Source organism: Artemia franciscana, unplaced genomic scaffold (assembly GCF_032884065.1).
Source record: "Artemia franciscana unplaced genomic scaffold, ASM3288406v1 Scaffold_1697, whole genome shotgun sequence".
Taxonomy (NCBI): domain Eukaryota; kingdom Metazoa; phylum Arthropoda; class Branchiopoda; order Anostraca; family Artemiidae; genus Artemia; species Artemia franciscana.
Genome location: NW_027062923.1, coordinates 1 through 66,184, shown reverse-complemented (window position 1 = coordinate 66,184; position 66,184 = coordinate 1). Strand labels below are relative to the sequence as shown.

The 66,184-nt window shown below is 36.1% G+C and overlaps 1 protein-coding gene across 1 annotated transcript; it reads left to right on the top strand.

Moving 5' to 3' along the window:
• The first annotated feature begins 19,572 nt into the window (after window positions 1-19,572).
• LOC136042667 (DDRGK domain-containing protein 1-like) lies at window positions 19,573-64,378 on the top strand. The gene is made up of 4 exons (XM_065727631.1): window positions 19,573-19,799; window positions 26,091-26,198; window positions 29,033-29,184; window positions 64,233-64,378. Exons 1-4 carry the CDS (start codon window positions 19,715-19,717, stop codon window positions 64,359-64,361), a joined length of 474 nt encoding a protein of 157 aa, XP_065583703.1. The 5' UTR covers window positions 19,573-19,714; the 3' UTR covers window positions 64,362-64,378.
• The last annotated feature ends 1,806 nt before the right edge of the window (window positions 64,379-66,184 follow it).

Here is a 66,184-nt window from a genome sequence, read left to right as displayed (position 1 = left end):
TTTTGTCTTGTACTCATAGCCTTTCTTCATAGCATTTGACTCTTTGCTCAATTTCTATAATGAATATAAATACGAGAGCGAGCTACTAAACTGCCAAGTCAAAAGCTGAGGAGGAACTGATCTGACGAGATTTTTTTTTTTTTTTTTTTTTGAGGAAATGCTAGGTTAAAAAGATTTAATGAAGATGTTGAATTTTAAAATATGTTTCTGTCAAATTTCATTTCATTGTTTTTGCATTGTGTTCCTTGGTCTTCTGTCTTGGAATATTTTCTAGTCCTATATTTTGAGTATTATCCGAGTCTATGTTCTTCTTGTTTGTGCAGAGAGGTGCCTGATACTCCTCCCTCTTTTTTGCCTTCTTCTTCAAGTTTGATTGGACTGCGTACAATGACGTATTTTTGTCGTTTTTATTATGGCACTTGGTATTAACCAAGTGACATATAGCAATCGCCAATTCTGTCGGTCTGTCTGTCTGTCTGTCGGTCCCGGTTTTGCTACTTTAGGCACTTCCAGGTAAGCTAGGACGATTAAACTTGGCAAGCGTATCAGGGACCGGATCAGATTAAATTAGAAATAGTCGTTTTCCCGATTTGACCATCTGGGGGGGAGTGGGGGGCCGGTTAATTCGCAAAAAATAGAAAAAATGAAGTATTTTTAACTTATGAGCGGGTGATTGGATCTTAATGAAATTTGATGTTTGGAATGATATTGTGTCTCAAAGCTCTTATTTTAAATACCGACCGGATCTGATGACATTGGGGGGAGTTGGAGGGGGGAAACCTAAAGTCCCGGTTTTGGTACTTTAGGCACTTCCAGGTAAGCTAGGACGATGAAATTTGGCAAGCGCATCAGGGACCGGATCAGATTAAATTAGAAATAGTCGTTTTCCCGATTTGATCATCCGGGGGGGAGTGGGGGTCGGTTAATTCGGAAAAAATAGAAAAAATGAAGTATTTTTAACTTATGAGCGGGTGATTGGATATTAATGAAATTTGATGTTTGGAATGATATTGTGTCTCAGAGCTCTTTTTTTAAATCCCACCGGATCTAATGACATTGGGGGGAGTTGGAGGGGGGAAACCTAAAATCTTGGAAAACACTTAGAGTGGAGGGATCGGGATGAAACTTGATGGGAAAAATAAGCGCAAGTCCCAGATACATGTTTGACATAATCGGAACTGATTCGCTCTCTTTGGGGTAGTTGGGGGGGGAGTAATTCTTAAATATTAGAAAAAATGAGGTATTTTCAAATTACGAACCTGTTATCGGATCTCAATGAAATTTGATGTTTAGAAGGATATCGTGTCTTAGAGCTCTTATTTTAAATCCCGACCGGATGTGGTGACGGGGGCGGGGAGTTGGGAGGGGGAAACCTAAATCTTGGAAAACACTTAGAGCGGAGGGATCGGGATGAAACATGGTGGGAAAAATAAACACAATTCCTAGATAGATGATTGACATAAACGGAACGAATCCGCTCTCTTTGGGGTAGTTGGGGGGTATTTCTGAAAAATTAAAAAAAAATGAGGTATTTTTAACTTATGAACGGGTGATCGGATCTCAATGAAATTTGATATTTAGTAGGATATCGTGGCTCAGAGCTCTTATTTTAAGCCCAACCGGATCTAGTGACATTGGGGGGGGAGTTGGGAGGGGGAAACCTAAAACTTGGAAAACACTTAGAGTGGAGGGATCGTGATGAAACTTGGTGGGGAAAAACACGAGTCCTAGATACATGATTGACATAACCAGAACGGATCCGCTCTCTTTGGGGTAGTTGGGGGGGGGGGGGGTTAATTCTGAAAAATTAGAAAAAATGAGGTATTTTTAACTTACGAACGGGTGATTGGATCTCCATGAAATTTGATATTTAGAAGGATATCGTGTCTCAAAGCTCTTATTTTAAATCCTGACCGGATCTGGTGACATTGGGGGAAGTTTGGGGTGGGGAAACCTAAAATGATGGAAAATGCTTAGATTGGAGGGATTGGGATGAAACTTGGTTGGAAAAATAAGCAGAAGTCTTGCATACGTGATTTAAATAATTGGAACGGATCCGCTCAATTGGGGAGGGGGGGGGAATTCTGAAAAATAAGAAAAAATGACATATTTTTAACTTACGAAGGAATGATCGGATCTTCATGAAACTTCATATTTAGAAGGACCTCATAACTAGGAACCTGTCTAAGATACGTGACTGACATAACTGGACCGGATCTGCTCTCTTTGGTGGAATTGGGGGGGGGGGGGTAATTTTGAAAATTGAGGTATTTGTAACTTACGAAAGGGTGACCAGATCTTAATGAAATTTGATATTTAGAAGGATCTTGTGCTTTAAAGTTCAATTTCAAATTCCGACCAGATCCTATGACATTCGGGGGAGTTGGAGGGGGAAACCGGAATTCTTGGAAAACATGAAAATTGGGGTATTTTTATCTTACGAATAGATGATCGGATCGTAATGAAATTTGATTTTTAGAAGGAATTCATGTCTCAGAGCTCTTATTTCAAATCCCGACCAGATCTTTTGACATTGGGGGGAGTTGGAGGGGGAAATCTTGGAAAAACACTTGGAGTGGAGGAATCGGGATGAAGCTTGGTGGATAGAATAAACAAATGTCCTTGATACGTGATTGACATAATCGTACTGGATTCGCTCTCTTTGGGGGAGTTGGGGGGAGGGGTTCAGTGATTTGGCGAGTTCGGTGCTTCTGGACGTGCTAGGGCGATGAAAATTGGTAGGCGTGTCAGGGAGCTGCACAATTTGACTTGATAAAGTCGTTTTCCCAGATTCGACCATCTGGGGGGCAAAAGGGAGAGGAAAAATTAGAAAAAATTAGGTATTTATAACTTACGAGTGGGTGATCGGATCTTAATGAATTTTGATATTTAGAAGGACTTTGTGACTCAGAGCTCTTATTTTAAATCTTGACCGGCATTAAGCCTCTTATTTTCCTTTTTAAATCAATCTATTGATTCATAGAATTTTGTTAGAGCTCATACCATATGATCCCTTGGCTCTTAGCTCTTCTCGCCTCGTCACAAGTGCCATATGAGTTCTTAGCTCTTGTTTTGTGGGAAAATAGTTTTATGCCCTTTCCTTACTGAACTTGAAATGCCGCAATTCCTAAATATTTTTTTATTATGTTAAATATTATCTTGAAATAAGGTAAAACATAGATTAAAATAATGTATGTTTTGTATCTTGGCTTCTTTTTTTCTTTTCTTTTTTTTGCGTTTTGTCCTATTGTGGACTCTTATCCGTCTACGAGCATGAGTTGATGCACCGAGTTTGTTTGTTTGTTGTTGTTTTTTCTTTGTGAAACTTTTGCAATAATTGTTTGTATTTTAGTTTAGAAATAAGTATTATTTTAGTGATTCGTTGGCAATTTCAATTTAACAAATATTGAAAAAAGAAGGCAACGCCCAGCATTCCAAATGACTCCTAGAAAATTGTAATGTGACTTCCAAAATTTTTTACAAACTATCGATCTTACAAACTTGATCTGTAAGGTCTCAAGACTGAGATTGTTATTCAATCATATTTTCTTTTTAAAGCCTAAAAATTGAATTTCCATCAATCTTATTTAGAAATGAAATCAGGTTTTCTAAGGATTATATCTATGGACACCGTCAGGGAGGACCAGGAGTAGAGAGGAGAATGTCCTCCTTGCCTGATAAAAAGGATTACTCCACTTTCTGATCTCGGTGTTAGTGATTTTGCCTTGTTTTTTCGTCGGATCAGTTTAGAAGCAACTGGCTTCCATTTTAATGAAGATACCACTACCTATTAATGGAAATAAAGTGCTTTGTTTACCATCATACCTAGTCATTTTGAAGTTACCCCCTCCTCGCTAAATTTCCTGGTCATATCCTTGATTTTAAGAAGAGAAGAAGAAGAAGTTTATTATTATTATTCAATAGAATACAATACAAAATACAATTCAAAATGGAATTACAATACACTTATTCCCCCTCGAAAGGCTCCATGGCCAGGGATACAAGGGGGGTTAATACCTTCAAGGTTAAACTTGAAGGTATTCTTTTTTGTACTATTTTTGATTTTATAAAGTGACATGTGGCTTTTTTCCTAAAGAATAAGGTAGATTGTCTCGTTGATGTTTTAAGTCAGGAATACTTGAACATCAACAGCTTGAAAAATGCCAAATAAGCTTTACCGGGGGCTTTCTCTATGGGACAGTTCATAAGCATATCTCTACCAGTGTGTCTCCTATTCCGTTTTGCATTGATTTCCTTTTCTATTTCAGAGGACGGAAGCGCTTTGTCTCAGAAGGTGACAAAGGAGTTATTCGAGTTGAGTAACGGAAAGCAGTGATGATCCTGATTGGAGAGGTGAAACGTCCAGGTTCATTGTCGTTAGCGATTTGGAAGGCTTTTACCTCTTTATGATTATGTTTTTGTTCGTGACCCTTTTTAAAATTTGCTAAGATAAGAAAAGTCATTATCCTTTTTATTCCTTGCTCTAAATATTTCGCTCTTTGTCTTTTGTTTTGTCATTTACTGTTCTTAATTCAACCACTTCCTTTCTCTTCTTACCCATTTTTATTCTCCCTATAGCTTAATCCAAAATCTTGTTTTTAGTTCTATTGTGTTCACTTTCTTCGTTTTATACCAATTATTCGAAGTAGTATCTAGTTTATGTTTCTTTTCTTTGTTTTTGCCTTGGTCTTATTGTTTCCAAGTTGAATTTCCCAGTAACTCAATACAACTGTCCCTAATTTGAATAACCTTAGCGAAGTTATATTTACCGTTTGACGAATCTAATCGTTAAATTTGCTTTTGAATTTATATAAGCATTTGAATGATGTGGCGCATGCTCCATTAGTCATTTATCATTAGTTATCATCAATTTTTCTTTATATCCATTATTTTAAGGGCTTTACAGACCTAATGTTTTCTTCCAACGTTTTTAGAGCACAGTGAATGATAATTTGGATTTTTCAAGTAAAATGTAGTGTATATCTGGCAAACTATTTGAAATTTCTAAAATATGGATACTCAGCGAGGACAATGTACTTGACTAAGCTGTTAAGTAACATATTAAGTGACTATTTTTAACTCGATAATTCTTATATTGAAAATGTTCCAACATGCTGAGAAAATGTCTCAAACATAAAAGCCAGCTTATAAAACCCTGAGAATGATTATTGAACCAGAAAATATTAACCCTGTTTTGGAAGCTGACATAAAATACTCTTGTATTGAAGGGATACAGTCAGTTTTCGTTGAAAAAACACTTCGTCTCTCCAGCTCTTTAGAACACTGTGTAATGACATATTTGTAGACTTTTGATAGATGGCTAAGTTAAGCTGACACACTAGTAATTTCGTCTCTCATCCTTTAAAAAGAGTCATGAAGAAACTTTGCAGTTATCATACTAATAATACGAAATATTTGATACCCAGATTTTTTAAACAAATTGCTATGTATTAGTAATAAAATAATTGTAAACACGAATGAAAAGCTAATACAATCAGCTAAATATTTTACCTCTGGAAAAAAGGGAAGGTCTACAGCACAGTAGGCGAAGGGATTGTTTTCTGCTGGCTGCGATGCTGTTTCTTTAGTATATGGTATATCTGCTATTTTAATGAAATCTGAAGGGGTGTAACTTTAGCCCCTTCTGCTTAATGTGTGTAGAGAAGAGGCATAAATTATTTGCTATTTGGGCTCTAAAATAAAGATAAATGTAATTTAATTAGTAATAATCATGATGGACCTTCAATTACACTTAAAGGTTTGGAGCAAAAACGTATTCGGCTTATTGCACAAGAAAATATCTCGTTTTAGTCTTCGTCCTTCTTCCAATCAGAAATGGTTTGCAATGTTTTAGGAAGGCCCATAGTTTTATTTAATTTTTTTTCAAATTTTATGTATTTGATTTTTGCGCTACTTCGCAACATTGCAAAGGTGAATAAAAAAGCTGTTAATGGATTTCAAAATTATGACGGCAATTACAAAAACGATACTTTGAAAAAAATGTAAAAAATAATTGAGACTATGTCAATCAGAAACGTTATTATCTCTCTATTCTAGAGAGATAATTCGGTCGAGCTTTGTTTTTTATATCTTTCTGTTCACACGCCAGGGTTTGTCTGCATTTAAATTTTGTTAGATTTTTTTACCTTTTTAAATTGGCAGCTTAGATTTGGTCAGACTAGCCAATTTCGGTAGTGCGAAATAAAATGAGATTGAGCGAATACGTGTAAACAAATCTTGATGTTTTTCATTATCGAAGTCTGATTTTCTTTTCTTAGCAAATTAATTAATTTGGTATTATCCTTGTCATTGTAAGTTTGACTGATTTCTATAATAAAGTACTGGTTCATTCAATCGTTTTTCTTTGGAGTAGAGTATGTGTTTAAAAACGCTTCCCTGGTTATAGCTGTAATAGTTTTGCAGTATGCCTTGGTGTAACGAGCTAAGAGAGAGTGAAGCTGCCGAGCTATTGTAACAAAACACTATAGTGTGGTAGGAAAAAAAATTTGGCCTCGAAATAAGTTTCGATTGATTGGTCACATCCGCTGTAGAGCTTGGCAGAGAAGTGATCGAAAAGTCAAAGTGCTGGGATTGGCTTGATATTAAGTGATCAGGTACCTTAAGGCACTGAGGCTTTTCCTAAGACATGTTAGGTCGTTGACCTTTACACTCAAATCGCTTGCAGGCTTTAAATTTTGATGGTTCAGGGTATCCCCGACTTTTAAAATTGAAGCGTCTGTAGCGTTTCCATTACTGTAGCTACTTGCCTACCAAATGTTAAGTGATCCAGGCACTTTTTCACAGATGGTGGGTGAGGCTTGGAAGTGGCGTAAGTATCAGAAAATCTTCATTCTCTTTGCTGAAGGCACTTCCCCGTTAGTGTCCTCAAGATCAGTGCACTTTCGTGCAAAGGACAAAAAGAGTATACACCTCTGAATGACAATTTTAATGTTACTATACACCCAATGAATTCCAAGCTCTTCGGTGAAAAAGAGGCTGCCTACCGTTGTGCTGAAAACTTGGCAGGGAGGGCTGATGTTGGAGGAGCAACTGGCCCCGGTTAATGTGCCTCCAATTTTACATGTTTGAAACCCTTGTCTAATTCTGTTTTAAAAGAAGTATTATGCCTTTCTTTTTGCTAAAAAAGGTCGGTAATGAAAGGGAGGAGAGTTAAGTGATCTACTCTGTGCTTTCAAGCATTTCTATTCCCTTCCCTATGGAAGACATACTCCACTTTGTGCCCTCATAACCTTATATTGAAAATCTTTACAAGATTGAGGTGTGGATAAGATCTTTTTTTTGTTTTTGACTAGGCCACTTCTTATCGAAGGATATGTCGGTGAGACTTTGAAAAGAATTCATTGGATTGGAAATTGAAAGGGCTAGTGCCCCTTTTAACAGTCGAAAGTGATTGGAGGGTAACTAACCCCCTCCCCCGCCCACCACTTCCCCAAACACCTCCAGTAAAGATTTGAGATAGCCATTTTGTTCAACGTAGATGAAAGGTCCGGAAATTATTTATTTAAGAATGACAACCCCCCTACAACCCTCAGGGCAAGGGTTGTAAGCTATGCCCTGGGGCCGTGTAAGGTTTATATAGAAAGAGTGATCGTACAAACTTTGGAGGGGTCTTATTGGACTGCCAATCAAAAGTTCTAGTGCCCTTTTAGAGATTCAAAATGATGGGAGGGTGGATACCCCATGCACATCTCGTATTTTCCGAAATGGATCGGATAAAAAAAAAAATTAGATGTTCATCTGTTGTCGTAGAAACTTCGAAAAAGGCTTATTCGTTTGGAAATCGAAAGGGAAAATGCCCTTTTGAATAGTCAAAAGTGATTGGAGGGCAAATAACCCCCTCCCATGCCCACCGTTTTTCCAATTGAGATGACCATTTGTTGTTGAAAGGGCTAGTCGAAAGTGATTGGAGGGCAACTGAGCCCCCTCCCACACCCACAATTTTCCCAAACACATCCAACTACCACAAATCTCAGATTCAGAGTTAGGGGTGGGTGGATACCCAAACACATCCAATCAAAATTTTGAGAAAAACATTTTGTTCAACGTAAAAGAGAGGTCTGAAAATTATGTCTTTGGGGATGACCACCTCCCCCCTCCCCTAATGCCCTCAAGGTAAGGATTGTAAGTTATACCCTGGAGCGTATAAGGTATATACAGAAAGGGTAATTGTAAAAAATTCGGAGGGGGCTCATTGACTGGGTTATCAGAAGTTCCTTTCTAGTGCCCCTTTTAAGATTCAAAGGGTGGATACCTCCCTTCCCACTTCTCTTATTTTTCTGAAATGCATCTGATAGAAATTTGAGATGACCATTTGTTATCCGAGAAACTTCGAAAAAAGCTTATTCGATTGGAAATTGAAAGGACTAGTGCCCTTTTTAATAATCGAAAGTGATTGGAAGGCAACTAGCCCCTCTTCTAACGCCCACCATTTCCCCAAACACATCCAATCAAAATATTTAGGGATCCATTTCGATCAACGTAATTGAAAGGTCCGGAAATTATGTCTCTGAGGATGACGACCCCACCTCCCCTAGGCCCTCAGGACAAGGGTTGTAAGTTGTACCTTGGGGAATATAAAGTGTATATAGGAGAGCAATCGTAAAAGTATCGGCGTTGGATTGATAATCAGAAGTTCTAGTGCCCATTTTTAGATTTAGAGTGATTGGAGGGTGGAAACCTCCCCCCCACACACACCTCATATTTTCTCAAAATGTGTGTGACTGAAATTGTGAGATGGTCTTTTGTTTTCGTGGAAAGAGCTAATTCGATCGGAAATTGAAAGGGTTGGTGCCCCTTTTAATAGTCGAAAATGATTGGAGGGCAACTAACCCCACGCCCACCATTTCCCCAAACACAACTAATCAACATTTTGAGATAGCCATTTTGATTAACGTAATTGAAAGGTCCAGAAATTATGGGTTTGGGTATGACAACCCCCCCCCCCATAGCCCTCAAGACATGGGTTGCAAGTTATGCCCTGGGGATATATAAGGTTTATATAGAAAGGGTGATCGTGTAAACTTTGGAGGGGGCTCTTTGGATTGGTAATCAGAAGCTCTAGTGTCCTTTATAAGATTGAGAGTGATCGAAGGATGGATATCCCCCCCCCCACACGCATCTTATTTTTCCAAAATGCTTCTGATAGAAATTTTGAGATGGCCATTTGTTGTCGTAGAAACTTCGAAAAAGGCTACTTTGATTGGAAATTTGGGGGCAACTAACCCCTCTCCTACGCCTATTATTTCCCCAAACACAGCCAATCAAAATATTGAGATAGCCACTTTGTTCGACGTAGTTGAAAGTTCTGGAAATTATTTCTTTAAGGATAACAGCCCCTCCCCCCCCACAGTCGTCAGAGCAAGGCTTGTAAGTTACGCCCTGGGGGCATATAGGGTGCCCTGTTTAGGATTCAGACTGATTGGAAGGTGGATCCGCCCCCAACATCTCGTATTTTCCGGAAATATTTCTAATAGAATTTTCGAGATGACCATTTGTTCTCTTAGAAACTCCGAAAAGAGCTCATCTGATTCGAAATTGAAAGGACTAGTGCCCTTTTTAATAGTAGAAATGTCATTGGAGGGTAACTAACATATTTTTCCAAAATGCTTCTGATAGAAACTTGAGATTGCCATTTTTTATCGTAGAGACTTCGAAAAGAGCTCATTCGATAGGAAATTGAAAGGGCTAATGCCCTTTTTAATAGTCGAAATAGATTGGAGGGCAACTAATCCCCCTCTTAAAGCCACTATTTCCCTAAAACATCCAATCAAAAATTTTAGATGGCCATTTTGTTCAATTTAATCGAAAGGTGGGTATGAGGATGACAACCCCCCATAGCCCTTAGGGCAAGGGTTGTAATTTATGCCCTGGGGGCATATAAGGTTTATATAGAAAGGGTGATCGTATAAACTTCGGAGGAGGCTCATTCAATTGGTAATTAGAAGCTCTAGTGCCCTTTTTAAGATCGAGAGTAATCAAAGGGTGGACACCCCCCCCCACACACACACACCTCTTATTTTCCCGAAATGCTGGTTATAGAAATTTTGAGATGCCCATTTGTTGTCGTAGGTACTTCGAAAAAAGCTCATTCGATTGGATTATTGGGGGCAACTAACCCCCCTTCCACGCCCATCATTTTCCCAAACACATCCAATCAAAATTTTGAGATAGCCATTTTGTTCAACGTAGTTGAAAGGCCTGGAAATTGTGTCTTTAATTATAACTCCACCACCCCCTACAATCCCCCCCATATCTTGTACTTTCCCAAAATGAATCAAATTGAATTTTCGAGATGACCGATTGTTGTTTTGTAAACTTCGAAAAGAGTCTATTTGATTGGAAAAAGAAATGACTAGTGCCCTTTTTAATATTCGAAAGTTATTGAAGGGTAACTAACCTTCCTTCCACGCCCACCATTTCCCCGGACACATCTATTCAAAATTTTGAGATATCCACTTTGTTCATCGTAATTAAAAAGTCCAGAAATTATACGTTTGAGGATAAAAACCCCTCCTCTCCATAGCCCTCAGAACAAGGGTTTTAGTCATGCCCTGGGGATATATCAGGCTTATATAGAAAAGGTGATCGTATTAACTTCGGAGGGGCTCATTGGATGGGAAATAGGGATTTTTAGTGCTCTTTTTAAGATTTAGAGTGATCGGAGGGTGGATACCCCCCTCCACACCTCCCGCTTTTCCAAAATGTATCTGATACAAGTTTTGAGATGGCCATTTGTTGTCGTAGAAACTTCAAGAAGAGCTTATTCAATTGAAACTGAAAGGGCTAGTGCCCTTTTTAATAGTCGAAAGTGACTAAAGGGCAACAAACCCCTCCTCCCCCGCCCACCATTTCCCCAAACACATACAATTCAAATTTTTAGATAGCTATTTTGTTCAACGTATTTGGTAGGTCCGGAAATTATGTCTTTGAGGCTGACAACCTCCCCCAGGCTCTCAGGGCAACGGTTGTAAATTATGCCTTAAGTAGAAAGGGCGATCGTAAAAAGTCTGGTGGAGGTTTGTTGGATTGGTGATAAGAAATTCTAGTGCCCTTTTAAGATTCAGCGTGATAGGGTAAAACCCCTCCCCCCCACACCTCTTATTTTCTCGAAATGTATGAGATAGAAATTTTGAGATGACCTTTTCTTGTCGCAGAAACTTCGAAAAGAGCTCATTCGATTGGAAATTGAAAGGACTAGTGCCCTTTTCAATAGTTGAAAGTAATTCGAGTGCAACTAACCTCCCTCCCACGCCCACCATTTCCCCAAACACATCCAATCAAAATTTGAGATAGCCATTTTGTTCAACGTAATTGAGTGGTCCGGGAATTTTGTCTCTGAGGATGATAACCCCCCTCCCTAGGCTCTCAGGACATAGGTCGTAAGTTATGCCTTGGGGCTTATAAGGTATATATATAGAAAGGGCGATAGTACGAAACTTTAGAGGTTGCTCGTTAGATTGGTAATCAGAAGCTTTAGTGCCCTTTTTAAGATTCAGAGTGATCGGATGGTGGATAAACCCCCCCTACACCCTGTATTTTTCTGAAATGTATCTGATAGAAATTGTGATATTGCCATTTGTTATTGTAGAAACTTTGAAAAGAGCTCATTCGATTGGAAATTGAAAGGACTTGTGCCCTTTTTAATAGTCGAAAGTGTTTGGAGGGCAACTAACCCCCCTCTCATGCCCACCATTTCCCAAACATATCCAATCAAAATTTTGATGTAGCCATTCTGTTCAACGTAACTGAAAGGTCCAGAAATTATGTCTATGAGGATGACAACCCCCCTCCATAGCCTTCAGGGAAAGGGTTTTATTTGCCCTGGGGGCAAATAAGGTTTATATAAAAAGGATGATCCCTTTCTTTAATGTCCTTTTTAAGATTGAGAGTGTTCAAAGGGTGTATACCCCCCATACACCTCTTATTTTCCCGAAATGCTTCTGATAGAAATTTTGAGAAGGCCACTTGTTGTCGTAGAAACTTCGAAAAAGGCTCATTCGATTGGAAATTGGGAGGGTAACTAACCCCCTCCCACGCGTATCATTTCCCCGAACAAATCCAATCAAAATTTTGAGATTGCTATTTTGTTCAACTTAGTTGAAAGGTCCGGAATTATATTTTTGATAATAATAACCCCCCCCCCCACACACACCCCTCAGGGCAAGGGTTGTAAGTTATGACCTGGCGGCATATAAGGTATAGAGAGAAAGAGTGATTGTATAAACTTTGGAAGGGCTCATTGGATGAATAATCAGAGGTTCTAGTGCCCTTTTTAAGATTTAGAGTAATCGGAGGGTGGATACCCCCCCACACACCTTGTACTTTCCCGAAAAGCATCTGATAGCATTTTTGAGATGACCATTTGTTGTCTTAGAAATTTAGAAAAGAGCTCATTTGATTGGAAATTGAAAGGGTTACTGTCCTTTTTAATAGTCGAAAGTGATTGGCGAGTAGCTAACCCCACTCCCACGCCCACCATTCCCCCAGACACATCCATTCAAAATTTTTAGAAAGCCATTTTGTTCAACGCAGTTGAAAGGTCCAGAAACTTTATCTTTGAGGAAAACAAACCCACAGCCCTCAGGACAAGGGTTGTAAATTATGCCCTGTGGGCATAGGCTATCAGGTTTATGTAGGAAGGATGATCATATAAACTTCAGAATGACTCAGTGGATGGGTAATGTCGGCTAGTGCACTTTTTAATAGTTGAAAGTGCTTTGAGGGTAACTAACCTCCCTCCCACGTGCACCATTTCCCAAGCCACATCCATTCAAAATTTTGAGATAGCCATTTTATTCAGCGTAATTGAAAGGTCTGAATATTGTGTCTTTGAGGATAACAACCCTCCCCCCATAGCCCTCAAGACCAGGGTTGTAAGTTATGCCCTGGGGGCCTATCAGGTTTATACACAAAGGGTGATGTATAAACTTCGGAGCTCATTGGATTGGTAATCAGAAGTTCTATTGCTCTTTTTAAGATTTAGGATGATCGAAGGGTGGACACCCCCCCCCCCCCACACTTTGTATTGTCTCGAAATGCATCTGGTAGAAATTTTGAGATGGCCATTTGTTGTCGTAAAAACTTCAAAAAAGACTCATCTGATTGTAAATTGAAAGGGCGAATGCCCTTTTTATTAGTCAAAAGTGATTGTAGGGCAACAATCACCCTGCGCTCATTAATCTCAAAGCGCATGTAATCAAAATTTTGAATTAGTAATTTTGTTCAGCGTAGTTGAAAAGTCTGGAAATTATGTCTTTGAAGATGACAAACCCCCAACAGCCCTCAACGTAAGGGTTGTAAGTTGTGCACCGAGGGCATATAAGGTTAATTTGGAAAGGGTAGTGGCAAAACTCTGGACAGGGCTACTTCAATTGAAAATCAGATATTTTAGTGCCCTTTTTATGACTCAGAGTGATCGAAGGACAGTCGCCCCCCCAGGTTCTATTTTCCAAAAATGCGTCCAATAGGATTTTTTAGATTGCCATTTGTTCAAAAATAGTCCAAAGATCGTATAATAAGGTCTTTGGAGTTGGAAGAATCCCCCAGAGACTGGTGGTAAGGGTTGTAAGTTATGCCCCAGGGGCATATAAGGTTTATGAAATGGGTGGTCGTTTGAACTTTTCAAGAACCTCATTTGATCGAAAATGTATAGTTCTACGCTTCTTTTTAAGGGTCAAAAATTATGGATATGAACTAGCCGCCCCTGCACCTGACATTCTCTTTCCCGAAACGCATTCAACTGAAATTGTTAGACAGCCATTTTGTGGCCAATAGTCCAAAAATCACATAACAATGTCTTTAGAGTGGACACAAACCCACAGAGCCCATGAGCAAGGGTCGTAAGTTATACCCTGGGGCATATAAGGGTTTAATGGAAAGCTCGGTCGCATAAGCTTTGGATTAGACGGGGCTCATTTGATTGGAAATCGAAAGTATTAGTGCTCTTTTTAAGAGTCAAAATGGATGAAGGGCAATTAGCTCCCCCCTCCTCCAAGTCTTTTATTTCGCAAAACATATCCGATCGAAATTTTCAGAGACGTATTTTGTTCAGCCTTGTTGAAAGGTCCAGTAATTATGTCTTTGGGGATGTCAACCTCCCCACAGTCTTCAGAACAAGGGCTCTGAGCTAGGCAATTTATCCATTGTTTACACACAGTATGGGTTATTGAGAAAGGTATGCATGTTTTAACTTTTCTTGCAAAGAAGACGAAGGGCATTCAGGTGAGCCTTTCAGAGAATGTTGATGGGAGTGTTGAACTATATCAATACAATATGAAAACAAGGATTGTCAAAAGTGTGTAAAACAGCAATAACTGAGTATATTAATTTGGAAAATTCAAGAAATGATAAGGGATATGATCAAAAAGAAAATATTTGCATGCTACCAATATACTATATCTGTCACCACTACTACTACCATACTACTCTATTTACAGTATTGAGGGGAAATTCAAACGAAATCAAAAGACGCAATGTGCATGTAAATTGTCGAAACAGCGTATCTCAAGAAATGATTTGAGTATTAAGTTGGAACTGCCAGAGAATACTTAAGGGGGAAGATCGTCTCACCAAAAGGAAACGTGTGCCCACTACTGCTAATACTACTGTTACTGTTACATTTACTACTACTAATAATTCTATTGCAAGTAGAAACATAATACATGTTTGAAACTTATTGAGCTATGATGCTAGTAGTATTACCGCTATACAATACTTTTGCTAGCAATATGAGTACTACTAATGTGACTACTATTACAACTATGCCTAAGGGTATGAAGGTGAATTTTTTAAAGGAATTTTGAGGGGGGAAGGTGAACTGAATCACAACACGCTGGTTGTAAGCAGGTTGTCAAAATGGTGTAACAGCAATATCTTAGGAACAGTTTGCTGTGTGAAGTTGAAAATAATAGGGCTTGTTGTGAGGGATGTTGAAATAACCGAAAGAAAATATTTGCATCCGAATGCTACTGGTTTAACCCATACTACTACTACTGTTATTATTATTACTACTTCTGTTACTACTGGTGTCACTAAAGCTTAAGCTACTACAATTAGACTGCTATTAAAAACAGGGGTATTAAGGTGAAAAATTTGGGATAAATAGAGACTGTATGGAAATAATTTGAAACACGCGTTGCACAAACAGGTTGACAAGCGGATGCATCAGAATTGCTTCAGGAATAGTTGATGGTGATGAGCCACAACTTTCAGCGTGTCTTGAAGGGGATGTTGAAGAAACCAAAGGTGTTATGCACATGCCGCTACTAATGCTGCTGTAACTATTGCGACTTCGCAAGCTAAGGGCATTCAGGTGACGCTTTTAATGAATATTTAGGTGGATGTTGAAACAAATCAAAACAAACTATGAGCATTGGACTTTCAAAAAGGTGGCAAAACAGTATCTGAAGAACAACTTATATTATCAAGTTACACCTTTAAGGGTAAGTTGTGATTGAGTTGATCTACCCAGAAGGCACTATGTGTATACTTGTAATACTACCACTACAGTTACTGTAACTATTGACGCTAAGGGTATTAGGTGAAACTTTTAGGGAACGTCTAGGAAAAGTCATCTAAACGAAAAATTTGTGTGCATGCAGGGTTTCAAAAGAGTATATATCAATAATTACCAGAAATGCCATTTAAAAATGTAAAGGAGGTAATTCGATTCAAAATTAAAAGGTCTAGTACACTTTTTAAGAGTTAAAAGAGATTGGAGGGCAAGAACCCTTTTTCTCAAGCCCATTCATTTTTGAAACAACCCATTCAAAGTTTTGAGACCGCCATTTTGTTCGGCATAGTAGAACGACCCAGCAACTATTTCCTTAGGGGTATTGGGCCTGTCAACCCCCTACAATTAAGCAATTGGCCCATTATGCTTTGAAACTAAATTTTGTTTTAAACTAAATCAAAAGGCATTATGTTTATGGTTACCAATAAGACACCTCAGCAATATATCGAGAACAACTGGGGGTATTAAGTTGAAACTTTTGGGGCTACTACTATTAAAACTGCTGCTCTTATGATGTAAATAAATAAAAAGAGTGCAAGTGTATCCAGTTTGTCACAGAGCATAGATCAAATCTTTTGGGAATGATATTAAGTTTTATTTGGATTGAAAATTGTAAAAAAAAAATATCTCCAATATACAAATATCAACTCAAACCAGGGATTTTCATAGAAAAAAAAACTGAAAAGATATAAAAAAAATTATTGAGTATCTAATAGAAATAGGGCTACCCATCCGAAAGGTGGACTTGCTCTGTTTACTAATCAAGACCTGCATGTTCGTGAACTCGCTGATTTCAGTGATTTATACCAAAAGATGGACTTTGAATTATTGATTTGTTGAACTTACTTCGGGTTATGAGAAGCTCGCACATGTCATTAATTCTTACTTTAAGGACGGAATCTTTACCATTTTTTTCAAGTCGGTGAGGGTTATATCCCTCCATAAAGGTAGCAGCCCCAAGCAGCTTTCGAACTACTGCCCTATCTCTATTTTCTCTGGTTTTTCTAAAAATTGAAAAGCGTTGCATCTACAAAAGAGCGGTGAATTTTCTGAATTGACTTCATTATCATGAATCAGTTTGGGTTCAGGCCTGGGCAATCTACTGAGCATGCCATACTGGTTTTAATACAATTTCTAGATGATGCAATGGACCTAGACGAAATATCAGCTACAATATTCGTGGATGTGAAAAAAGCACGATTTGTCATCTGATTCTTCTGGGTAAGCTTGACAACTGCAGAATAAGAGGCAATACTCTCTTTGCTCCAGTTTGACATTACTGGTAGGAATAAATTTTTGGGTGAAGGTACAGTAAGATCGGTAAAACCCCATGTTCAGGAAAGGTAGGAGTACCGCAAGGCTCAATTCTTGGACAACTTCTGTTTCTAATATATGTCAATGACTTTATGGACGCAATCGCAGGTGAAGGACCAACTCTACTATTCACAGACGATACAGCTAATTCCGTCACTGGTACAGATGAATTATCGGTCAGAGAAAACATCTGTCATAGTCTAATGAAGGTATTGCAGTGGTTTGCTGACAACCACATTGCTTTAAATTCATCAAAGACCGATTATATTTTTTTTTTCAACTTCTCATGCCCTGCTGTGGCTTTCTCAAATATATGTCCATTTTAACGGAGAACTAGTTACCATTACTAGAAAGGAATCTTGCAATTACCTAGGTCTTATTGTTGATGAAAATTTGTCTTGGAAGTTTCAGCTTAATAGTCTAATGATTCAAATAGGAAGGAATGTAGGGTTACAGCGGTATTTAAAATCTTACCTCTCTTTCCTTGCCCTTAGGTGAGTTTATTATTCTTTATTTCATTCTGACTTTAATTAATGTTCCATTACCTATTTAAATAGTTTTAAATCTAGAATTAAGCCCCTTCAGCTTCTTCAAGATAAAACCTTTCGTACATTAAAAGCACTCCTTCCTTCCCCAACGGCACTCCTTGATAAATCCTCTACTAAGAGTATCTGTAAATTTTTGAGCATACTACCAGTTGATCACGTCCTTCTAGTCCATTGTATCCTTTTTAAAACTTAAACAAATTTAATAATTATTACCATTAGCTCTTGATTCTACCGATATCTCGCTGTTTTCTTTTCAGAATAGGTATAGTCTAAGATGACGTCCAGCTAAATTGCCTTGCCCTGGAATTCATACTGAACGATCCAGATATTATCCAAAAATCAATAATAAAGTTTTGGAACATTTATGATAGTAGTATAGATTCACATTCTTCTACTTCGATTTCTAAAAATAATGTACAACTGTACCTAATGGATAGTTATTTATTAATATGAAATCATAATTGTCGGTGTTGGTGTTTATCTATATTAGGATTATTATTTTGTTGGGAAGGTCGGCTCTGAGTTGAATGTGGTGTCTTTTTTTCTTTTTTTGTGATTTGTTATTTTTATCGTTTATTGTTATTTATTTTGCATTATTTTAATGATATTATTTTTTTCTTCGAAGGGTGCCGGTTTTCAAGTATAACTCACTTTATGGGCACCCTCTTTAAATATTTATCTTTTCTATTGTATAATGTATCACAATGATATGGTGAGTGAAATTAGCTTGAAAATTAAAAGAACTTGAACCTAGTTGTAATAGTAAGAGACGAACCTCAAGGAATCAGGCAGCTAAAGGAAAATATGGCACCTTACCTCAGAAAAGCAACTTTTCAAAGGATGCTTGTATTATGTTGACTTTTAGTTGCTATATTCCGAAGTTTGTTCTTTACTAGGTTGCAGCTATCTCTACAACCATGATACGAATGAAAATTACATAATCCCGTTTATAAGAAACTCTGGCGATCCTTTATGTAACATAGGCAGAGATACAAATTTTCAAAAAATTTTCATATATTATTTTGTCAAAAGATAAGTGTATTGCATCGTCGTGCATATGACGATTTATTTTAATATTTCAGTTAATAAAGGTTATATTTCATTCTTCACTGTAAAATCTCCTTCAGAATCCTCTGTTAAACAGTTTTCTACGATGTTTCAGCGTCCCGCTAGATGCAGAAAAAAAAAAACAGAAAAAAAAGACACTTTCAATTCATAATATCGTGATTGTAGCCACTTCCCTTGTTTTTCGAGCTAATATATTTCTACTTTTTGTTCGAACCAAGGGACTGTAAGTTTCCTTTATAGTTTTCCTTTAAGTTTTCTTTATATGGGTTTCAGGCAAAGTGGTTCTAATCGTTTACTCTGTGTTTCGATCTGATCTGCTATTTTCAGGAGTTTTGGGCTATTAATTTTGTTACTATGGGACGTGTTCGTTTTTAAAAGGTTGGAGCTACCGCTGCAACCCCCGACGAGGAAAGCCTTCAAACCATTTACATCCGTTCTTAAGTACGTATTTAACCACTAAGTAGTTTAGTTCGAGTGCTAAATACCGATACCTAAGTACAATTTGGTTGAGTACTTGGCACGTATACTTAAATATGTTTTCCAGTACTTGGCACAAAAATAGTTTGCATGAAGTGGCCTCTGCTAGCTTTGGAAAATCTTGACAGGTTAAGTAGGCTAGCTGACTTCAGGGTCATAATTTTGTCAAAATTCTGGCAGGAGGGGGAAAGTAAGAGAAAGTAAGAGCCCATTTTCCTTATCAAGTGAACATGACCAAGTAAAAAATGAAAAATGAACCGTATAGTACTATAAAGACAAAGGTATGCTAAAGGAAACTGATCAGCTTCTGTGGATGCTTCAATCATATAGGCCTATATTAGCTTAATGACAAAATTTTTGAACACACTTGATTTCAGCTTGGGAGAAGCCCGAGTCTGGGAGGTAGTTGCCTCCCTCCGGCCCTATAGCAAATTACGCCATGGTTGACTCTAAGGTGAAAGGCCCACCGAGGATTGAGTTTTGGTTTGTTTATCCCCCCTTCAGTTTTAGTACCTAAAAATGCAAGTACGCAGCAGTTTCGAGTCAAACCAAGTCGCCAAACGCTAGATGAGGTTCTGTTATAATTCTACATTAGCGCGAACTCCTTTGAGTCAAAGTATTAATAACGCATAGCGATTTATAGCAAAAATTTCAAAAATTGTGAACGTTGCAAATGTTCATATTTCTAAAGACATAATAAAGTCATCAAATCTAGTTAGACGTTCAAGGGCCCTAAAAAGATAGAGAAAACCGTATAACCTGGATATAATTTAAAATGGATGACACCATTTTCTTGGTTTCAGCTGCTTTAATTCTGGTAGTCACTCTATTTGTCTTGAAATGGTTTTCAGCAAAGACAGGTAGGAATTTTATCTGAGCTAGGATAAATTTACTCTGATTTCAATAAGAATTTAGGGTAAAATTCTAGGTTAGTGACTTCTTGGTATCTTGGAAAGGGGTTAGGTTAGGAAAATGAAACTTTCAGGGATGGGTCTACAGGCTAAAGTATGTCCAGGGAAGGTATTTTGAAGTACCTACCTCTACTCCCTCTCCCTCTAGAGGGTCCTGACCTTTAAAAGTATGTGTGCTATAAAAGTGAACCTTGCAAAATAGACCTTCTGCTTGAATGAAGTACAACAAAATTGTTTTCAGCTTCACAACTTTGCTCAATCCCAATTTATAAGGTTTTAAAGATATGCAAATACATTTCCTAAATTTTGAAAAAAACATTGATATGGCTCAGAATTCTACTCAAATAAAAGGAATTGCATTTTCAAAACTAAAGGCAGATAAAAAGCAACTGGTAACTGAAAATTAAGGTAAAATGTTGTTTTGTCAAAATTTCAATAGGTATAGACCTGTCATGTAGGCAAATTTCAGGGCTCTCTAGAGGGAGAAGGAGTGGAGATAGGTACTTTAACATACCTTCCTGGGATATACTTTAGCCTCTAGACTCGTCCCTGAAAGTTTAATTTTCCTAACCTAACCCCTTTCTGAGATAGCAAGAAATCAACTAGAATTTTACCATTGGGTAAAATCAGGTAAACATATTTGGCAAAGTAAAAGATCATTCTGGAATCTGAAATTAAGAGCATATCAAGTCAAGAGTCAAAAATTCCCTTTTTAGGTGCAATGACCCTCACCACATTAGAGGCAACCAGCTAAAAGTAGTAACTTAATAGAGGGACTTTCAAGTTATGTATGATTATGAGCTGCAATTTCATAGCCTCATGGAAGTCCAGGTAGCCAAAGCTAAGCAAGCCCCTGGGCTGTTAATTGTACATTTATTACAAGGAACCCATTTCACAGCCACACAAAACACCAGGTAGCCAAAGCTAGCCAAGTCCTTGGGCTTATTAAGAGTGTGTATTCATTACAAGAAACACATATGTAAAGAAATTGCTTAAAGCCCTTGCTCTCCCCCACTTCAAGTTTAGAATGGCTCTAGCCCCCTTGCATTACAATGTGAATGCTAATGACTTAGAGAGTGTCCAGAGAAATGCAACAATACTTACCTTCAGCCTGCAAAATACTCTTTGTTAACCCACAAGTCCTCCCACTGCCCACCCTGACATATTGAGAAAAAGGGGATGATTTGATTACAACTCAAAAGCTGCTAAACTTTAAGACAATAAAAAAAATCTTCTCTTTCTCAGGCAATACTAGAAGTCACAGCAAAGAACTCCTATTGTTCTGGTCCAACAAAAAGAGCAGCATAGCTTTATAGCTGTGCCATAGTGGACAGAGAAGACAACATAGTCAGCCACTCTAGATTTATTCAAAGATTGGACTGATTTTGACTGGCAGCTGAATTGGAGCTTAACTTTAAATAAAATTGATGCTTCAACACTAGCAGCTTAGGGCTATACCTGGACCCATTAGAGTGTGCAACTATCATAGTAGGGAAGATTATTTTTGGAAAGAGTAGTGAATAAGGAATTTAGTGGTGCCACTTATTTGTTATTGTGGTATTTCCTTCCTTCTCAGCAGGAGTTTTCATGTAGGAATCCTCTGAAGACAAAAAAAGTTCTTCAAAACAAATTTTTTTACTGATGTTGAAAATAGATTAGACCTGTCATGCAATTTTCCAAGGCTTAGAAATAGAGGAGTTGAGATAATTGTTTGATGACTCTTTCCCAGAGACAATCTCTATGACATTCAGTGAACCGTTGGAGTTCAATTTATTGATGAATTTGAGCTACTTTTTATTGATGAATTAATGGAGAAATGTAGCATTCTGCTGTATCAGTTTGGTTTTTGGAATAAAATAGGGTTTGTTGATGCCCTTAGTGTTGTAGATAATGTCATAATAGAGGCTGAACTGATCCAAGAAGGTCTTGTTCTAGCAGCACATGATGTTAGGTGTGTATTTGACTTATTAGTACAGAGAGCAATGCTCCTTCATACTGCAAAAAGAGGTAATCACCCCTCTATTATTTGCACCTTGAGAAATTTGTATTCAAGGCTGAAAGTACACATTAAAATTACAAATATATTTAACTAGCTGGTTTCCAGCTCATCTAACCTAACACATGCTCCACAAAGTAGACTTTCTTGCTCCAGTAACCCACCAAATGATCTGAATAGTTTTGTTTCTGTTTATAAAGATATGTGTCAAGGCACTATTATTTTGACTACTTTTTTTTTAACAATGGTGTCCTAGATACTCAATCAAAATGCATATCCTCATGCATTGAGGCAGCCACAAACATGACACTTGTCTGTTATTCAGATGGTGTCTTTAATCTTAGCAGGTCATATCTGCATATCAAAGAAAACTTCAGAGTACTCAAGAGTAAATATTCCAAATTGGGGGTGGAATTTAGCTCTGAGAAATATGAAATTCTTCTATTTAATTGGTGCAGTTTGGGTCCCACACTGTAAGTCCAACTGGGACATCCTTTAGGAAAGCCAGTTAAAAAAACTTGTTTATATTGGTCTACCAATTGGCCAATCACTAAAGCACACATGTCTGCTGCTGATTTCCCACCTTGAAAAAAAAAAAATCCAGATGCTTCAGTTGTCCAGGATAAAAAATATTTCAACCAAACAATCTTTGCTAAACTATATAATTTAACAGCACTACCACAATTTCTATACACAGTACCATTTTGGAAGATTTTCTCACAAACAGATAAATGTAAACTCTACTCAGTTTATTTCAAATTTGCAAAATGTTTCCTTCATTTGTCTCCATGGACCTGAAATTCAGTACTAGTCCATGACTATAAAATAGCCAACCCAGCAATAGCTCTATCAAAATGTATTTTGAAACACAATCCCAACATCAGTTTTCATCCATGGTATCCCCTTCTTATACAGTGATACTTAAAGTTGTATGTATGTAAAAGCTGCTCATTGTCTTACAGATGTTATTTATTAATTTTTCTGATAGTTGTGATGTCTCTTTTTTTCTTTCCCTTACTCCTTTTTTGTTGTTTCCTCTATGTATTCCGTCTCCGTGGACTTTTTATTGTAAGAGTTAGAAATAAATAAATATAAATTTAGGCTCAAAATTCATTCCTATGAATTTTAGTGTTCAAACTCAACTACTTCCCAAAATAGCAAAAAGCTCCTCATCTAGATTTTTTGTAGAATTTTATCCAATATTTTGCAGCCTTTTTCTCTGTTAACCTGGAGTCATTTAATTTTGACATTGTATGGTCATTCCAAGAGTTTAACCTACTATGGGCTCTTTATTTGCTTACCCTAAGAAAGAAGGATACCTTATTCACTATTATGCTAAGCTCTTGAAATTGAGATCATGATTTAAAGATTCACAAATTTGATAAACTTGTTGAATGTTACCTTATTTTTTTTTGCTGAAATAAAGACATACTATTTGTAATTCAGTCCTTGTCCAAAATATTAGGCCTATAACTGCTACTGTTGCAATTACATTGTAGTCCCCCTCCCTCATGCCTGAATGTAGCCCTAGACTACATAAGATAACAGAAGTTTGCAGTTTTGTTTCTTTAAAATTTACATGATGACCCAGCTATTGATAAGAAACAAAATAATGCAACCCAACATAGTTTTCCTTAGGTATTGTGTTGGAGGGGCATAATTTGCAGTTATGCAATAGTAATTATTGTATTTTGTCTTTGGAGAGTGTTAAATGGTATCTTTTTCTTTTACCTAATGATTTAGTTGAACATACAAAATATATATGTATATACCAAAATTTGATTCGATTTGGATTAACAACAAAATATGGCCACTATTCTTTGTTCCATATATATGAACCTACTGACCTCATATCCCCTTTAAGGATGCTGATTTCTTATAACGTTTGAAATTAATTTTTGCAAAGGGAGTGTAGCTTTCAGAAGTAGACTTACAGCCTAAGTAAGAGTCAGATAAGATTTTATCAAGTTTTACTCCTTCCCTACTTTTAGGGTAAATCATTGTATTTTGAATTTGGTTACATTCCACACACAAGTAGATAAGATAACATATATTAATTAATGAGAACTCCAGAAGCGAAATTACATAAATTTTTCAGAGAGTTGATTAATTTTGTAACTAAAAGGTGAATACAACATTTGATTCCCTGTTCAATGCTGTTTCCAAATATAAGGTTGCTACTGTTGCGATTGTTCCTCAGCTGTACTCCTAGTGCCTGGACATAGCACTAGGCAATATATAAAAGCTTGAGGATTGTTTTTAGATTGGTAATGTTTGGCATTTACACCCAAGTATTGATGAGAAATAAGTAGAGAAATAATGAAAATAAACAAAATAAAAAAAAAAACGAAATACTCGAAATTATATGTTTGGAGCCAATTGAGACATATGCTCTTAAAGGATGTTTTTCAAATAGTGATAACCCAAAGGAAAATTCAGTTATACACAAAAATAAAGATTAAGACTAAATATTATGATAAAGGAGACACAGGACATTACCTAGCTATGTTAAAAGGGCACCATGTATGGAATTCTTCTTAAGAAGTAACTATTTTAATGTATTTCTTGGTTTATTCTCATCAGCAAAGCTTTGCTAGACAGATTTTTATAGGTCCTATCAGCTTAATCTAAGTTTTATTGCCTCTTTTGAAAGATATTTTGAAAGAAAGAAAGATCTTTTGGAAATATTGCTTTATCATTTACGTTATATTCAGTTAAAATACTAATTTAGATGCAAAAAAAGAGAATTTTCTTGAAATTATTTCTTAAATTTAGAAAAATAGACTCAAGCCCAAATGAATGATAATTTTTGCCTAAGTTAAGACTTGATTTCTATAATAGATTAAATTGGACAAAACTTGGATTACACTAAAAACTGCAATAAAAAGCATCTTGATCATCCAGGATCAAACATTATCACCTTTCTCAATTACAAAATGTATGTGTAAACAATGGGCAAAATGTGTAATTTCAAACCCTTGCCCTTGAGGCTGTGGGGGAGGGGGTTATGTCGTAACTGGATGCACAGCTATTGGGTTTTGACTATTTTGAAATAGTGTCTATATAAAAAATTTGGTCAGTTTTCAGGAAGGAATATCAAAAGGGAGAAAGAGGGGAAGGGGTCTGAATACCCTCTGATCACTTTTCAACATCCTCCTCAACATGTCCTAAAAGTTTGAATGTAATACCCTCAGATTTTCCTGAGATATTGCTGATACACTCTTTTAACAAGCAGTATGCACTTAGTGTGTTCTGATTTTTTCAGCATTGCCCTCAAAATTTCCTGAAAGTTTAATCATAATACCCTAAGCCTTTTTGGAGACCCAGGATCAAAATGCCGCTTTTTTGAAAAAAAAAACAGCCCTATACGTAAACAATTGGTAACTCGCGTAACTTATGACCCTTGTTCCAGGGGCTGTGGGGTGTCATTTTGTTCCCAGAGCTGTAGTTATTTAACCTTTAGACTATTTTAATGGTAAATTTCAACAGAATTCAAACAAATTCCAAATTTTTTAATTTTTTTTTGGGGAAGGGAATCTGAAAAGGCTCTGGGATTATAATGTGAAAAATGGATTTAAAGGAAGATGTTATTCATACAAATTAGTGCCAAATTACTGAATTAGTGTCATTTTATAAATTGATTGTCACCAAATCACTATCTCAAAAATTTCTTTCCTTGAAGTTTTTTACCTTGAATATTTTGTATGTAATAAAAAAAGCCTTTAGTGCATTTCAGTAAAGGAGAACAATATCCTTGGGGGGCATCTGGTACCTAATTCTTGACCTATAACCTCTTTAGAAGGGCTGTCAAAAAGTCAGGTTAATAATGTTATCATATTTATCTGTAGCCTACTATGCTCAGTACTTTATTTGACCTTTATTCTCGATGGGATTTGTGTTCCAAATGTTATTTTTCAGATATACATACGTACCGTTTTGAGTATTTTGACTTGTTTTGCTTGAAGCTGAAAAACTCTTTATGGGAATCCCCTTTGCGTCCTGCCATCTTTATGCATAAACAATTTTTACCGTTAACTGTTGTAATACTGGTACATGAATTAGGATAATGGAAGGATGAGAACTGCCAGAGCCTGGCGGACACACTAATATTTACCAAGTATTTTCAATAGTAATAGACGCACTTGCTTCAGCTCTTAAACTTCTTTTGTATTTTTAGTAATAAGTACTAAAGTGAAAGTTATGAATTGCGGCTTGCATCTATAGGCTGTTTATTTTATTTGTAGAAGAAAAGCCAAACGAGGAAGCAGCAATTCCTGAGCCAGCTGTTAACCGACCTGCACAAGTTCGAGCAGTAGGAGGAAGACATAATCAGGCACGCATGCGCGTAAGTGGTAAGTCCAGATACGATAAAATGATTTATAATTTAACGCATAGGTTAATTTCAGTTTACATATGGCTAATGCTTATGCTACTATTGTAAGTTAAGTGAGAGTTTATGGTGGGATGATTTTTTGCTCTTAAATTGACAATAAGTAATTTAAAAATCTTAAGCTTACGTTAATTATTGGGTACGCTACTAATGAATCCAATGCTTACCATAGGAAAAAAAGAATAAAAAGATGGTAGAACTCAAATGAAAACACAGCAAAAATAGAATGTAGCCCTTTTGGAATGTTTTTCCTCTTAGTGTTCTCTGTTCCCTTTGTTTGGAGTTTTTTAACATTTTTTTTTACTGTTAATTTCTAGAATTGTACATTTAAAGAAGGAATTAGCAAGCTTTTGTCACAATTTTCTAATAATGACTCGTTTATTGTAAGATATTTTGGCACATTAAGAAGTTGCCATGTTATTAGCCGCTAAAATTTTCTTCAAGTTTTGTTTTGAATTTAGTAAATAACTTGTGCCTATTTCAAGATGTTCTAGTCTTCATGAATGATATCGATAGCCCCTTGAAATTGTCTTGGTTATCCCAGTGCCCCAGGGAATGATAATGCACACTTTAGAAGCCTATGATCTTAACAGCCATAAATTATTAATTTTGTAATGTATGTATTACCCACCCAGACAAAAAGAGTATGAGGATTAAGTACAATAAGAAAAAAATCACACAAAACGAAAATAATAATAAAGGAAAAAGTCAGATAAGTAGTTGAGAGAAGATAAATACGCATAAACGATATCAGAGAGTTTCCTATACCGTACAGGACTTGTTTTTTTTATATTTTCTTCTATTTGCAACAGTCTTTGCATAATCTTCTAGTTTTTTTTCTTTTTTTTTTGTTTTTCTAGAAACCATTTTTAGAACTGCTAATCAGAAACAGGTCCTCGCATAAACAAGGTAAGAAACATCAGCAAATTCAAAAAAAGGTATCTTAGCACCAGGAATACTAAAATACTAGAAATCCGAATCTTAAAAAGGGCAGGAGGTAAGATTATTCCCTTCCTTTATTCTGTTTGCGCCCTTATAATTGTATCAAATGCATAAATTAGTGGAAGAAAAGAATTTGAGTGCCAAAATTTTAGAAACTTTATAGTAGAAAGGTTATCCCCAGGCAGAGTCAAATCCAGAACTTTCGTTCGGGGGGGGGGGGTAACAAAAGGTTTTCTATGGGGGGAAGGGTTAACAAAATTGTTTAAAAAAACACATCAGTTTTTTATATTCATGTCTGTTACGTTTTTACGAGTCTGACAAACATTTCGGGGGGGGATCAACTCTACGCCCTCCCTGGATACAGTGTTGACCCCAGGAATATAAAGAGAAGCAAAAAGCTGACTGTGGAGACCACACTATTGAACGCCTTCGAAAGGCCTAAGTTACAAATATAGAGACCCCTTGGAAGAATTATCAAGGAGGAAAGGAGACAGAATCCAATACGTCTGCTGCCAACCCAACCCATAATGAAGGCCTTTTTTTAAGTTAAAGAAGAGAAGTATGCTCAGAAATCTTGCTAATAGTGCAAAAAACAATAATAGGTCTATATGAAGAACGTTCGAATGGTGACTTACCTTTTCTTTAATTGATGAAATTGAAACTCTCCGGTACAAATGGAGTACATAAACATATTTGCTAAAGGTTTCAATCCAGGATTTTCGCTGGGGGGTGGATGGGTGGGGTGTTTACAAAAGGATTTTTTTTTGGGGGGGGGGGGTAGAAAATTTTTCAAAAAACGCATCAATTTTTCTATACTCATGTTTGTTACGTTTTTAGGAGTCGGACAAACATTTCAGGGGAGAAGGGGTTCAAACTCTGTATCTGCCCCTGTATCAAGCACACAGTGGAGGACAATTTTAGTTATAATAGTAATTAGTAGTTATAATAGCAATTTTAATTTAAAAGAGTTACTAACTTTTTGCGAATGTTTTCTTCTCACAAGATAATCCATCCCGCATTAGAGTTCGGACCTCAGAATGATTTGGATATCATTTTTAATTTTGCAAAACTAACAGGTAACCTCAGTTAACATCTGCGGTAGCCTTTTTGAGGTAAAAGGCTAGTAATTCTGTTCATCTTCTATAAAAGACAATGAATTTGAAGAAGTATGAATGATTTTGTTTGTCCACAGAATGATAAAATTGACACGGAAAATGGTAAATGGGAATCTAAATAATTTCTCTTTGGATTAGGCTTATTTGAATCTTTCTTATAAGCTGATGCTTAGCATAACAAAGAAATAGACTCGGAAAAAGTTTCAAAGCCCTTCATTGTTGACATTGTATGCATTAATATTCTTTTTTTCCTTATCCAAACAATTAGAGGGGAAATTTTCTGGATTTTTGCCGGCATGCTTTATTATATGAAATTTACCAAGAGATTATAATGTTTTCATAAGTGAAGTTTGTTTTTCCGATTTATCATTTGAGCTATCATTCTTCCCATGTTCTCTCGTTCCTCTTCGTAAGTGGTATATGAAACGCATCTTTGAATAATAGATCTAAATGAAGTGTTTTAATGGGATATAAGGGGGATACAAAAGAAGAAAGGACAACAAGGACAAGTCCAAAGTTGTCTACTTTTAAGAGTTGTGGATATTTTAGCATAGTTTCAGAGATATGCTTTTGACAAAATCATCAGCGCTGTGTATGAGTCTCTTAAAAAAATATAAGGGTTTATCAGCTTGCCGTTGAATAGCTTTTTGTTTCTGTCTCTAACTGGGTTTAGATTTTTAGTATCTCAGTATTTTCATTTTGTGATAATTCAAAGCTTTATTATATTTCCTTTTTCCAGCAGCTAGACGAAGGGAATTAGAAGGATCAGATGAAGAATTATCTGAAAGTGAAGAGGAGGGCCCGAAAGTTGAAATTCCTGAAGGTGTTAAAGTGGGTAAGAAAAAGTTGGCAAAACTAGAAGCAAAGGCAGAGAAAAGGAAAATGAGAGAAGTAAGTTGTGGAGTCTTGCAGCATTAGACACTTTTATTTTGAAGTTCATCTACAGGCCCATTATTATTTTGTACTTTTAGCATCGCAGAAGACTACTAAGTTCAGCCATCGGAAGACCCATAGAGGGCATTTTCTTACATATTTACGTGAAAAAAAAGCAACAATCAAATAAATATGCAAAGAATGGAGTATTAGTATATTTTTTCCATTTGATCTAACTGTTTAATTAATAGAAAAACAATTACTCAAAGAATGGGAACTATTGAGGCTGCTAGATCAATATAATAGGGAGCTACTTGGACAGCTGCTACTATATTTACTTGATGGTATATCGAACAGCCTACTTAAGAACCTTTATACACGTGTATCACCTTTCTAAAAAATTTAACTAACATTTGTTTTCTTATTGTTCCTGGTCTTATTTTTCAAAATATGAGTATGTTTAATTCTTTTAAATTGGTAATGCTTGCAGAAACTTGCAAATGAAAGAATCAGTTTTTGTTGCGAGGTTGCGAAAACGAAGAAGAAAAATTGTGCTACTCTTCAGTTTGACTTGTGAAATTTAAGATGAACTCTCGTAAAAACCTCACTACCACTCATGTCATCCTACTAGTAACAATTTATGTCTCTTACTGGCAAGCGCAGTAAGGCGATAGAACATCCTCAGTTGTATTTTTTATCCTTTAAAGTATATGAAATTGTGAAATATTTAACGCTTTGAGGAAAAACCAAGTTTATGAGTAAAAAAGAACCTGTCAAATAAGTATTCATTGCTAATGGCTGTTTGCAATCCTTCAAATCGGCATATACCCACCTGCCTTCAAGCACCCCTCTCAATCTGCTGCGTAAAATATCCCAAGCGTGACGCTGCATTTTCTGGTAATTTAATCGTTTATAATCTATCCTAATAGGATTTTAATTCTCTACGTCATTATCTCGTTTTTTGATTCTTTAAAGCAAAATTTCTATACATCTGTTTGCTTAGAGCATTTTCCTTTTAAAGAATATGTGATTTTGAATAAAAGTACTTCATTAGCTGTTCTTGAGCTCAAACCAGGTGAAATCCGAAGGAAGAGAGCTGTGGAATTTGCTTGACAAGATTTTCCGAAGTTTTGAAAATCATGATTTCTCTTCCTCCTTAAGTCTGTAAGTATGGAACCAGAGTTAACAGCACATTCAGACATTGGTCAGTTCGCACCCAAGAACAAATACCAGGACAGTTATTCAGTTTTCCTTTTTTTTGTATATTTATGTAAAATATTTTACGACAAGTATTGCATCTCTGTGAAGATTTCGTAGGCCAGACGAGATGATGTCATTGGCCCAATCTAGCCCGCACATTTGGATCAGATACATTTGAATTAGAACGGCAAAAGTCATACCATTTTGAAGGATATTTTAAAAAGAGAAAAGAGGTTAAAAGAAAAATTTTACTCTATTTTCCTAAAGTTCATTGAAATTGACTTGATCTTGTCTAATGTGTTTTTTTAATGCTCTTTTGTGTCACTAATGATTGTCGTTCACAATTATTGTGAGTGTGTTGGATTACAGAGATTGTAAATAATGCTGTTTGGAAATAGTACCAGTTTTTCAAGTGGTTGCACAGCCATTGGAAGTGTTTGGGGGTTAAGATCCGTTTTCAAAAACAAATCAAGTATACATATGCACCTGTGATGATATGCATACATTTGCAATAAAAATACCCTTTTTTGAGTTCTGTTTTAAGAATTCGGCATCCAAGTTAATTCTGTTTTGCTTCTTTTTTTATCTTGAGTGCTTGTAACCAATATGTATATTTTTCTTCTTCTTTTTTTTTATCTCACCCACCTATTTAATTTTCTCCTGTATCTTACTGTAACGTGTTTTGTAATGAACATATCTAGTATCGCAGGATAAATACGGTTCTTGAATTGTTTATTATGATGGCGATTGTCCTCTTGGGGAAAACTGCTAGCTTCCATAGAATATTCCCGTGTATGCAAGGAATTTTGTGAGAACGTGTATATATTATGTCAGTTTACAAAGTACAAGTGAAAGGAACTTTTGTGTCAGTTAAAGTGGAATGCAGTCTATTCCTTCCTGTTCAGATTCAATGAAATGTTGCAAATCCGTAAAATGTAAAACAATTGGTTGCAGTAAGAGACCTTGTCTTAAATTATTTAAAGAAACATATTTAGGTTGAGATTCTAATTGAATATGTCCCAGAAACGGGGTATTCTCTCCCTTGCTTTATCCATTAATACTACTATGACAACAAGCTTGGAAAAGTTTTTTTAATTTTTCGGTACTTCTCTCCTTGTGTGAAGGGATTGCAAGATGCAGTATTAATGTCACAAGGGTTAAGATTTGGTGGCACTCCTATCTCTCAGGTTGGTAAATTATAATAATTTTTTGTAATATAACGTCGCAAAATAACGTAACTTATAAATTGACGTTACTTTCCCGAAGTGGGTTTCCCTCCCAAAACCAGATTTTGGCCAAACCCTAGGTGTGACTAGCAACAGGGAATTTCTTTTAAAGGGGAAAATTAGTTTTTTTTATTTTCACGAATGTTTAGGACGCTAGTTTCTTCATAACTATTTTATCTCTTAAGCCTTTGGAATCTGCCCCTAGTTTGCAAATGTAATTTACGCTTGGTTTTGTCTAGACCCTTCTAAATCCCTTGTCCTACGCACATACGCTGCTGAAATTAAAACCTCCATGGCTACATGATTAACGACAGTAATGAAAATATCAAAGAAACATTTCCTTCTACTTATTTCCACTTTAGACTGTTTTTAAATTAGATATAAGCTAAATTTCTCATAATATTTAGCAACGAAAAGTTTTTTAGCCCTTATTTATGCAGTGTTATATCTGCACTCTTCAGAGGATTTGAAGCTTAATGTTGTTGTTTTTTTGTTTCACATAAGACATTTATTTTTTCAATGTTCTCCCTGCTGTTCCACTTTTCACTTAAGATTAAAAAATAACCGGACAAATAATGCAACATATACTATAATACTGTAATAGAAATATAAAATTTGTGAGACTTAATGACTGGGGAAGGAGTGGTATTAGACTGGAACCCCTCCCTCCTGATCTGGCCGTAGTTGGAATTAGCATATTTTCCCAAGGGAATGGTCGTATTCTGGTGAAGTAAAGCCTTGAAATGTTGGGACTACGGGCTTCTTCATTCGAATGGTCAATGTGTCATATTTCATATTCTTTTATTATTAGGTTAACTATTTCATTATTAGCTTTTTAACAGAATTCCTAATATCTAAGCTATGTTTTTGACAAGATTTTACCTAACACTGAGGTCAAATGCGGTGTAAAAGAAATTACCAACAGATTGCTTTTAATTACCAACGGTTTTAGAAGTACATTAGAAATGAGGTTTTACTTGGGAGAAGATTCTTTTAAAATAGTTCTTGGTCCTAGATCGAAACTAACGGACTCGAATTTCGTTGTTGAATTTATAGCAAAATATTTTTAACTGACCATATTGCTTGTATCGTTTTCTAACTTGCCACTCGATTGATGTCGGCAATGTCATCCCTTTTATGACACTTACCAGTTCTGATACATTATGTATAATGAACATGCAATAATAGGGTAAAATTTTGCTATATCTTGCCTAACTCTATCGAAAAGCACATGAATCAATACACACCTAGCAAAACGCTAAAATAAAGCAACAATTTTTTTTTTTTAATTAACAAAGCCACTCTGTTAAGATGGTTCTGAATAATTTAGGCAATTATATTGGAACCATGGATGCGCGAGAGGTAATACTTCCTTTTTCTAATACTCCCTTTACCCGGAACTGTTAATTTCCAAGCTTTCTATAGACTGCAATTTCACGATAATTCGCTTTAAACTCAGTTTCATTTTCACTTATTCTACGGATAACTGCCCTGTTCTTCGACTGAAATATCTAATGAGTCTGCAACGGGGTTGGGGCCTATCTCACAGGAAAAGGAATCTCCTGAAGAAAAAAATCATCCGAAATGGCATGATTTACCAAAGAATTTAGCGTTGAAATCAGAGTTTTACGTTGAGCTGTGGGAAAAATGCGTATTCGTGCAAACGCAATTCGAACCGTCAATAAATCGTCTTCTTTGATGTGTTTCCTTAGTTTCACGTTATTAATCAATATTGCCTCTAAACGATTCTTTAACATGGAGTTTTGTCCATAATTACATCGTGATTTTGAATCGTTTTCCTACATCTCAAGAATTTTAAAAAGAGTTTTACTGGATGTCGTTTAATGGAGACGAATAAGAATATACTCTCAAAAGTTTTAGACGTGGATGCTGATATTTTAGAATTAGAAAAAAAGAAACCAGTGGAGATGATTTTTATTTTTCATGTCGTTAATCTGTTGCTACCCGTAAGACCACAATTTTTTAATGACGCAAATTAATGAAGACCCTTGCTATTATTCTTATTTACTGTCTATTCCAACACCTGTCTTCTTTAACTTAAAGAAAAGACAGATCAATCAAGGAAAATATGAACATTTGCGTTAACAAAATAACTATAACCACATGGTTGTGTAGCCTATACAAGAAATTAAATAAAAAAAAAACAACTAATTTTTTTAGCTGAAAGTAAGGAGCGACATTAAAACTTAAAACGAACAGAAATTACTCCGTATATAAAATGGGTTGTCTCCTCCGCAATCCCTCGCTCTTTACGCTAAGGCTTTTAATTGTTTTAAAAAGTAGAATTGTGGCAAAGAGTCAAACTTTAGCGTAAAGAGCGAGGGATTGTGGAGGGGACAACCCATTTTATATACGGAGTAATTTCTGTTCGTTTTAAGTTTTAATGTCGCTCCTTACTTTCAGCTAAAAAAATTAGTTTCTTTTTATTTAATTTCTGAACGTTTTTGAATTAATGCATGTTTGGTTTTGGCTCTCCGCACATAAATTATTAAAATGAAATTTGTATAATAATTCTTTTTTTGGCTAAATGGCTTTCTCTTAGTTTTGATCAGACGATTTTGAGAAATAAGGGGCGGAGAAGGAGGCCTAGTTGCCCTCCAATTTTTCGGTTGCTTAAAAAGGCAACTAGAACTTTTAATTTTTAACGAACGTTTTTATTAGTAAATAATATACGTAACTAATAAATTAGCAACTTACGTAACAAACTTTCATAATCTTATATTTTTATTATGTATACAAGGGGGTTTGAATCCTCGTTAATACCTCGCTCTTTTCACTAAATCTTAAGTTTTGTCTCAATTCTTTAAGAGTGACCCCTGAATCAGAAAGGCCGTAGAATAAATAGTTGAAATTACTAAAAATAATTTAGCATAAAGAGCGAGGTATTTATCTCCTCCTAAATATCTCGCTCTTTATGCTAAGGTATTTTTAGAACCCCTCATATGCGTAATAATCTCTGTTCGTTTTAAGTTTCAATGCTACTCCTTCCTTTCATTTGAAAAAACGTTTTCATGTTTATTTTTCATTTTTTTCTTATAGTAATGCTAGAAAATCATGCGCCCTTTTCGTTGAATTTTTCTTCCCCCATGACAGATTCCTCCAAGGAAAGATCCTCCAACATAGCCCCCTCCCCTCAGCCCCACCCCTCAAACAAAATAAAATCCCCCTGAAATCGTCTGTACACTTCCCAATAACCATTACTATATGTAAACACTGGTCAAAGTTTGTAACTTGCAGCCCCTCCCCCAGGGATTGTGGGGCAGTAAATCATCCCCAAATACATAGTTATTATGGTTTTCGACTATGCTGAACAAAATGACTATCTCAAAATTTTGATCCGTTGACTTTGGGAAAAAAATGAGCGTGGGAGGGGGCCTAGATGCCCTCCAATTTTTTTGGTCACTTAAAAAGGGCACTAGAACTTTTCATTTCCGTTAGAATGAGCCCTCTTGCGAAGTTCTAGGACCACATGGTCGATACGATGAGCCCTGGGAAAAAAAACCCAAAAAAACAAACAAATTAACACGCACCTGTGATTTGTCTTCTGGCAAAAAATACAAAATTCCACATTTTTGTAGATAGGAGCTTGAAACTTCCACAGCAAGGTTCTCTGATACGCTGAATCTGATGGTGTGATTTTCGTTAAGATTCTTTGACTTTTAGGGGGTATTTCCCCCTAATTTCTTAAATAAGGCAATTTTTCTCAGGCTCGTAACTTTTGATGGGCAAGACTAAACTTGATGAAACTTATATATTTAAAATCAGCATTAAAATGCGATTCTTTTGATATAGCTATTGATATCAAAATTTATTTTTTTAGAGTTTTGGTTACTATTGAGCCTGGTCGCTCCTTACTACAGTTCGTTACCACGAACCGTTTGAAAAAAATTCAACATTACATTCAGAATTCAAATAAGAATACTTAAATCTGGCGAATTGCACTTTCTTTTTTATGCTGTTAGAAAAGTTTTAACACTACAATTATTAGAACTGCAGTGATGTATATATTGATTAATCTTGTATTTCACGTCCGTAGCATAAGGCGTAGCTAAGTCCCCTGAGAGCGGTTTTGTCGTATCTGCAACTTTTTCGGGAAGTGGAGTTAACATTGCCATCTATTATGAGATTTATTGCTCTATCCGATTTCATCGACCATTTTATCGTATCTCAACTAGAAGTGCCCCAATTTTGGATTTCTCGTTTATCGTATCTCACATTTTGCCGTTTTGTTAAAAGCGGTTTTGTGTATCTCATATGGGAAAATTACATGGGCATTTGTGTCGTAACTTCGTCGAGATATACTTTTGAAGAAGAAAAGATTTGGTAAAAGTTTCACAATGAGACACAAACGGACATTATTTACATCTGCACAAGCTGCACAATATTTACAGGAATCCAACCTCATTTTTGTGGAATTGACTGATATTTTTTTTCCAAGAATATAGTATATATTATATCTTATATTATATATATATATATTATATGATATGTTGTAGATATATTGAGTATAATTTGATATGATCAAATACTTGATTTGTTAGGATTTTTGTTGCGTATCAGTGGTCAGAATAAATCTTGGCTATGATCGTGTTTTGATAGTGCTTCCTTGTAATGCAGCAGTCTGTCGGTAAATTTTTTTGCAGTTCATTTTATTGACTTACAAATAAAGTGAACATACCACTCGATGCCTTTTTTTATGTTCTTTATAAATATAATAATCGCTTTTATCGCAAATTCAAATTTAAACACTTTTTGACCTCGCCCAACTAACCCACCCTAACCTACCTAACCCAACCTAACCTGACTATGAATAATTTTGGGGCTGAGAAAACGTAGTATTATTTTGTCAAAAACGACCGAAAACTCGTACTTTAATTGAAAATTCGGCGGCAAGGAAGAAGAAAACGGCATAAACGGCAAAATAAAATTTATTTATTCAACTTAATCGTTGAAAATTGGTGCCTGTGAGTTATATAACATTAAAAAATGGATTTATAATGAAACAGTAAGTTTCTTTAAACAGTCTGAAACAGTAAGAAAGTTAATGAGGTATACTGTTGCATTTGGTCCGAGTTTGAGGCTGGACGTGGAGCAAACGAAATAGCTAGTGGACTAGTGGCCATACTGGAAAAGGTCTTAATAGTTACCCTGATATCTGTCAGTTGGACTCCTGCGTGTCCCAGAGCCGAAACTCAATTATAAGCTTCGCCATTTAAGATGTTCAAAGAAAATTTTCACGCTTAGAAAGAGTGGTTATGAAGTTTTGTGAACCAGGTCATTCGACTATAAAGGAGGTTGATGCTGTACATAGCACTATTGAGCAGGGGCTAAAGCACCTTGATTTGTTTTCTCCACTAGATCTGGTGAGGAAGTTATTGAAAGTAAGAAAGATACGTCCTTTGAATGTCCTACAAATGACCCAGTCAAAGTTCTTTGTCTTCCAAAAGCCAGCAAAGCTGTAAAAGTACCCGTTGGTACCGTATTCAATGGTAAAACAACGTGAGTTCCGTCAAGATAACGCTAAGAGAGTTTGGTTCAAAATTTACTTCTCTGGAGGCTTGCAAATGGCTACTATATCACAAGAATGTACTTCGGTTAAAAAGTGTGCCAACACTTCGGCTGTCCGTGTTGTTGAACGTCTTGTTTTGCCCAAACGTCGCTGCAAAAATATTGATCTACCTGATACGAAAATTAAATATGTCAAGTATCTTCTGAAGTTCATCCCCAACCAAGACCAGAAGTATTTTGAAACCAAGATTGAACAGTACTACAAAGCCAAAGGGGCTACTGAACGTTTGGAAGCCTCTCCATCTGCACGAGATCCATGTCCAGAAGAGGATTCCATTGAAGCAAAAGGGCGGCCAGCAAAGAAACTCAAGAAAAATGAGCATTTCTGATGTTTTTGTTAATTTTATACTTGCTGCATCAGAATTCATTTGTCGTCCCTTCATGGTGAAAAGAACAGGCAGCCCACACCATTTTGTCGTATCTAAATTTACTAAAAGTTCGGTAAGGTAAGATTGTCGTATCTGTATTTCATTTCAATTTTTGACAATGAAAACTTCACCTTTTTCATATAATATTCGGGAGACCCTCCTAGCTATTTTTCTCTTTTTTTGATGTATTTGCTATGACAAAACCGCTCTCAGGGGACGAAATGTTTGGCAAAGGAGAAAAATAAGGAACAGATTTTAGCTTGTTTTGCCTCTTTAAGCAGCTTCATATAGAAAATAATTTGCTGCTCACAAGGCAAGAGCCTGAGTTTTCTGGTAAATAAAAGATACCATCATTGGCTCCTACATGGCAAATCTTTTTGAGTGACCATAGCTTTTCACTGTTACCTTATGTCCATGTGATGAAGAGAACATGATTATTACCTCTACGGTTGAAAAAAAAGACAAATGACTATTTGCTACTCTTAAAATGAGAACAAGATTTTTCTAAGCAATAAGAAAGTGTTTCTGCGTGGTCTCTAATTTCTATTATATTTCAAGGCTGTTCGACCATATCTTTATCATCAGGCCGTATGACCGTGTGATAGTGATAATGATCTTTAGCTTTACCATAAGTAAGATCATATGCTTCCCGTAAAACAAGAATAAGGTTTTTCTGGGCAATAAAAATGTTTCTGTGAATGTCCGACATCTGGTAGTGTCGGCATTCACTGGAGAATTTCCGAAATTCATTTTTCTGTGCCTGGATTCAATTGGCTTTGCAAATAGGCTTTTTCAGTCTTATACAAGCTTTGATGGCAAAATTTAAAGTTAGATTAGGTTGGGTTAGGTTAAATTACGTTATAAATCTCAGAAACAGGTTAAAAACCTATCCTAACCTGTTACCATCAAACCTTGCATAAAACAGAAAAATATGAATTGAAACGATGTCTAATTCCATGGAGAAGAAAGGTATTTTAGAAATTCTCTAGCGAATGACCAGGTTTTGACATTCACGGTAACATCCAAATTTGTTGTTATACGGTAAAACTGTTCGAATACTATTGCTTTATCATATGATGTAGTGACCGTGATCTTTATCCCTGACATTAACGAGCGCATTTGGTGTTTGTAAAAAAGGAACACGTTTTTTCTGTGTCATCGAAAGGTGTCCTTCTCTGCTTTTGTGTACCAAAGTAGTGTGGGCTCTTAAGGTTTTATGACGCCCATATCCACTACTCCTTTCTTCCTTTAACTTGATTTAATTTGAACGGTGACCCCTTCAAGACGCAGGTGTTACCAATCTTCTAAGAGATGCAGATGTCTGTTACACCATTGGGAATGTTTTCTTCGCGATTCAGATGTCTGTTACGTCATAGGGAATGTTTACTATTGCGTGTTAGGTAAATAGGACTTGTTAGAGAGCAAGAAAAAAGTTGTTACGTAATAGGATTTGCTTACTTTTGTTGTTACGTAATAGGACTTGATAGAGGGCCAGGAAAAAATCTGTTACGTAATAGGCTTTGTTTACTTGAGATTTTTGCGTAATAGGCTTTGCTTGTTACATAATCGAGTGTTTAAAAACATGTGATGTGTTGGAAAAAAATTTCAGGGCCTGCTAATGGGGGAACTTCGAGACGCCGTTCCCTAAAGAGCAATTTCAACGGGACACCTAGCATCCAATTTCACCTGAGGCCACCTAACCTAACCACCGGTCCCCTATTATCCAATTTCACTTAGGGGGTCTAACATCCAATTCCTTCGGGAACCTAGCAAAAATTTCATCGAGGGCCCTAAACTAACCACATGGGTCCTAGCAACTATTTCAACTGGGGGGAGGCTAGCAGTCAATTCCATTGGAGGCCCCCTAGAGAGCAATTCCAACGGGACCCTTAGAATCCAATTCCAATGGGGGCTATTATCTAATTTTACAGGTGGTCTCCCTAACCTAACCAACGGGGCCCCAGCAACCTTTTCAATCGGGGCCCTAGCATTCAATTCCATCTGGGGCCCCCTAGCAACTAATTCCAATGGAGACCCCTTGAGAACAATTCAGCGGGGGACCTAACATCCAATTCTATCGGGTCCCTAGCATCCAATTCAACCGGGGCCCCACCGAGCCATTCCAACCCGTGGCCCTAGTAACCAATTTCACTGACAAGACGTTTTTCAAAATGTTTCAATATTTCTTTGGATGTCATGTAGTAGGGAACATTTACGTATGTTAAGGCTGATACCATCTCGCGTGATATGCTAGACTTCAGGGTCCTTGGGGAATCCCTGCTTGTAGCTGTGGAGGGCATGCTCGTCGGGTGTTACGTAATGACGATGCAAATCTGATTGTTTGTAATACTTTAAGATATTTCATTTTCTTTTAAGACGTTTTTCTGAAGGAACCTCTATATTCTAAAAGTGATCCCAATTTTATTTGGAAAGTTCTAAGGCATGATCAGTCTAAATCTTGCAGTGATGTTCAAATCCGTACTGAACAGTGGTACAACTACTTTAAAGGTGAATTCTCCAGTCCCGATCCATTGCTCGTGAGTAAGTTTGAGAAAAAACTTGACTTGCTCTTGCTCAAGTCTGCTAATGACCGTGGTTTCGTCGTAACTCCATCAATGCTCACGAAATGCATCCTGAAACTACGAAAAAAACTTCCTGTGGTGCGGATTCGATTTGTGCGATGCACTTGGAATTCGGTTCTTGTGTCTTAGTTGAACATTTATCACTACTTTACCAAATGATTTTTGTTACTGCCAATTTATTCAGTACTGGTTTAATTAGTCCTATTTTGAAAAAAGGGAAGCCAGCTGACTGTTGTCCCTCCTTTAGGTCAATTACTGTTTCTCCCGTTTTATGCAAATTATTTGAGCTATTGGTTGTTGGTGAAATTTCTAGTAAGCATTACAGGCCAGAGAACCAATTTGGTTTTAAGAAAGTTGTAGGTCGTGAACATGCTCATCATCTCATTGCAAATTTGTTACTTCATGCTGCTGAAAATGATGGAGTATTGTTTTCTGCCGGGCTGGACGTTTCTAGAGCGTTTGACTCCGGCATACATGCACAGATACTGCTGATAGCATATAAATGCGGTACAGATCCTTCGGTAGTTAGGGCTATGCGCTGCATGTATAGTAAGCTGAATGCTAGAGTAAAGGTCCCTGTTTTACCTGGTGTTGTAGATATTACCCTGTCAATACCCATTAAAAAAGGTATTAGACAGAGAGCTCTGGCCTTCCCGCCCCTGTTCAATAACAGTGTAATCGAGCCCCAGCAAAGAGCCTTTACGACGTTTCACGACGAAGTAGAACACAAGCAGGGATTGAAGAAAACTTTCGTATATTTGCAGATGAATATAATCGTATTGGTCTCAATTTTAATCATAGTAAGAGTGAGATTCTAGTTTTTAATCGCCGTTGCCAAGATCCCGTTGCTGTATCTCTTGGTGTTCACGTCATACAAGACCAAGAACGTCTTACATACCTTAGAGATCCAATTAAAAATAATATACAATCGACATGGGTCTTGCTTAAAGATTCTTTTGTGAATAAGAATAGGAAGTCATATGGCCTGTTGGTAGCGCTGAAGTTCCAGTTTGACTGTCGCATCCTTGCTACTTTATATAACGCTTTTGTAGTTCCCCATTTGCTTGCGCTTGCCCCATTTTGGTCTCTTTTCTCCCAGACAGATGTCAGCGACATAAAGAAGTGTTTTCACTAATATGCAAAATATCTGCTTAGATTGCCTCTATGGACCAGTAATGCAACTCTGCCAAGACGTTACTGAGTAGCTAGTCCAGTGTGTACAGTAGAAAAGCGAAATGAGGGTCATATAAAACGCCTGGGCAGTAGTAGCACTTCGCTAAGTGTTTTCAGATAGTTTTTTCATATTATGAATGCTGAGTTTGATTTCGTTTTTAGAAGTGTGTTTTTTTCTTTTCTTTTGTTTTTTTTCTCGTATTACTCAGTCAGTTTTGTATTTTTTTTTGCAATATGATGGGAAATAAACATATACATACATACATACAATGTAGTGATAGACTATAGACAATATACGCTATGTTCGACAAGAGTATCTTGTTAGAGATAGATGGGTCTTATTATGTTACCTTTGTGGGATGGAATCTCTATAAAGCGGTCCCAGATGCCACGAGAAATACACCTGTTACCTAGAGTCATAAACAAAGACGACATAACAAACAATAATTTTGTTTCGCTATTTACATACAAATCGTCAGACAAATGCAATTTAATTGGCTATGCATTCAGATAAGAAAATGCGCTTTCCTTGAGAGTAGAATCTAAACTGGGTCTAAAAATTACTCCTTTCTCACATCTATACTCTCCTGTTCTGAATCGTTTGTCACGATTTTGCAATTTTCACCTTATGACGACTTCTCTTTAGTGTTAGTAAGATATCAGTCTTCTCATGAAATTTATGGGAAATAATTTTATACTTATGGGACATATGTTTAAATTTATGGGACAGATTCAACATACGCTTGCAAAATAAGTACATTAATTTTGTTATTGATTTGTTCTTATATGCTTGTTTTTTTTTTATCATACTTTTTAGCCAATGTACGGACACTTGAAGAAAGGATTTTTTTTTGCTATTTCGAAATCAAATTTCAAAATTAGCAAATTTTAAAAGCCTCAATGGGTTGTAGGGGAATTCTAGGGCTTTATGTCACGCTAGAATATGGTAACCTTCATACACGATAAATTTTTTTTCCTGTTTCTCTTTACTACACAGAATTTACATTTTTGAGAACATTCTTGAATGGGCATACCTATGTCCATAGGCTACAATATGCTTGAGTTGCATTAGTAAAACATATTAAAGATTCGTCCTGGGCGAGTAATCTGAAAAGACACAGACTTTTTATTGTAAATAAAAGTTTTGTTAATAGAAGAACGTTATAAAATCATGAAATCACGGAAAGAGCTATTAAAACTCAACAAAAGGAAAAACTTAACGTGTAAAAGCTTGTAAAGGATAAAATATAATCAAAAAGAACCATGAAACTACAGAAAAAGCAGTTGAAACTGAACAAATGCTAAAACAAAACGGGAAAAACCTGATTTAGGATAAAGTATAAGCAGAAACAAGCGTGAATTAAAGGAAGGCGGGGGTTCTAGCAACCAATTCCGGAGGGGGGGCTTGTTATTAGAGATAAATTTAAGCCATATTAAGAGTTATTTCTGAGAGGTCTTAATGAAAATGCCATGATTCTTTGAGCCAAGACAATGCATATTCACGCCACTGTGACAATAGGTGGTTGACCCGCCCCATAGAAAGCAATTCTAGTGCGATCCCTTAACATCAAACTCTATTGGGGGCGTAGAAACTCAATGGGACCCTAGCCAGCAATTCCAACGGGGTCCCTTAACATCCAATTTTACTAAGGGGCATCAACATTCAATTCCAACTGGGGCACCCTAGCAACCAATTCTAGAGGGGAATTCAAACAAAATTAAGAGTTATTACTGAGAAGTTTTTTGGGAAATACTACGTTTCTCTCAGCTATTGCTATGCATACTTACACCGCCGTTACAATATGTAGCTGACCAACCCCCTATTGAGTAATTCCAGTGGGCCCCCTAACTTCCGATTCCACCGGGGGTCTAGAAACCAACTTCAGTGGGACAACAGCGAGCAATTCTAGCAGGACTCTTAACATCCAATTCCAGTCGAGGCTTTCTAGCAACCATTTCAATAGGGAAGTTTGTTATTAGAGCTAAATTTAAGCTATACTAAAGTGATATCCAGCACCATTAAATTAGGGTGGGATCACTGATTATTCTTAATAAAGAATCCATTAATTACCTTGGGTTGCCTTTGGTCCGTCAATTAAAGCAACGCGGGAGTTAGTGTTATTGTCTGTATTGGGAAAACTTAGGAAACTATATTGCCTGCTAGTCAGGGTGAAAGGTTGTTTTGATAAACTAACACTTGCTATAAATTACAATTCGGTGTTTGCACCTCACCCATTTTTTATTGTTCCATTTTGAGTTTTTTGAGTAGAAATAATAAAAAGCGTATCCGTGTTTACTTTTTCCCTGTAAATATTTTCTTGAATTCTTCTATGGTTCAGAAATAGGTATATTATACGAAAATTCGGAATATTTGATATTACTATAAAAATGGATCAAAAATACGACCGACTTCTTAGACGATCTAGCGAAAATAGAATACATTTTTCCCTTAATTGTCTCATTTAGTGGAAAAACAGTTTTGTCGTCATTTCTTTAATAAAATAAATATTTAGGCGTTATTTTTCTGGGTGCTGTTTTATGAGTTATGTTTATGAGTTATGTTATTATTAATGGGTCATGTTTTGTGAGTGTTTTTTTAGTTATGTGAAAAAAAACACGATGATCTACTTATTTTCACTAGAAGTGTCTTTTCATACCCCTCTTTGTACATCTTTTTTATGTATAGAGGGCACAAATAAATTATTATTATTAAGAGTTATTTGTGAGAGGTCTTAATGAAAGTTCTGCGTTTCTATGAGCCGTTGTTCTGCATATTCACACAACTGTGACCATATGTGGTTAGCCCACCCTAGTAAGCAATTCCAGAGGGTGAGGGCTGTTATTAGATATAAATTTGAACCATATTAAGAGTTATCTGTTAGAGGTTTTAATGAAAATGCCTAATTTCTTTCTTAGCTTGGATCTTAGACATAAGTCCCACGTACCACTGAAAAATTCTTTTAGCGCCTCCCACCTTAACTTTAAGGTGTAGAACTTGTTAGCCCGGCCACGTCATCGTGTCACCCTATGGATGGTACACGGCACCCTCCGCCACCTCTTCAACGTGATGGCCTCTAAGGTAAGTCACGTCAACATGCCTATATGTGGCTACCCCCTTGACAATCATTGATTTATTTTTTACAAGCCACTCCTCATTGTGATGACCTACATGGCAATTCACACCACCGTGCGACACTTGCTGATCCTCTTGTACCCTTTGGAACCCTTCATAACTTCTAAGACATTTTCCAGATATTTTCTTGTTAAAAATCATACATTAAATACATTGGTTCTTGTGTTTTGCAAGCCAAACTTCCATGATGCACCAGATCATTTCACGCCACCTTGCCACACCATGATTAGCCCATTGACACTCTCTGGCACCCCATCATCGTTCCCAAGACATTTTTTCAAATATTTCTTTTTTTAATAAAGCGATAACCAATTCCTCTTCCTCCGCTTCTGATCCCCGATTGCAACAGTTCCACGTCCGATTCTGCTGGTTTTCACTCCTTTTCAACCGATTCCAATTCTGGCTCTGATTGCGTCAGTTCCGGTTCCCCTACTTCCATCCCCCTTTCCAAAATTCTGATTCCGCCAATGCCGCACCAAGCTCCATCAATTCTCAGGTTTTTTGTGTAGCTGCCTCCGTGATACTCGATTGCCTGTCATTGACAGTAGCTATTTTGTTATACGTTTTTATCAGTATGATTTTTACATTGAAGGATAAACACTCACAAGGAACTTGTTGCGTACTGATTTTTTGTTCTTATTGAATAAAAAAAACAAGTTTTTTCAACTGAAAGTAAGGAGCGACATTAAAACTTAAAACGAACAGAAATTACTTCGTATATGAAAGGGGCTGCTTCCTCATCAACGCCCCGCTCTTTATGCTAAAGTTTGACTCTTTCTCTCAACTCTTCTTTTTAAAACAGTAAAAAACTTTAGCGTAAAGAGCGGGGCGTTGATGAGGAAGCAGCCTCATCAACGTGGTTTCACGTGGAGAAAAATCAATGTAGAAGTTTCACTGAGAGAAAAATCAACATGCAACAAGTTTTACGAACAAAAATCAGCACGCAACAGGTTCCATGAACAAAGCCAGTTTCACAATAAGGAAAATCTATGTACAAGTTTCACGAAGAGAAGAGTCAGCATGTAACGGGTTTCACGAACAAAAATCAGCACGCAATAAGTTCCACGAATAAATTTCAGCACACAAAAAGTTCCATTAAAAAAAACGTTTTCCACTAGAAGATAAATCAATGTACAAGCTTGATGAAGAGTAAAATCAGGATAAAACAAGTTTCACGAACAAAAATCAGTACGCAACAAGTTTCATAAACAAAAATCAGCACGCAACAAGTTCCATGAGCAAAACCAGTTTCACGAGGTGAAAAATCAGTTTACTAGTTTCATTCAACAAGTTTCACGAACAAAAAATGAGCAAGCAGAAGATTCCGTCTGAGTGTTTATCCTTCCAAAGTAAAAATGATACTGATTGTTAATGTATAATAAATTAGCTATTGTCAATGACCGGTCGTATATTACCACGGAGGCAGCTGCATAGAAAAATCCTGGAGACGGAACTTGGAGCAGAATTGGTGGAATCGGAATTTTGGAATAGGGGACGGAAGTGGGAGAAACAGAACTGACACAACCGGAGCCAGATTTGGAATCGTCTTAACCCGGGTGGAAATGTGCAGAATTGGAAGTGGAACCTTTGTGACAGAGGTCAAAAGCAGGGGAAAAATTTGTTATAACTTCATTAAAAAATATACTTGAAAAATGTCCTAACAATGAAGATGGGGTTCCAGATGGTGCCAAAGGGCTAGTCACAGTGTGGTACTGTGGCGTGAAACGATAGGGTGTATCGGAGACTGTTGGCTTGCAAAAACATGAACTAATGGATTTAATGCATAGGTTATTACAAGAAAATATCTGAAAAATGTCTTAGGAGTAATCACGGGTGCCAGAGGGTCAACAAGAGTGTGCCACGGTTGCGTGAATTACCATGTAGGGCTTCACATTGAGGGTGGCTCTCAAAAACACGAATTAATGGACTTTAAGCATAATTTCATTAAGAAAATATCTGGAAAACATCTTGGAAATGATAATGCGTATCATGGGGTTGCCATTGGGGGCAGCCACATATTGTTTCGTTGACGTGAATGGCCGTGGAGGCAATCACGTTGAGGGATGGATGAGGGACCCGTTTGCCGTTCAGAGTGTGACACGATGACGTGAATTCCTTGGACTTACATGTTCTATAGCTTAACTTAAGGTGGGAGTTGTTAAAAGAATTTTTCAGTGATAAGGGGGGGGGGCTGAAATTTTAGATCCTGTCAAAGAAATGAGGCATTTTCATTAAGGCCTCTAAGAAATAATTCTTAACATGGTCTAAATTTATCCGTAATAACAACCCTCCCCTCTTTAGAATTGCTTGCTAGGGTAGGCTAATCACATATTGTCAAGGTTGCTTGAATATGCATAGCAATGGCTCAAAGAAACGTAGTATTCCCGTTAAAACTTCTAAGAAATAACTCTTAATTTGGTTTAAATTTATCTCTAATAACAATTTTCCCCCTCTGGAATTGCTTGCTAGGGTGGGCTAACCACATATTGTCTCATTGGCGTGAATTTGCATAGCCATGGCTCAAAGAAATGAGGCATTTTCATTATGACCTCTCGGAAATAACTCTTAATATGGCTTAAATTTATCCCTAATAACAAGCCTCACCTCTGAAAATGGTTGCTAGGGGTCCGCGTTGGAATTGGAATGCTAGGGGACCCCCCTGGAATTTCTCGTCAGGGGGTGGGTCAACCACATTGTCACGGTGGCGTGAATATGCATAGCCATGACTCAAAGAAACGTAGCTTTTCCATTAAAACCTCTTAGTAATAACATTTTATTTGTTTTGAATTTATCTCTAATAATAGACCCCCTTTAGAATCTGTTGCTAGGGGGCCCCTTTTGGAATTGGATGTCAGGGAACCCCACTAAAACTGCTCGCTATTGTCCCATTGGAAAGGATTCCTAGGCCCCCAGTGGAATTGGCTGTTAGGGGATCCTGATGGAATTGCTCGCTAGGAGATGGGTCAGCCACATATTGTCCCTTTGGCGTGAATATGCATATTCTTGGCTCAAAGAATCGTGGCATTTTTATCAAGACCTCTCAGAAATAACTCTTAATATAGCCAAAATTTACCTTTAATAACAAGCCCCGCCCGCTCTGAAATTGGTCGCTAGGACCCCATCCTTTCTTTAATTCACGCTTGTTTTTGTTTATTTTTTATTCTATATCTGTTTTTTTCTCGTTTTTTTTTCTATTTGTTGAGTTTTAACTGCTTTTTCTGTGATTTCATGGCTCTCTTTGCTTATATTTTATACTTTACAAGCCTTTTGACGTTTTGTTTTTTCTGTCTGTTAGATTTTAACTGCTCTTTCTGTGATTTCATGATTTTATAACGTTTTTCTATTAATAAAATTTTGATTACAATAAAGATTCTGTGTCTTTTTAGATTACTTGTTGCATGACGAATCTTTAATATGTTTTACTAATGCATTTTAAGCATCTTGTAGTCTATGCACATAGGTATCCCCATTCAGGAATGTCCTTAATATAAGTGTCAAATTCTGTGTATTAAAGAGGAAAAGGAAAAAAATTCGATCTTGTATGAAGTTTATCGTTTTCTCGCCATAATGGTACTCTCACTTATTTAATCTCTAATATTAATATTACCCAATAACACTCTAAAGCGTTACTTAACATGCAGGTACATGCCTAATGTAAGGAAGTTCTAGTAATAAATGGGACTGCCTTTTCGAATCCGAATTTGGACAAAAATTATTAGAATATAAACGTTCCCTTAGAAAAACGTCTTGACAGGAAATGAAATCTCTTAAAGTATTACGTAACACTCACGTGTGCATTGTCATTACGCGAGACCCCGTGTGTGCGCCCTCCACAGTTACAAGTGGGGATTCTCCACAGGGCCTGAATTCTAGCATATCACGCGAGATTGCGCCATCCTTAACATAGTAAACATTCCCTATTATATGTCATCCATAGAAATTTCGCAAGATCTTGAATAACGTCTTGTCTGTGAAATTGGTTGCTAGGGCCATTTACTGAGTTGCTCTTTAGGGCCCAGGTTGAACTAGATGCTAGGGTCTTCGGTGTTTGGTTGGCGGGTATTGAAATTGGATGCCAGAGCCATCGGTGGAAATGGATGCTAGTGCCCAGATGAAATTGGATGTTATGTTGACTAATGCATTTTAAGCATCTTGTAGTCTATGCACATAGGTATCCCCATTCAGGAATGTCCTTAATATAAGTGTCAAATTCTGTGTATTAAAGAGGAAAAGGAAAAAAATTCGATCTTGTATGAAGTTTATCGTTTTCTCGCCATAATGGTACTCTCACTTATTTAATCTCTAATATTAATATTACCCAATAACACTCTAAAGCGTTACTTAACATGCAGGTACATGCCTAATGTAAGGAAGTTCTAGTAATAAATGGGACTGCCTTTTCGAATCCGAATTTGGACAAAAATTATTAGAATATAAACGTTCCCTTAGAAAAACGTCTTGACAGGAAATGAAATCTCTTAAAGTATTACGTAACACTCACGTGTGCATTGTCATTACGCGAGACCCCGTGTGTGCGCCCTCCACAGTTACAAGTGGGGATTCTCCACAGGGCCTGAATTCTAGCATATCACGCGAGATTGCGCCATCCTTAACATAGTAAACATTCCCTATTATATGTCATCCATAGAAATTTCGCAAGATCTTGAATAACGTCTTGTCTGTGAAATTGGTTGCTAGGGCCATTTACTGAGTTGCTCTTTAGGGCCCAGGTTGAACTAGATGCTAGGGTCTTCGGTGTTTGGTTGGCGGGTATTGAAATTGGATGCCAGAGCCATCGGTGGAAATGGATGCTAGTGCCCAGATGAAATTGGATGTTAAGGCCCCTGATTGATTCGGATGCTAGGGCCCCGCTTGATTTTATTTCTTGGGCCCTATTGGTTAGGTCTGGGGGCTATTGGTGAAATTGGATTCTAGGGCCACGTTGGAATCACTCTCTAGGGGGTTTCCGATCGAATTGACTGCTAGGGTTTAGGGCCCCCTCTGGTTGATATGGTTGCTAGGGCTCCCGTTGAAATTGGATGCTAGGACCCCGAACAGGCAAAAGTAAACATTCCCTATGTCGTAACAGACACCTGCATTGCGAAGAGAACATTCTTTATGATGCAACATACACCTGCATCTCTTAGAAAATTAATAGCACCTGCGTCTTGAGGGGATTGCCGTTCAACTTAAATCATTAAAGGGAGAAAGGAGTGGTGGGTATGGGCGTCATAAAACCTTAAAAGTCTTCACTACTTACCAAAGCTTGTCGAATGCCGTCGAAATTGATTGGCGTTGAAATTTGCCTTGATAAAGAAATTAGACAATTTTCATCCCTGATTCAGAGGAGTAGATAATAATGTGACACCAAGAGGGCTATTTTAGGACAAGATTTGCAATTGAATGCATAAAAGAGGGGGTGAAGTTTTTTTTTTTGTTTCAATATTATAGTGCTAGGAAACAAAAAAGAAAATGTTCGATTGGCATATATTGATAAAATTCAATTTTTTACTTCTGAATTTATTGAAAAGAATATCAAGAAATATGATAAGAGTTACTCATAAGACGTAGTAAACACATAAATAAATACCACTTTTCCCCACAAAAACTCCCTGGCCTGTTAAGGAGGGGAAGATACTCGTCTTGTTTAGCACAAAAGCAAAAAAAAGCTAGAGAGAGAGAAAGAGAGAAAAAGGGAGAGAGATATCTAGAGAAAAGAGTGAGAAGAAAGAGAAAGAGATAAAAACCCAAAGAACTATACTTTAAAAAAATGAGCTGAAGTGCAAGCGTTTCTAAGCTGATACAAATGTATTTATATTGACTTCAGTATCATACAACATCGGAAAAGTTCTCGCTGAAACTAGATCCTTGTAAGAAAAAAAATAATAATAAAATAGACGTGACACAAAGAGATTCCTTGAAATATATATTTCAATTTCAAACTTTAGACAAGGAAAGGTACTTTGATCCTTCATTTGATGCATAAATCAGATATAGTGAATAGAATTCAAAGTATGGGAAAGCGTCACATTTTTCCAGCATTAAATTGAAAGAAATTGAAGCTGAATCAGCATCCTAATCTCCAGGAGTCGTTTCCAAGAATGTTTTCCTTTAATTCCTTTTTCAAAGTCTAAGATTCATGTCACAGTTCTTAAAAATATATATTCTCTCATTATTCTTTTTTAAATATTTACCAAATATATTCCTAGAACTTTTGAAATTGAATTAGAAAAATGGAATGAATAATTAATAATCATGGGATCATTATTTTTTGGAGAAAATATAATCATCGTGCCATAAACTAAAGAAAGTATTTCCCCTCTTTTGAATATAAATTATTGTGTTCCTCAATGTTCTGCAGTGGGCTATATTCTTCTAGTTGCATATGCAGGGGCTTGTTATTTCATAGCAGATAGAGATAAGTGCCAATGATCAGTCTAAAAAATATGGTTCATTCCCTCAGCCTTAAACCCATTATGGAGTAATTGCGTGTACTGGATACACTATTAAGCTACATTCTTTAACTTTTCAATTTTTTCTGCTTCCTCCCCCCTTCGCCTAGCCAAAGAGCTTTTCCTTTGAAAACCTTGAAGCTGTTATTTTGTTCTTTCAAACTATACAAACGCGACATGGGCCTTTAGGGTTGGTCATGGTGACATATAGGTATACCCTGGAATCAAATAATGCAAAGAATAAAACAAGAGATTTGACTGCTAGCGGAGTTGCATACGGGTGTTGCTTTTAGGGAGAGGTGAAAAGTTTTTACCGGGCAAAGGTGGCCTGCTGCTTCCAAGAGCATTTTCAGGTCAATTTTGTAGTTTAATTAAATAAAAAAAAACAAGTTTTTTAAACTGAAAGTAAGGAGTGACATCAAAACTTAAAACGCACAAAAATTACTTCGTATATGAAAAAGGCTGCTTCCTCATCAACGCCCCGCTCTTTACACTAAAGTTTGACTCTTTCTCTCAATTCTTCTTTTTAAAACAGTAAAAAACTTTAGCGTAAAGAGCGGGGAGTTGATGAGGAAGCAGCCTCTTTCATATACGAAGTAATTTCTGTGCGTTTTAAGTTTTGATGTCACTCCTTACTTTCAGTTGAAAAAACTTGTTTTTTTTATTTAATTTCTGAACGTTTTTGAATCAATGCATGTTTTGATTTTGGCTCTCCGCAGAGGAATAATCAAAACGAAATTTGCATATTTTTTTTTGGCTCAATGGCTTTCTCATAATTTTGATCGAATGATTTTGAGAAAAAAAGAGCGGGGGACGAAGCCTAGTTGCCCCCCGATTTTTTGGTTAATTAAAAAGGCAACTAGAACTTTTAATTTTATTTATTGGTAAAAGATTTACGTAACTTATAAATTAGCTTACGTAAAGAACTTTTGTATTCTCATGTTTTTATTACATATATGAGGGGATTCGCCCCATCGTCAGTACCTCGCTCTTTACACTAAAGCTTAAATTTTATCCCAATTCATTAAGAATGACCCCCTGAATCACAAAAGCCGTAGAATAAGTAGTTGAAATTACCGAAAATACTTTAGCGTAAAGAGCGAGGTATTAGAAGGAGGTGAGCCCCTCATATGGGTAATAATTTCTGTTTGTTTTAAGTTTTATTGCTGTTCCTTACTTCCAGCTGAAAAAGCTTTTTCACTTTTATTTTTTAATTGTTTTTTTTTTAATAATGCTAGTAAATCCTGCTCTCCCTTCATGGAAATTTTCTTCTCCCATTACAAATTCTCGAAGGAAGTTCCCCAGCATATCCCCCTCTTCTCAACCCCTCCCCCAAACCAAAACAATCCTCTTGAAAACGCCTGTATACTTCCCAATAACCATTACTATATGTAAGCACAGGTCAAAGTTTGTAACTTTTTGCCCCTCCCACGGGGACTCTGGGGGAGTAAGTCGTCCCCAAAGACATAGTTATAAGGTTTTTCGACTACGCTGAATAAAATGGCTATCTCAGAATTTTGATCCGTTGACTTTGGGAAAATAATTAGCGTGGGAGGGGGCCTAGGTGCCCTCCAATTTTTTTGGTCACTTAAAAAGGGCACTAGAACTTTTCATTTCCGTTAGAATGAGCCCTCTTGCAACATTCTAGGACAACTGGGTCGATACGATCACCCCTGGGGAAAAAAAACAACAAAAAAACAAATAAACACGCATCCGTGATCTGCCTTCTGGCAAAAAATGCAAAATTCCACATTTTTGTAGATAGGAGCTCGAACTTCTACAGTAGGGTTCTCTGATACGCTGAATCTGATGGTGTGATTTTCGTTAAGATTCTATGACTTTTAGGGGGCGTTTCCCCCTATTTTCTAAAATAACGCAAATTTTCTCAGGCTCGTAACTTTTGATGGGTAAGACTAAACTTGATGAAACTTATATATTTAAAACCGGCATTAAAATGCGATTCTTTTGATGTAGCTATTGGTATCAAAATTCCATTTTTTAGAGTTTTGGTTTCTATTGAGCCGGGTCGCTCCTTACTACAATTCGTTACCACGAACTGTTTGATGAGATATTTTTTGATCAGTCTTTAGGAAGAGTAGATTTGTATTGCCCGAGGAACATAAAGCATGTGTTTAACCTTTGGTCGGCTCAGCTACAAAAGTCTAACTGGACTACTACTTTGGTTTCGTTTTTTCGCCTTAAATTGAACACTGTAGTTACCAATCCGATAAAACTTTAAAATGGTATGTTCCAAGAAGAATTTTTGTTATTAAAGTGACCACACGTTCCTTATAGACAGTCTCAAAATATGCTGCTTCTTCTTAAAAACAGCTTATTTTCTTATTGGGCTTATTGTGTCATCAGTTTATTGTGTCTTATTTTCATGTGTATAAAGATCCTTGGCATAAGATGCTTGCCCCATAAGTGTCAAGTGGATCTGATTAATCTTTTTAAATAGTTAATAGAAAGGACATAATCTGTAAAAACCGTCATTGTCATAGGGCTATGGGCCCAAGGTATTTGCCCGATAATTTCCAATCTGATCGATTGAAAAAAATGTCTTCCTTTCTGCTGAAAAGTCGGCTGTGTGGCGTGATTTGTAGGGGCACGTTATGTCTTTATGCCTTCAATCATTGCGGATTTTGAATTTAAATAAGACGTTACCTGCCTATTTTTCTGCTAAAAAGTTAGTAGTGGATGGGGCATAAGCGCAACTTGCACTCTGCTTATTTTTACGCCGAAACAAGGCTTGCCAAGCTTGCAGTCCCAAACTCAGCTTGTTTACTCACGGAGTCAGGACTTGAGCCTTGGAAATCGTAAGTTTCTATCTATTTGTATCAGTCTACTCAATGATTTTTTTTTGTATCTCCTCCACAGGAAAAATTGTCTGCTCAATTAAGAATCGGATCTATAACCCTATGACCATAACTGTTTAACATGGATAAGTAGTCCAGCGAAAACTGGAAATAACCCTGGAGTTCAAACTTCTCCCAATATAGGTGGCATTGATGTTTATTTGCTTTTGTTTCTTTGGTGTGATGTTATAAAAAGCAACCTGGTTCAAATATGTCACCGAAAAGGCATTCATATCTAAGTCTTTTTACCTTTGATGTTATTCAAGCGTAGATTCTTTGATCAATATGAATAGATTTTGCGAGCTCTGGAAAAAATATTGATTGTAACGAATGGTTATATGTTGCCAATTGAATGGAAAAGCCCTTTCTAACCTCCCTCTTGAATCGTCCGGTATATTGGAAAGATATTTTCGTCCGATCTCGACTGTAATCCAAGCATGATAAAATCAAACTGGATTCGATTAGAAGACTTTGCTCCTTTTGTGAGGCTAAATTGAAGAGATAGGTTTTTCGCAGAGCTGAATCAACATTCAGACTCAGAAGCTGAATGCGTTTCAACTTCTGTAGAAAATTCAGTGGGCTTATATTTATTATTTTTTTTTTTTTTTGGTGTAAGTCATTTTAACAGATTTTCAAGACTGTTAAAAGCAACTTACGATTTACATTTTTTTTTGGAGGCTGCTACTCGTTAGTAGCTCTTATTAAAGTATATAAGTTGTTAAGCAGCTGGATAATTTCGGAGCGAGGTGTTTAAAAAAAAAATAACACTAACACCCCGATATTGGTAAATTCTCTAGAAAAATGTCGAGACTCCTATTTCATTATTGGTCAAATTTATCTGTAATGATCTATCACATTTCCCCGTAGACAGGGAAGATGGCCTTTGGGGCAACTTGCTGCTCCTCGAAATATCAAGGTTTTTGTCGTATTCTCCTATGTATTTATATTTTCCTACATATTTGATATTCTCCTATTTATTTCATATTCTTCTGTATATTTTATATTCTCCTATGTATTTTATATTCTCCTTTATATTTATATGTTCCTATATGTTATATATTATCCTATGTATCTTATGTCCTTATATGTATTTTATGTTCTCCTATATGTTTTATCTTCTCCTATGTATTTTATATTCTCCTATATATTTTACATTCTCCTGTATGTTTAATATTTTCCTGTATATTTTATTTTATCCTATGTATTTTATATTCTCCTATATATTTTATATTGTCCCATGTACTTTATATTGTCCTATATTTTATCTTGTCCTATGTTTTATGTTCTCCTATGTTTTTTCTATTCTCCTATATATTTTATATTCTCCTATATAGTTTATTTTCTCCTATGTATTTTATATTCTAGGAGAATATTAAAAACAGGAGAAAACAGCAAAGAAGAATATAAAAGACATGGGAGGATATAAACTATATAGGAGAACGTAATAAAATATATTAGTATATAAAATATAATAAATATGCAGGAGAATATAAATATATGGTTCGTTTTCTTTTTGTTTTTATTTCAGTTTAGCTCATCCACAATATTATCATGCATACGTGCCTTTTCTGAGTCTTTCACTTTGTTGTTGCCAGTATAACAAACAGGAAATGGTGATCAAGAGTGCTTCTCCATAATTACTTAAACAATCGTCAATGTTAGTCTTGGCTTTTTCCAAAAAAAATAACTTAAAACAAAATACATTCTAAATGTTTTCTCTTTTTTAATTTCATGTATCCAAAATTGTTAAGACTTCCAGGAATGAATACCAGCATATATATTGAGCTGTCGATCCATATTCATTTTTTTCTATAATTTTGGTTGTGATGTTTTTTCTTTTCTTTTTTTTTTGATAGTATAAGAAATAAAACACACAACTCAAAATAAGGACTGTTTTCAGTCCTGTTTTCAAGTACAAACTATATTCTAGTCTTTAGAAGGCATGGGGGGCGTCAGCCCCACTCCTGTTAGTTTCTGCTAGTTTTGTGTTTGATTCGGTCATTTATTTAATTTCTGTTCGTATCGGGTTTCATTTATTCATTGAATATGATTTATGGTTTCACGCTTGATAAATAATTTCACTTCATTTCTGCTCTTATATGGTTTAATGTAGCTCTTTAATTTTCTGTGAAAAACTTCTTTTGTGGAAAAGATTTTATAAAATTAATATATAAAAAGACCAACTTAGGAGACAGTTTACAACCCTATTGAACAACCCTGTCATTATACAATCATTATACGATCGAAAAAAGAAAAGAAAGCACGCGGAAAACATACGTTCACGATGTAGATTCTAAAGTTTGGTTTTATTTTTCATTTTATGGATGAAGTGAAAAACTAATTAACCAATGAAAGACGGTTTTTTGATTGAAACCGTTTCTTCTTTGTCCTTTCATTGATTGAATTGCTTTTTGTTTTGTCTAGAAACTGCTGAATGAAAACTGAGATTAGTGGGAATTAGTGGCATTCCGTTTTAGCCTGTATTCGGGCTCTGAGTGAGAAATTCAGAACAGCTTTGTCAAAAATTAATACAATAACTTGCGTTAGTTGTGTAAAATCGTTGTCATTTCGTACTGAATTCTGGATAAGATACGATAAGTAGAGAATGGTATGCAATGTAGTCCAATTTCTTCGGATAAATTTTGGATTGATCGCTGTCACCAGTAATTTGAGGAACGGATTTGGTACTTGTGTGTTATTCAGAACACTCAATAAGTAAAGTTAGGCTAGGTATCTTCTATCACTATGCGTTCCTTCTCGTAATGTTCCTTCTTGTAAGAGTATAAAGTCATGTTGTGTCCATTGACACACTATTGTGGGCAACAACCTCTTATCCTGGAAAAATATGATTGCCTCTTTTTCAGTCTTTGACGAATCTTCATTTCAAAATCCATGTTCAGACACAATCTTCTATTACTATGCGTAGCAAACTAAATTGAGTTTTGTCTTTGTGGCTATCAACCGATTTTTCTCATAAAATGTACCTGCATCGTAGTTTGTTTCACGAAAGAACCTAACTTCCCTTATTGAGTGTGTTCTGAATCATACACAATTACCACGGATTTTTTAGTGCCAAAATAATATCGAGTAAGATTTCAAATTGACGAAAGGTCTTCAAACTTGATTCTGTTATTACGATTTAAAGATTTTTTTATGGAAAAAAAAATTATTACGTGATAAAGATTTCTATTGTAAACTAGCTGTGGGGGTGGCGCTTCGCGCCACCCCAACACCTAGTTGGTGGGGGCGCTTCGCACCCCCCCAAGCCCCCCCGCGCGCGCAAGTCGTTACGCGCCATTGTAGTTGTGTCCCTGTGTCCCACCTGTGAATATATATATATATATATATATATATATATATATATATATATATATATATATCTATATATATAAAAATAAGTTGTCTGTGTGTGGATCTGTGGATCAGGTGACGTCACCTGAAAAAACTGGATCAGGTGACGTCAAAACTGAAAAAAATAAAAAAAGGCAAAAACTACAAAAAAAACTAAAAACTAATAAAAAAAATAAAAAAGCTAAAAAACTAAAAAAACTAAAAAAAGGCAAAAACTACAAAAAAAACTAAAAACTAATAAAAAAGCTAAAAAACTAAAAAAACTAAAAAAAGGCAAAAACTACAAAAAATACTAAAAACTAATAAAAAAAATAAAAAAGCTAAAAAACTAAAAAAACTAAAAAAACTAAAAAAAGGTAAAAAACTAAAAAAACTAAAAACTAAAAAAAACTAAAAAAAAGGAAAAAACTGAAAAATAAGCTAAAATAAAGGTAAAAACCAATAAAAACTAAAAAAAAAACTGAAAAAACTAAAAAAAAGGCAAAAACTACAAAAAAAAACTAAAAACTAAAAAACTAAAAAAACTAAAAAAACTAAAAAAAGTAAAAAACTAAAAAAAATAAAAAATAAAAAAAAACTAAAAAAAGGAAAAAACTGAAAAATAAGCTAAAATAAAGGTAAAAACCAATAAAAAACTAAAAAGAAAAAAAGGAAAAAACTAAAAAAAATTTTCATCTAAAAAACTAAAAAAACTAAAAAAGGTAAAAACTAAAAGAACTAAAAAAAAAAATAAATAAATGACGACACTCAAAGAGAAAGCAACCAGGACAAAAGGAATGTTCGATTAGCAATCAACAAAGCACCGGGACACAGGGAGTATAAATGACGACCAGGACATAGGCTAAGTAAAAAAAAAACTAACAAAACTAAAAAGAAGGTACAAACTACAAAAAAACTAAAAAGAAAAAAAAACTACAAACTAATAAAAAAACTAAAAAATCTAAAAATCTAAATAAACTAAAAAAGAAAAAAAAGGAAAAAAATAAAGGAGAAAAACAAAACTAAAAAACGAATGTATATACAGACCGGGACACCGGGATACAAATGACGACCGGGACACAGGGAATATAAATGACGACCGGGACACAGGGACACAACTACAACGGGGACACCGGGGGAAACAGGGGGATATAAATGACGACCGGGACAAAAAAACTAAAAAGAAAAAAAAACTAAAAACTAATAAAAAAACTAAAAAATCTAAAAATCTAAATAAACTAAAAAAGAAAAAAAAAGGAAAAAAATAAAGGAGAAAAACAAAGCTAAAAAACGAATGTATATAGGCTACAGACCGGGACACCGGGATACAAATGACGACCGGGACACAGGGACACAACTACAACGGGGACACCGGGGGAAACAGGGGGATATAAATGACGACCGGGACACCGGGACAGGGAATGGTCGATTAGCAATCACCATCAACAAAGCTCAAGGGCAATCATTAGAATCATGAGGTATAGATCTGAATACAGATTGTTTTCCCATGGACCATTATATGTTGCATGTTCAAGAGTCGGTAAACCTGACAATCTATTTATATGCAAAGACAATGGGACAGCAAAGAATGTTGTATATTCGCAAGTTTTACGTAGTTAAAACCATATATATATCTTCTATATATATAAAAATAAGTTGTCTGTGTGTGGATCTGTGGATCAGGTGACGTCAACTAAAAAAAAACTTAAAAAAAAGGAAAAAACTGAAAAATAGAAGAGAAAAAGAAAACTAATAAAATTAAGAATAAAAATAAAAAAAATAAAAAAGATAAAAACTAAAAAAAAAAGTAAAAAGAAAAAACGAAAAAAAACTAAAAAAGCTAAAAAAAGGTAAAAACCAATAAAAAACTAAAAAGAAAAAAAGGAAAAAAAACAAAAAAAAATTTTCATCTAAAAAACTAAAAAAAACTAAAAAAGGTAAAAACTAAAAGAACTAAAAAAGAAAAAAAAACTAAAAAAAGGAAAAAAACTGAAAAATAAAGGAGAAAAAGAAAACTAAAAAAATATAAATAAAAATAAAAAAACTAAAAAGATAAAAACTTCAAAAAAAACTATAAGATAAAAACTAAAAAAAAAGTAAAAATAAAAAACGAAAAAAAACTAAAAAAGCTAAAAAAAAAGGTAAAAACCAATAAAAAACTAAAAAGAAAAAAAGGAAAAAAACTAAAAAAAATTTTCATCTAAAAAACTAAAAAAAACTAAAAAAGGTAAAAACTAAAAGAACTAAAAAAGAAAAAAAAACTAAAAAAAGGAAAAAAACTGAAAAATAAAGGAGAAAAAGAAAACTAAAAAAATATAAATAAAAATAAAAAAACTAAAAAGATAAAAACTTCAAAAAAAACTAAAAGAAAAAAACTAAAAAACCTAAAAAAAGGTCAAAACCAATAAAAAAGAACTAAAAGGGGAACACTGGGACACAAATGACGACCGGGATACTGGGAATATAAATGACGACCGGGACACAGGGAATGTTCAATTAGCAATCACCATCAACAAAGCTCAAGGGCAATCATTAGAATCATGAGGTATAGATCAGAATATGGATTGTTTTTCCCATGGACAATTATATGTTGCATGTTCAAGAGTCGGTAAACCTGACAATCTAAATAAATGACGACACTCAAAGAGAAAGCGACCGGGACAAAAGGAATGTTCGATTAGCAATCAACAAAGCACCGGGACACAGGGAGTATAAATGACGACGACCGGGACACAGGGACATAAAAAAAGGTCAAAACCAATAAAAAAGAACTAAAAGGGGAACACTGGGACACAAATGACGACCGGGATACTGGGAATATAAATGACGACCGGGACACAGGGAATGTTCAATTAGCAATCACCATCAACAAAGCTCAAGGGCAATCATTAGAATCATGAGGTATAGATCTGAATATGGATTGTTTTTCCCATGGACAATTATATGTTGCATGTTCAAGAGTCGGTAAACCTGACAATCTAAATAAATGACGACGATCAAAGAGAAAGTGACCGGGACAAAAGGAATGTTCGATTAGCAATCAACAAAGCACCGGGACACAGGGAGTATAAATGACGACGACCGGGACACAGGGACATAACTACAAAGGGGACGCCGGGGTGCACAGGGGGATATATAAATGACGATGGCGACTCAGGGAATGGTCGATTAGCAATCACCATCAACAAAGCTCAAGGGCAATCATTAGAATCATGAGGTATAGATCTGAATACGGATTGTTTTCCCATGGACCATTATATGTTGCATGTTCAAGAGTCGGTAAACCTGACAATCTATTTATATGCACAGACAATGAGACAGCAAAGAATGTTGTCACAGGTGGGACATATGGACACAACTACAATGGCGCGTAACTAATATGGCACGTAACGACTTACGCGCGCGGGGGGGCTTGGGGGGGCGCGAAGCGCCCCCACAAACTAGGTGTTGGGGTGGCGCGAAGCGCCACCCCAACAGCTAGTATATATATATATATATATATATATAATATATATATATATATATATATATATATATATATATATATATATATATATATATATATATATATATATATATATACTAGCTGTTGGGGTGGCGCTTCGCGCCACCCCAACACCTAGTTGGTGGGGGCGCTTCGTGCCCCCCCAAGCCCCCCCCCCCCGCGCGCGCAAGTCGTTACGCGCCATATTAGTTACGCGCCATTGTAGTTGCGTCCCTGTGTCCCACCTGTGAATATAGATAGATATATATATATATATATTTTTAACTACGTAAAACTTGCGAATGTACAACATTCTTGGCTGTCCCATTGTCTGTGCATATAAATAGATTGTCAGGTTTACCGACTCTTGAACATCTGAACAATCTGAAAAACAATCTGAGTTCAGATCTATACCTCATTATTCTTATGATTGCCCTTGAGCTTTGTTGATGGTGATCGCTAATCGAACATTCCCTGTGTCCCTGTCGTCATTTATATATCCCCCTGTGCCCCCCGGCGTCCCCGTTGTTGTTGTTTCCCTGTGTCCCAGTCGTCATTTGTGTCCCGGTGTCCTAGTCTGTAATTTCTCTTTGAGTGTCGCGGTCGTCATTTATATTCCCTGTGTCGTGGTATCCCGGTCATCATTTTTGTCTCGGTCATCATTTGTGTTCCGGTGTCCCGGTCTGTAATTTCTCTTTGAGTGTCTTGGTGGTCATTTATATTCCCTGTGTCCCGGTCTGTATATACATTCGTTTTTGAATTGGTCTTTTTTTAGGTTTTAGTTTTGTACCTTTTTTTTATTTTTTTTCTTTTTTTTTTTAGTTTTGTTTTTCTCCTTTATTTTTCATTTTTTTTCCGTTTTCATTCTATTTTCTTTTTTAGTTTTTTTTTTAGCTTTTTAGCTTTTTAGTTTTTTATTAGTTTTTAGTTTTTTTTTCTTTTTAGTTTTTTTGTAGTTTTTACCTTTTTTTTAGTTTTTAATTTTTTTTTACTTATGTCCTGGTCATCATTTATACTCCCTGTGTCCCGGTCGTCATTTGTGTCCCGGTGCTTTGTTGATGGTGATTGCTAATCGAACATTCCTTGTGTCCCGGTCGTCATTTATATTCCCTTTGTGCCGGTGTCCCGGTCGTCATTTGTGTCCCGATGTCCCGGTCTGTAATTTCGTCAGTCGAAAACATGACGTCAGCCGACACAGAAACATGACGTCACCTGATCCACAGACAGACAGACAGACAACTTATTTTTATATATATAGATATATATATATATATATATATATATATATATATATATATATATATATATATATATATATATATATATATTTTTAACTATGCAAAACTTGCGAATGTACAACATTCTTGGCTGTCCCATTGTCTGTGCATATAAATAGATTGTCAGGTTTACCGACTCTTGAACATGCAACATATAATTGTCCATGGGAAAAACAATCTGTATTCAGATCTATACCTCATTATTCTAATGATTGACCTTGAGCTTTGTTGATGGTGATTGCTAATCGAACATTCCCTGTGTCCCTGTCGTCATTTATGTATCCCCTTGTGCCCCCGACGTCCCCGTTGTTGTTGTTTCCCTGTGTCCCGGTCGTCATTTGTGTCCCGGTGTCCCAGTCTGTTATGTCTCTTTGAGTGTCGCGGTCGTCATTTATATTCCCTGTGGCGCGGTGTCCCGGTCGTCATTTTTGTCCGGTCATCATTTGTGTTCCGGTGCCCCGGTCTGTAATTTCTCTTTGAGTGTCCTGGTCGTCATTTATATTCCCTGTGTCCCAGTCGTAATTTGTGTCCCGGTGCTTTGTTGATGGTGATTGCTAATCGAACTTTCCTTGTGTCCCGGTCGCTTTCTCTTTGAGTGTCCCGGTCGTAATTAATATTCCCTATGTCCCGGTGTGCCGGTCGTCATTTGTGTCCCGATGTCCCGGTGTGTAATGTCGTCCATCAACAAACATGACGTCAGTCGACACACAAACATGACCTCACTCGACACACAGACAACTTATTTTTATATATATAGATGTCCCGGTGTCCCGGTCGTCATTTGTGTCCCGATCTCCCGGTGTGTAATTTCGTCAATCAACAAACATGACGTCAGTCGACACACAAACATGACGTCACTCGACACACACACACACAGAGACAACTTATTTGTATATATATTGATATATATATATACTGTAATTTTTTTTTTATTTTTCGTTGCGTTGTGTTAAACTTGAAGAGGTTTGTATTGTTTTTGCGTGATTGGCAGAAGTCCATAAAATAGAAAAAAAATTCTACGTTTTCTAAGATTCGTCAATAAATAGAGACACGGGGAACCTGCGTAATAATAATGGAGCTTATATATTGATTGGGTTTATGGTAATGCTTGTAAATTGAACCTATTGTTAAAATAAGTACCTCAACTATAAAAAGTTCCCTGGAAAATCAATCAAGAATGCAAGGTAAACGAAAAGCTAAATTAAATGTGAGCTAAGAATACTTTAGACAACTAAACCGGTGCACAAGAGAGGAAAAAAGTCAGTGTTTTAAAACTATAGACCAATAACAAACACTTCTGCTTCGTAGAATTTTTGAGAAAATAATAGTGATCAACATTCAAAACATTTTGAAGTTAACAATTTATGGAGAAAAGCTTAGCATGCTATAAAAAACGGTCATCTAGCACGCAACTTCTAGAAATAATAAATGATATTCGTAAAATGGCTGACAGTGAGTCATTTTTATTGAACTTATTTTGATTTCTCCAAAGCATTCGATAAAATATGTATAGAACTGTTGATTTGTAAGCGCGAGAAGCGTAAAATAAGTCCTCAAGCTTTCTTCGGATCTGCGAGTGTCTTACTGGAAGAATACAAAGTTTCGTAGTTGGTAGTAATGCCTAATCACCGATTAAGGTAGAAAGTGGAGTTATTCAGGGATCTGCCTAGGTTCCATACTATTTTTTATAGTATGTAATATGTTGAATGTTCGGGGAGTTTTGGACAACTTAAGAGCTCAATACCCAATAGTGATTTTTACCATTTTGCATACGAGTATCCTAGGTCTAATCTTGGAATGTGAAGTGTGGTGTTTTTTTGTCGCATTACCTTTTACTTATATTAAATATTCCAAGTGCTGTATTATATGTTTGTATTTATGCAAGTATTAGCAAAATTAGAAACATTTCAAATTTTTGCAATTATTAGAGTAGTGCTTATGTGCAAATATCTTGGTGACAGACATAGCATCAAATCGCCCTTACAACCCTATGCATCAAATGTGATTGGTGGTTTATATTTTCAATGCAAAACTCCATAGTCTTAGTTTGTATGTACTGGAGTTTTAGATTATCCTATTTTTCTTCCCCGAACTCCACTGACCTGAAATTTTATTTCCGAATTTAATTTCTTTTAAGGCGTTAAATCATACTTTGCTTTTGAATGGTTAACAGTGAATAGTTTTATCTTTTGATCGAATTGTATAGGTTAAACAATAGACGGCCGTCTATATTTTTTTTAAATATATATTACTTCAGTACTTTTTTATATATGCTTTTGAAATAAATAAAGTGCTACCGAATAGTTTTTAGTTTTAAGTCAGGGGATAAAAAGTTATTTTATTTGGCAGTCTTATAGTCTATTATAAAGGATTTATTGATAATAATATATTTTTCAGGCAATGGATCGGGAAATTGAAGAGAAAAAGGAAAGAGAAGCTAGACTTGAAGAGGAAAGAAAGAAGCAAGAAGAGCTAGAGAAAAAGCTGGAAGCCGAACGTGAGGTCTGTTTATTTTATTCCCTTTGAGTATTATATTTGTTTCGTTTTTTAACAGTCTTCATTTTGTTGCAAACCATTTTACAAGATGTCGTAATGTTTTGAGATTGTAACTTCGCCCAGCAAATCAATTATCATTCTCATTGCCTCATTTACAGTTAAAAGAATTGATCTCCACTTATCCAAGGATGGGTGGGCCTTATCATTTTAACCCTGATTATTACCAATTTGCAGACGGTAAAAACAGATACTTTATATGAAGGATTTTTACCTGTGTAAATAGGAGGGTGTGGGTGGCAGCTGCTCTCCCTAAAAGACATGTACCTAATCTTTTTGGAAGTCTTAGACTATTCCCACACAAATTTTTGATCCTCTCCCCCCCCCCCAAAAAAAAATTACAGACTCAACTTCCCTTTGAAGATTGTCTGTGGACGCCGAGCACCCGGGGCGGCTCGATCCAGTTGCTTCCCCCCTCCTTGAACGGCTCTGCTGACAATTAAGTCCTTTTAAATTGCAGTAATGTCAGTCGTCGTTAAGAAATGAGTAAAAAACTCAGACTTGTTATTAATAAGCAGGTGCCTCGGTCAACTTTAATAAAAACCAAATTCAACGGAGGTTTCAAATGTTTATTACCTACGTGCCTCGATACATCCCGTTTAGCGCAAGACGGGCAATGCGCGAATGATCATCCTACTCTTAGTCCTAATATGCTAGTATACTGAGTCCTATTAGGACAATGTACAAATGATCATAGTATACTAGGACTAAGAATAGGATGATCATTTGTGCATTGCCCGTCTTGTCCTAAACGGGATGTATCGGGGCACGTTTGTAAATAAACATTTGAAACCTTGGTTGAATTTGGTTTTTATCGAAGTTGACCGAGGCACCTTCTTATTAATTATAAGTTTGAGTTTTTTACTCATTTCTTAACGACGACTGACATTTCTGAAATGTAAAAGAATCAGATTGTCGTCAGAGCCGTTCAAGGGGGGGGGGCGCTACTGGTTCAAGCTGCCCTGACGCCGTAGTTGTGGGATTTGGCAGAAGTTTGTCCTATTTGGTAAAATGTTCATTTTGATATGGCTTTTTTATGATTTTATTTGAGTTGGGAGGGGGGGGGCTCTGTAATTAATTTTCCCCAGGCACTATCGACCTTAGGAGCGGCTCTGCTCGTCAGCTATTTTTTCTTTTCTTTTTTATAATCTTATCCTTTTTGGATTCAAGATATTCTTTTGTTCCCATCCTTTGTCACCAATTGGTTTTGCTCATTTATGAAAGTCACGGGGCTTGCGACTAAATTGGTGTAAAAGAAAAAAGGTAAAAAAGAAAAGCAAACCTTTTAAATTCAAAGAGAGTTTTCGTTTTTAGTCTCATCTTTTGTTCCCATCCTTTGTCACCAATTGGTTTTGCTCATTTATGAAAGTCACGGGGCTTGCGACTTAATTGGTGTAAAAGAAAAAGGGTAAAAAAGAAAAGCAAACCTTTTAAATTCAAACAGAGTTTTCGTTTTTAGTCTCAATTTTCCAACGTCTTTTTGTCATTAACAATAGAATAATTAAGAAGAAAAAGAACGCTTTCAAGGACTTCCGGAAATCAGACCACAATCACTTCTTTTTCTCATCTTAGTTGTGGCGAAAAAACCTCTGAATAGAGAATCACGCTGGTAATTGAATTCAATGGTTTCATTTTCTGTTTATCTTTTGGTAAAATTTTTGATTCTTGAAGACAAGGCTTACAATAATAGTGTCAAAGGAAAAGATCTCTGCATCCTTGTATTTCTTATTGTGTATTGATATTTCAACAAAAAACATATTTCCCTTCTACTAATAATAGGTGTACCTAGGGATTTG

Bases quoted from the DNA above. Each gene is read 5' to 3' on its own strand.
- LOC136042667 (XM_065727631.1), top strand. From the start codon at position 19,715: ATGGATGACACCATTTTCTTGGTTTCAGCTGCTTTAATTCTGGTAGTC. The intron at 26,199-29,032 runs GTAAGTCCAGAT...TCCTTTTTCCAG, and splicing joins GGCACGCATGCGCGTAAGTG to CAGCTAGACGAAGGGAATTA. The intron at 29,185-64,232 runs GTAAGTTGTGGA...TATATTTTTCAG, and splicing joins AGAAAAGGAAAATGAGAGAA to GCAATGGATCGGGAAATTGA.